At 37.1% G+C, this 60,948-nt stretch overlaps 3 protein-coding genes, 1 long non-coding RNA gene and 2 pseudogenes across 10 annotated transcripts in view; all 6 read right to left on the bottom strand.

Moving 5' to 3' along the window:
• Window positions 1-9,232: 9,232 nt before the first annotated feature.
• On the bottom strand, window positions 9,233-11,839 carry LOC113315198 (annotated as a pseudogene).
• A 931-nt stretch (window positions 11,840-12,770) lies between these two features.
• LOC113316643 (O-acyltransferase WSD1-like) lies at window positions 12,771-15,836 on the bottom strand. Its single transcript, XM_026564800.1, has 9 exons — window positions 15,771-15,836; window positions 15,180-15,258; window positions 14,672-14,952; window positions 13,995-14,585; window positions 13,779-13,845; window positions 13,586-13,698; window positions 13,289-13,498; window positions 13,065-13,202; window positions 12,771-12,932 (listed from the first exon to the last, which is right to left on the bottom strand). The coding sequence occupies exons 1-9, from the start codon at window positions 15,834-15,836 to the stop codon at window positions 12,771-12,773; spliced, it is 1,707 nt and encodes a 568-aa protein (XP_026420585.1).
• A 6,081-nt stretch (window positions 15,837-21,917) lies between these two features.
• LOC113316642 lies at window positions 21,918-26,740 on the bottom strand (annotated as a pseudogene).
• Window positions 26,741-34,935: 8,195 nt separating this feature from the next.
• On the bottom strand, window positions 34,936-38,510 carry LOC113316641 (putative F-box protein At1g19160). Its single transcript, XM_026564799.1, has 2 exons — window positions 37,865-38,510; window positions 34,936-35,444 (listed from the first exon to the last, which is right to left on the bottom strand). The coding sequence occupies exons 1-2, from the start codon at window positions 38,508-38,510 to the stop codon at window positions 34,936-34,938; spliced, it is 1,155 nt and encodes a 384-aa protein (XP_026420584.1).
• Window positions 38,511-43,089: 4,579 nt separating this feature from the next.
• Window positions 43,090-44,064, bottom strand: LOC113316640 (F-box protein CPR1-like). The gene has a single exon (XM_026564798.1). The coding sequence runs from the start codon at window positions 44,062-44,064 to the stop codon at window positions 43,090-43,092; it is 975 nt and encodes a 324-aa protein (XP_026420583.1).
• Window positions 44,065-59,246: 15,182 nt separating this feature from the next.
• LOC113319443 overlaps window positions 59,247-60,948 on the bottom strand; it is a 5,062-nt gene continuing 3,360 nt past the window's right edge. For 3 of the 7 annotated variants that reach the window (XR_003345483.1, XR_003345486.1, XR_003345488.1), the window contains 6 exons: window positions 60,478-60,948; window positions 60,310-60,395; window positions 60,036-60,187; window positions 59,786-59,949; window positions 59,593-59,668; window positions 59,247-59,517 (listed from right to left, as the gene is read on the bottom strand). The exon at window positions 60,478-60,948 is cut by the window's right edge and continues 296 nt beyond it. This is a non-coding gene — a long non-coding RNA (uncharacterized LOC113319443). Of the gene's footprint in view, window positions 59,518-59,592; window positions 59,669-59,785; window positions 59,950-60,035; window positions 60,231-60,309; window positions 60,396-60,477 lie in introns of all 7 variants that reach the window. The other 4 variants (XR_003345489.1, XR_003345484.1, XR_003345487.1 and 1 more) reach the window with 4 other exon arrangements.

Raw genomic sequence — 60,948 nt, 5'->3', positions numbered from 1 at the left:
CGAGGGGCCGAGGCGATATCGTAATCACCGTCCTTCTCTGCACACGGTTTTTATTTAAACCAACCCTTCCGTAGGGTTTAAAAATAATAATGTCCCAGTCCAAAAATAAAGTCCAAAAAGTGACCAAAAATAAAAAGAAAAATTACAAAAAATAAAACCCTATTTATAGTTTCTAAAAATAAACCACAATAACTATATACAAAATCTTCTTCTTCACTCCTTTCGGATTCCTCTTTTCTTTCCTCCTTTGGCGATGCTTTCCTTTTATAACACTTTTTCTTTCCTTGTAGCTTCGCTCAAAATATGAAAAGAATCAAAAAATACCAAAGGCGTAAAAGAGAACAAAAATTCTAAAAGAAATAAAATAAATCTAAAACCTAATACAAATCCGCGTCGGCGGCGCCAAAAATTGATGTTGTTTTTAAGTGGTAGTAAAGTTCGTTCAACTCGGATTATGTAGACTCGATTTTAGACTCAAATTAAAATAGAAAACTTAAAAAGAAATTGTATTCAAGTTTATAAAAATCACTGAGACTTTGGATTCCACCAATCTCAAATTTTTATGTTTCTAGTCAATATTTATGCAACTCTTTACTTTTAAAGTGATTCTAATATTTTCGCCTAGACAAGTAGATTCTCAAAACAATACTTGTAAATCGAAAGCATGGACCATCAAAAGATTTAACCTAAGCATGACCCATCAATTGAGAACACAACCACTTAATCAGAATCATATATTCGATTTCAGTTCAGTGCAAATAATCATAAAAGAATTACAAAAATTAAATTAAATAGAATTTACCACATAATAATTGGGAAAATGGCTTCCTACGTCGCCTCAGCAATGGGGTTTAGCTCCTCATATTAATCACTTGCTCAAAATATTTGTTTATTGTTCAAAAGTTGATTAAAAGATGAAAAACTATAACTCTGAATATTTGCAACGGTGTATTGGAGTCGCAAAACGAATGACTGACTGTTACAAAGAAGTTACTGTAGCAGAGTTACAAATTTGAGACGCTGTTCTTAGTTGCAACGGATGTTCTTCAGCAGGAGCAGCAGAAATACGGGTTTCCTGCAACTTGATCAATTCGCCTCTGTAGTGTTACAAAATCCTCTACGACTGCTCCAATAACTTCGTTTCCTTCCCTGGGACTTAAACACACCTTTTATACTACTCAGAAACCTAAAAATAGCGATTAATTCTCTCTTTTTCTTTTGGTGCAAGCCACGGCAATAATCTCTTCTGCCGACTTCCTTAATCGTTTCTGAGACTTCCAAACCATCCTAAACTCTTCCTTAGATAGAATACTACCTTAGGAAATAATATCACGCGTTTAATCTCCCTGGAATTCCTAAAATAATTCCACAAAGTTTTCGTGCAAAACTCAAACTTTGTTTCCTTTTTCCGGCTTATCCATCCCAATTCGATTGATTCCAGCGCACATACCATGCCTTATTAGTTGAATCACGTCCAGCCCAGCAAATTTCAGTAATTGAATCTTACTAAAACATCTTCGAAATCCAATCGAAAGTTTGGTTCTTCGCAGGTTATTTCTTCCCTCCTTTTTCTAAATTTAAACGAAGAAGATGACCTCTCCCTATCCTATGTTGGTATCCCTTTAGCAGCTGCCTGGAAATGGATGCCCCTTAGTAATTGGTCACCCCTTATCCATTTGAGGGGTCCGAAGAGCAAGTGTCTTCCGGGGGAGCCCCGCGCAACTTTTCGAGCCGATTTTTCCAAAAATGTTTGTTGGCCAAAAATACCTACACGCATAAAACACCATAATAAGCCCAAAAAGGAGCACTATCAATATATAGAATCGATACAAATTAGACACAAAAATGTGTCTATCATAGGTTGGAGGGTCTGACGGAGAAGCTGAATTTTGACCGCATAATGTTCCATCTGACCATCTGACTTGATCGTTTCATACTTGAAAGCTGTAATATAAGTAAGATCAGAGTTTGAGCAAAATCTCCAGAGAGACCCATGGTATTCGCCTTTAGTTTTTTTTTTGGATCGTTGAATTTTGACCGCATAATTTGCCATCTGACTTGATCTATTCATACTTGAAAGCAGTAAAAATATCACCCGATGTCAATCACGCCACAAGTCATCTAACAACAAATTGCACATACACGGTCTTGGGCAGTTCGTTGTGAGTTGTCTTCGCATATTAAAAGTTCATCATACAACTTTTACAGCTCTTCAACGAAATCTTGCTAACTTGGATTCCACTCGAAGCAGTGTTATATGGACAAAATATCAAACCCAATATACATATATAAAAAAAGTTCTGAAATACATATGCTTTGTTATTTTTTGGTTATTCAGCTATTTGAGACTGCTGTATTCATTATCTCCCATGATACTATATCCTTCCCTTCTTATAGAGCTCCGCATTTGGGTATGATTTTAGTTGGCTGAATCTTCCATCTGTTCTCCTTTATTTCTTCCTTACGATTAAAACAACCTCCGATATACTTAGTGAGTGACCAGAATGCAAAAATAATAAACGAAAACTAAAAACCAATCAGCTATGAATGTAGAGGCCCGGCTGCACCTGCACCACACACGCATCAGCATCGCATACTCTATGATCATAGATATTTAATCATCAATTGGTTTCTCTGTTTCTGATAGCCCACGTAGAGCTATGTAGGATGGGCACACAAACACATTTAGCAACTTTAACCAATATATAGTTTTCCTTTCGGGGGTAGCTGATAGCTCATGTAGAGCTATGTAGGATGGGCATACAACTCATAGCTGATTGGCGATTGAAAGTGCAAATTTAACTTACTATATACACGATTTACAAGATTGTGTTCTCCATTATGGGACTATTATTTTTGGTTCAAATTGTTCCGGCAATCAGAACAAGGAAAACAAATCCGTCGTTAACGCAGAAAAGAGGGGGGACTCTTTCAATGTAGGTGGATTGTACAAATTAAAATCCAAGGAAGTTTAGGACTCTTATAAAATTTTCATGATCTCTTGCCTACTTGCACAAATACCCTGTAACCCAGGTTAGTTTCAGTTGTGGAAATCAATAATCTTCGATCTTAATTCACCCTCAAGCCATTTGCATTGATGCCCATTGATGTTGCGGGATGGTTTTGGCAGAAAGCCATGGGGAAGCATCAATTACTATATAATGCTTCCTAACTTCAACTAAATTATGGATATAGCCCATTTTGGTGCCTAGAATATTACTGTGAACGACTGCATTCACCTTTTGGTGTTGAATATGTAACGGTTATTGTTAGACCTTGTTATAGCTAGGACAAGATGTTTTGGTGAAATGTTCCACACTTGATATTGTGGATTCTCATTCAATATAAAGAGCCGTATACGGCTATTATTACAGAAGATAGTGTAAGATTGTATACCAAAAATACAAGATTGACAGACATTAGAATGTCGACATAATATGACAGCTATAGCTTAGAAGGATACAACTGTAGTTACCGCTTTGAATGAGTGAGGATAGATGTATCCTTAACATCCTCCCTCAAGTTGAACATGAGTTGTTGAATCTTCAACTTGTTCCTGAGATAAAGAAACCTTGGTACTGACAAACCCTTAGTGAAGATGTCAGCAACTTGCTCTTTAGTCGAGATGAACCGTACCAGAAGCTGCTTGTTTGCTACTCTTTCACGCACAAAGTGATAATCAATTTCTATGCGCTTCATACGAGCATGAAAAACTGGATTGACAGTGAGATATCTAGCTCCTAAATTGTCACACCAGATTGACGGAGCTCTTACTTCAACACCAAGTTCTTTTAGCAAAGATTGAAGACAAATTAGTTCAGAAGTTTCTATGGCTATGCCTCTATATTCTGCTTCAGTGCTCGACTTGGAAACAATATCCTGTTTCCTTGCGCTCCAATATACAAGATTATTTCCAATATAGATGCAGTATCCACTAGTGGATCGGCGATCATCGATACTTCCAGCCCAATCAGAGTCAGAGTAGACATGAAGACTGATATCTGAAGATTTTCGCAAAGCCAAACCATGTTGAACTGTGTGTTTGAGATACCTGAGTATGCGTTTGATTAGCTCCCAATGCTCGATGTAAGGGTCTTGCATGAACTGGCACACTTTGTTTACTGCAACAGCAATATCATGCCGAGGGAGATGTAGATACTGCAATGCTCCACAGACACTTCTATAAAGCGTTGGATCATCAAATCTTTGTGTACCCAATCTGCTGATTTTAGTGTTCACAGCCAAGGGAGTAACAACTGGTTTTGCAGCATCCATCTTGGTCCGTTTAAGCAGATCAGTGATGTATTTTTGTTGACTCAACAAAACTGAATCTTTTTGCTTAATAACTTCTATCCCCAAGAAGTAGCTGAGGTCACCTAAATCTTTGATTGCAAAAACAGAATTCAGACAAGATATTAGGTTTGTAATAAGAGAAGAATTGGAACTTGTGATCATAATGTCATCAACATATATTAAGACATAAATTACTCGATCTGAATTCTTCTTGATAAATAGTGAATTGTCTGCAACAGATCCTTTGAAACCCAGCTCAACTAGGTACGTTCTAAGCCTTGAAAACCAAGTGCGTGGAGCTTGCTTGAGGCCGTAGATTGACTTGTTCAACTTGCAAAAGTGAGTTGGAAAGTCAGGATGAATATAACCAATTGGCTGCTTCATATAAACATCTTCTATCAGAACACCATGCAGGAAAGCATTCTGAACATCTAGTTGTCGCAAGGATCAACCATTTTCCACAACAATGGACAAGACAAGTCTGATAGTGCTTGGTTTAATCACAGGACTGAAGGTTTCATCATAATCAAAACCTTATCTTTGATTGAAGCCTTTATCTACTAGTCGAGCTTTTGGTCTGTCAATTGTACCATTTGCTTTCTGTTTAACCTTAAAAACCCATTTCGAGCCAATCAAATTCATCCATGTTTCATGTGGTACGTGGATCCACGTACCATTACGAATATGATAATTAATCTCATCATCCATGGGAGGTATCCATAGTGGATTTTTCGATGCTTCTGTATAAGACGATGGAGTGGTGAGTGATGTCTCTGCAAGTGGATACTTTGTTGCTGTAAGACAAAGCTTGTTGACTGGTTTTTTGATACCATGTCTAGCTCTAGTGATCATATGATGCTGTGTAGGTGGTGCAGGTGGAGCTGGTGAAGTTAATGGAGCCGACTGCAACATATATGGTTGTGGTGCTGCTGAAATGGTTGTCTCTGCAGAAGGGATTGTTGTAGTAGATTCTGGTGCTGCTGTGTTTAATGTTGGCTGCACATTATCCATATTTGGAGATAGAGGTGGTGACTGCAAAATATCCATACCAGACGACATTGGTAGAATATGTGGCAGAAGAAAGGATGGTTGAGAAACAATATTCTCATGAGATGAATTTGAAAAAGTGGGTGATGCAAATATTTTTGTGGATGGCCTGGAAATGGGTTTAGTGATACATACCTGTTGCTTGACAGCAAATGGTAAGCTTGTTTCTACGAACTTGACGTGTCGAGAGATATACAACCTTCCTGTAGGTACATGTAAACATAGATATCCTTTATGCGCGCCACTGTAACCAATGAATACACACAGTAATGATCTTGATTCAAGCTTATTAGAGACATATGGGAGAAGGCATGGGTAACATAGACAGCCAAAAACCTTTAGAAAGGAGCAGTCAGGTTTTTTGTTGTATAGGAGTTGGAGTGGAGATTTAGCTTCATGTTGGGATGCAAGTAGTCTGTTAATAAGATACCATGCAGTTGAGAAAGCTTCTACCCAGTATGATTTTGGCATGGAGGCATGAAATAAGAGAGCTAATCCGGACTCAGTGATATGTCTAATGCGTCTTTCAGCAATGCCATTTTGAGCAGATGTGTGAGGACAAGAAAACTTATGTATAACACCAGAATTATTAAGGAAATAAGTAAACTTCCTAAACTCTCCACCATTGTCAGATTGAAAAACCTTGAGTTTATGATCTGTTTGATTTTCTATCAGCTTTTTGAATTGAATAAAGATGGGAAAGGCATCTGATTTTCTAACTAGTGGATAAATCCAAGTATAGTGTGAGTAAACATATAGAAGAAGAAGATAGTATCTAAAACCATCTTTTGAAACATGTGGTGAAACCCATAAATCAGAAACAATTAAACTCAACGGTTCATCAATAATTGAACTACTAGTAGGAAATGGAAGTTTATGACTCTTGCTCATATGACAAGAGTGACAATAATCAAACTTCTTATTTGAAACAGGAAGGGAAATATTTTTAATCATCCTAAAAACAGTGCGAAGCATTGGGTGACCCAATCTTTGATGCCATAGAGGGACTGTATTGGATAGTAGAGCAGCTGGTGTTGTATGTTGAATCTCTCGAACAACATCAAAGACATAGAGCCCATTCTTAAGTCTGCCTTGAAACAGGGTTGTCCCCGACTGTATTTCCTTCACAACAAAAGAAGTTGCATAGAATTCAAAGAAAACGTTATTATCTTTGAAGAATTTAGAGACCAAAAGTAAGTTGGTCTTTATTTGAGGGACATGGAGAATATTGTTTAACTGAAAGGATCTGTTATTATGAGAAAAGAAAGCATTACCAATATTTTCGATATGGAGGGCCTCACCATTTCCTATGCGCACTTGTTCAGTGCCATCGTACTCATGCCGAATGTTGAAATTGTTGAGATTTGCAGTCAGGTGATGAGTTGCACCTGTATCAGTCACCCAGTTGTTATCAGCAAGACCACCAGGGAGAGCCAAGTATGCAGCTGGCTGTTTGTTGTTGTTGTCCACTTTGTTATGAAACCAGCAGAATCGAGCATCATGATTCTTGCGTTTGCAGATCTCACAAGGACCTTAACCTTGATACATGTTTCTAGGCTGACGGTTGGATTGATTTTGTGGACGATTGTTTGGATATCTCCTTTGATCTTGCTTCTGAAATGGTCTGGAGTTTGATGAGGCAGCAACATTGGCTAGCGGTTGTTGCAATAAGGCTAACTGTTGTTGAAGACGGAGATCAAATGAAAGAAGATGAGCTTGAAAAGTATCCATGTCGATCTTGTCGACAGTGCTTAAGGCTGTGACAATGGAGTCATAAGCCTGATCTAGTCCAGCTAGAATTGATTCCTGCATATCTTCTTCAGAGAGAGGTTTTCCAAATGATGCAAGTGCATCAAAAAGTTGCTTAGTTTTCGAGAAATAATCTTGCATTGAGCTGTTACCTTTGCGGAGACTGTGTAGTTGTCTTTTCAGGTTCATTTGACGAGCTTTGGTTTTTGGTGCATATCTCCTTTGAAGGGCTTCCCATACAACTTGTGATGTTGAGAGACCTGCAACTCGACCTAATACACCTTCAGATAAAGAGGAAAGAATCCACCCTAAGAGTATTTAGTCTTGTTCCTCATATTTTGCATAAGCAGGATTAGGAGTTGGTTGTGCACCTTCTTCAGTAGCAGGTATGGTTTTTTCTGGTTTTTCAATTGTACCATCAACAAAAACTTGTAATTTGTAACCTTTGAGAAGAGGTTTGAATTGTGTCACCCATAGGAGATAGTTGTTGTGATTGAGTTTGACACTGATCAGATGGTTGATGTGTATTTGATGAAGTATTGAAGTTTCAACCATGGTGAAAGAAAATAAGCGTGAGTTTTGAATCTTTAGACTCGATACCAAGCTAGGAAAAGATGTTTTGGTGAAATGTCCCACACTTGATATTGTGGATTCACATTCAATATAAAGAGCCATATACGTCTATTATTACAGAAGATATTGCATGATTGTATACCAAAAATACAAGATTGACAGACATTAGAATGTCGACATAATATGACAGCTGTAGCTTAGAAGGATACAACTGTAGTTACTGCTTTGAATGAGTGAGGATAGATGTATCCTTAACAGTTATGTAATCTCGATCCTTGGTCAATTTGCCAACTTTTCTCCAACAGATGTGCTTGTTCTGTTCATTCTGTAATGATTATTGTAGTTGTAAGAAATCCTACAACACACCCCATTAACTATGCCTAGATCTAAATCTATTTCACAATAAAAAATAAAGATTAAAGTGCTAAAATTATAAATTGGACACAAGATTTACGTGGCTCAATTAATATGATCTACATCCAGGGATTAGGTTTCACTATGATTGAAGTTGGATTACAATTAAGACTCCATTAATGAGTATTTGGAGCTCTAGGTTGATGAAGGAAAAAGAAGGAGATAATAATAATACAAATTCTAATTTCTCTCTCTACAGCTAGCTTCTAGTTAAAAAACCAAAAATAATAGTCCCACAGTGGAGAACACAATCTTGTAAGTCGTGTACACAATAAGTTAAATTTGCACTTCTAATCGCCAATCAGCTATGAATGTATGCCCATCCTACCTAGCTCTACATGAGCTATTAGCCAACCCTTACCCCCTAAAGGAAAACCCTTACCCCCTAAAGGAAAAAAAATATATTGTTGCTTGCTTGCGCGCGAATAGTCCTACATGGGCTATCAGCAAAACCAACGGATGTGATGAACTACCTATTGTTCATAGAGTATGCGATGCTGACGCGTGTGTGGTGCAGGTGCAGCCGGGCCACTACATTCATAGCTTATTGGTTTTTAGTTTTCGTTTATTATTTTAGCATTCTGATCACTCACTATTCACTAAGTATATTGGAGGCTGTTTTAATCGTAAGAAAATAAAGGAGAAATCATAAAGGAATTGATTGAAGAGAACAGATGGAAGATTCAGCCAACTAAAATCATACCCAAATGCGGAGCTTTATAAGACGGGAAGGATTCAACAAAACATTGCTACGTACAACTGTCTAGTGTACAGGTAAAAACACCTTCCAACATTCCATATAAGAACATTTGAATTTATCCTGTTCCAGTTAGCTTTACAACATTTCTTATCAACGACATGGTCTGGGATACTCTTTGCGATTTTTTGCTTTATATCCAGTTGGATAAGGCTATGCATATTTTTGGCCTATGTCGAAAAGATTTTTGAAAGCTATAAATCTATCAGGGTCAATCACGCCACAAGTCACCTAATAAATCGAAAACACACACAAATTGCAAAACTCACTGATTAATTGCACATACATGGTCTTGGGAAGTTCATTGTGAATTGTTCTTCACATATTAAAAATTCATCATAAAACTTTTACAGCTCTTCAACGAAATCATGATAACATAGATTCCACTTGAAGCTGTGTTATTTGGGCAAAAAACAAACCCAATATACATATATAAAAGGATCTGAAATACATATGCATTATTTTTTTTTGGTATGGATCTTTTCAGTGTACGTGTTCATGTTTAGCCAAAATAGCATCCTTAATGAGTTTTAGAGATTCTTCTAAATCATCACAAAGTTTATGAGGATCAGGAATTGCTCTTTCGTCAACTGCGAGAATTATGATCATTTTATTTATATAACTTTGGTAATTAATGGTGAGAGCCTGCATTGCAAAGAACCAAAAATATTCTTCACTTAGTTGAGAACATTTCAAGCATATTATTAAACTTAAAATTAAGAAAATCATTGAAATGTATCTGAACACTACCTGTGGATGCCCATAAAAAGTGGGAGCGAGGTAAGCCATAGGATGTCCATAAAACCCAATTTCTTCCAAAGGCCCGATAAGGTTCGAGCACGACATGGTTGTGTTAGAGAGAACTCTGTGAGATAAAGCAGCTGATGCCTGTAGTAACAAGCCGTTTCAACATATGTACTTCACTTGAAACTGCATGCTGATGCAAGCATTTTAGACAGATAATAAAGAGACAGATGCATATATACATGCAATTACCTTATAGCCGAACAACTTGGGCACTAGTTCACCGATGAGATATGTGTAAAGAGCTTCACCGGAATTCTTTTTACGATCAATGGCAGTTTTTGCTTCTCGAACATAATCTAATGGATCATCTCTTAAGGAAATAGTGAAAGGATTTAGAATGTATCCAATCCAATTACCCCATCTGGCTTCTACTTTCTCTTCCATCATGTCCGATAGTACCTATTATAGGTGAAGTTCTTAAATCAGAAAAGAAAATTTTCAAATACAAACAGGAAAGAGTTCCTTATAAGAACATTCCGATAGCGAAATTCACGTACGAGTAATGTAATAAAAATAAGAAAACACGAGGTAAGTTACCTGAATTCCACTTGAAGGTCTCATGTTTACGAGAAGAGTAGACCTGAGTCGTATATTTTTTGGAAGATTACTTCTCTTTTCTGTTGCTCCTTGGTCATTTTGCATAATCTTACCTAAAAAATGGAAAACTATGAGTTATTATCATATGTACGTACAAGAACGGAATAAAAATACTCACCGTATCTCCTATTCAGATAACTTGAGAGACCAGCAGTTGTAACCCCCAAAAGAACATCATTGATCGTCTGCAAAAAAAATATAACCGTTCAATTTCCATACATAGGTGCAGGGACTAATAAGCGAATCGAAAAGAGAGGAGTTAATCTAACTGACCATATTCATTACATTCTTCACCAATTTGATATCATCAAGGCTAAGAGTCCGGTGTACAAACCTTTTTGACCCATATTCAACTCCAGGGGCACCTTTGAGAGGTGTCTCAGTATCTTTTAAGAAAATGAAAGTTGCAAAAAACATAAAAATATCCACCAAACTATTCCTAACCATTGCCAAAAAACCCCAAAGTGCCGCGAACATCCACCAAATCCCTTCCGAATTCTTTGAGCTGCTGACAGGTCTTTTTTTAGTTCAAGGAACTGTTGGTAATGCATTTGGATCAGAGATTTGCCGAGTACAAGCAAGGAGAAGAGATACAAGTGAAGTACCGTCACCAATGGAATGGTGGACTTTAAATACGCCTACAGCTTCGGCTTCAGTCGTTTTGACATTGAGAATATGAAGTTCCCAAAGTGGTTTTGACATATCAATTGTGGTTTTGCTTAGTTCTGATATGTAATCTTCAACGAATCTATCCGTTGATATATCATCCAGCATAGCAGGATTAATTTCTGGTACTACAACATGGTTTTCTATATTCACCTCTGTTGGTACCCATTTCATCTCCCCTCCTTTTCCTCCAACCTCTACCTGGGTTTTCACAGTAATATACATTAGAACCAAGTTAGAGATGTGAACTCACAAGAGGAAATAGAGAAAAAAATGTAAACTAAATCACATATATAAGTTACAAAATTAAAGTGTAATTATAAGAAATATATATATATATATATATATATATATATACCTGCAAACTGCAGAAGCGTGGATGTTTAAGTACTGTGGTAAGTAAACCTTCCTTAATGATATTGGGATTAATCCTGGTTTTACAGCCCAGCATTGCAATTATGTATAAGTTAAACTTCGGTTCATGAAATAAACGAGCTGATGGATCTAATAACTCCTCTTCTTCTGCTTTTTCTTCTTCCTTTAATCCACCATTAATATTATCACTTTCTTTTTTCAAAATACTGCTGCTACTTTTTGTTTTTTTTTTTGGAAAAGATAAAATTCATTGAAGAAAGTGCTGAGAAAGCACTAAAAACTTACAACAACAGCATGCTAGAAACTAAAAAGACACATAAAAGTTTTTCCCTATTACAAGATACCATCCATTATCGTTTAAAAGCCCCCCAATCATGGATGAAATCTGCAAAGCTTTCAAAGGCTTGACGTTCTGCAAAGCTTACAAGATACCATCCACTAAAAACGATACCATCCATTATCGTTCAAAATATTGCTGCTACTTTTTGTTACAATAGCTTTCAAAGGCTTGACGTTCCTCAAACTCAATCCTTCCAAAAAATTCATGATTTTTATGTAGTTTACTACAGCTTAATAATGTATTCCCAAGAATATATATATATATATATATATATATATTTTGATTAAGAGCTTGGAACATATCCTTGACTCTATATGTGTAGTTACTAGTTAGATCAATGGAAAATTCATGACCCTATTGTAGGGAGAGTTGCTGGGAGGTCGTTTAAAGTCTCCTTGATTTCTCACGGTTCTAATATGACTTTTGGTCAGATTTGATTGGACTTGGAGTCACACAATTTACCTTGCCCAGCACCAGCAGTATCTACGTGACACATTTTTTTTACATGAAAAAAATTCACCAATGACACATAAACACAACAGAACCTTAAATGCAGGACCGCAACAAGAATAAAAGTAGATAGAAATTACACTATTCTCTAACCTGATTTACGCTCTAACACCATGTTTGTTTACTCCTGACTCAGGGTCGTCTGGATCTGAGTCGTTTGTTCCTGACTGAAATTGTTTACTCCTGACTCAGGGTCGTTTGGATCTGAGTCGTTTGTTCCTAACTGAAATCACCTGATTTGAGACGGATTTGACTCAATATGTTTGTTTCGAGCCAGATCTAACTTAATTGACTCAAGATTATATGAATAAGTGGTTTGGACCCATGAATCAGGGATGTTTAATTTGCTACCTGACTCAAACGGGTTCGAGTCTAGGGTTAGATATGAGTGAGGTCGAGTCAGATCTGACTCAAAATAGAAAACAAATACTCTGACATCTGACATCTGATTCGCTATGAGTCAGGGGTTAACTCAAATCCGGATCGCGAGTAACATGCAAATAAACATGGTGTCACATTAAAGTACCTTAAATGCAAGCCCCAACAAGAAAAAAGGAAAAACTTCAACTAAAACATGACAAATTGACAACATATTGATGACGGAATTGAGTATGCAACTTCTTCCTTTCTTTTTTCTTCTTCTCATTTCCCGTCTTTATATTTGGCTACAACAGCATCCTTGATGAGTTTTAGAGATTCTTCTAAATCATCGCAAAGTTTGTGAGGATCAGGAACTGCCTTTTTATCAACTGCAAGAACTATGGTCATCTTGTTCACATAACTTTGGTAATTGATCGTAAAAGCCTGCATATCCCGATCAAACAAAAAAATATTTAGTTTGTTAAATATTTCTAGCATTCTTATTTGAAAATAAATGCACTTGATAAATATGTATAATGACACAAACTAGAGACAGCTAGAAATTGAGACCCTTACATGTGGATGCCCAAAAACAGAAGGAGCTATGTAAGACATCTGGTGTCCATAAAAACCAATTTCTTCTAAAGGTCCAACCACATTCGAGAACGACATCGTTGTGTGAGTGAGAATTCTGTGCGTTAGAGCAGCTGACGCCTGTAATTGCAACCAAAAATATAATTTATAAACCACCAAGGCAATCATTTTTCATTGAGTGTAAACATTTGTATAAATATATATACCTTAATGCCAAATAACTTCAGTACTATTTCAGCGATAACAAACGTGTAAAGAGCTTCATACGAATTCTTTTTTCGATCAATCACAAGTTTCGCTTGGCGAACATAATCTAATGGATCATCTCTTAAGGCAATGGTGAAAGGGAATAAAACGTAGCCAATCCAGTTGCCCCATTTGGCTTCTGCCTTCTCTTCCATCATGTCCGATAATGCCTATTGTAAAGACAGCGTAAAGGAATTGGAAACATGACCAACGAGTTTTTTGATTTATGTATTAAACATAGAGATGAAAGAAAGTACCTGAATTCCACTTGAAGGTCTAATGTTCACCAGTAGAGTAGATCTGAGACGTATATTTTTTGGAAGATTATTTCTGTTCTCGGTTGCTCCAACATCATTTTCAGTATCCTCCCCTGTGAAATGTAAGAACAATGAGCTGACACACTGACTCAAATGTATAAAATTTGTACTTCGGCTATAAAATAAGACTCACCGTATCTCCTGTTCAGATAACGTGAAAGACCAGCAGTTGTAACCCCCAAAACAACATCATTGATTGTCTGCAAGCAAACAAGCATAAGTAACATCTATGTGTACGCATCAGGGGACTACACGGATGTTTCTGAGACGATGAAAGTAACAAAAATACAAAAGTAGGTAAATTCCAACTCACATAATCTATCTATTAAGCGAATTTAGTAAAACTAACCGTATTCATTGCATTCTTCACCAATTTGATATCATCAAGGCTAACACTCCGGTGAACAAACCTTTTCGGTGCAAACTCAACCCCCGGAGCGCCTTTGAGAGGTGTCTCTGTATCCTTTATAAACATCGTAGTTGCAAAAAACATAAAAATATCCACTAGAGTATTCCAAGCCAGTAGAAGAAAACCCCAAATAGCCATGAATATCCAACTAATCCCTGTATTATTTCCTGATGACCTGACTGAAGTCGTTTTTGTCACCGGAATCGTCGGTAACGCATTTGGATCAGCGGTTTGCCTAGTACAAGCCAGTAGAAGAGACACAAGTGAAGTCCCATCGCCTAGAGAATGGTGGATTTTAAATATCCCGACTGCTTCGGCATCAGCAGTTTTGATATTGAGGAGATGAAGCTCCCACAGTGGTTTTGACATATCAATCTCGGTTTTGCTAAGATCTGATATGTAATCTTCAACAGATTTATCAGGTGATTGTAAATCCATTTCAGGGTAAATTTTTGGTACTATAACATGATTTTCTAAATTAACCTCTGTTGGTACCCATTTCATTTTCCCTCCTTTTTCTCCGACTTCCACCTGAGTTTGTAAAGATCAAGAATCAGTTTATATGTATATTCGGCCGAAGACGATATAAATGTACATACAAGTTCACGAAATTGTACCTGTAAACTGCAGAAGCGAGGGTGTTTAAGTAATGTATGAACCAACCCATCTTTGACAACGGTAGGATTAATTTTTGTTTTACAACCTATAATCGCAATTATATAGAGATTGAAATGTGGTTCATGAAGTAACCGGGCTGATGGACTTAAAGGTTCTTCTAAATCAACACTACCTATCTTAGTGCTATTATCCCCATCCCCATCCTTCTTCTTTGTAGTAGTAATTGCTTTCAAAGATCTCTTCGTCAAGCCTAACCCTTCAACAACATTATCCATGGTTGCTATATTTAAAGAGAAAAAAGAAATGCAGAAACACTGGATAAGAATGAAAACCGTAGTGTTTATATTAGTTTTTACACTACGTAGTAAAAGACAAAGTCAGTAATCACTAGAGTTGTACAAGTGTGACTATACACGTACAATTGGCGCCTAGTGTGTTAGTAATTTGCAAAGTGCCAATGTCTATGCATGTCAAGTGATGCCACGCCAGTCTACCGAATTAATTTACCAGCACCTGGCTGGCATCTTTGACTGCTCTTGTTATACCTAGCAAGATCAGCCATGCAGGATTCAGGAACTGACAAATCCTTAAATCATACAGTAATTACTGATGAGTGACAAAAAATAGGTCCATTCATGAAGATGAAACCATGAATCTAAATCAAGAAATTTCTTTTGTTTTTTTTTCGTTTCTCGGTTAAAAACAATTTTAGACTGGAAGCAAATATCTGCAGTCTTCTAGATAGGTTATGGACTTTATGAGGATGACAAATTTGGAACTAGGGCAGAAGTATGCGGATTTGAATTTCGAGCACTACGCGTGGTCTAATATGACCTGTGCCAAACTGCTCTAAGTTCCAGTAATACCTAACGACTGATCATTCTCCAAAGTATTCATCGCAATAAGGTCGCATCTTTAACAAAAATGTAGAATTAACAGAAAAAAATAGCTCAATTCAAAATAAAAAATAGTACTACCAAGTAGAACCAATGACATAAAGACAGAATAAAAGTAAAAAATAGGGGAGCCATTTATCAAATGAAATGATCGATTGTAAATTTTCGTCCAGCCAATAAAGTGATCCATTGGAAAAGGTACCAGGTTCATACCAAGTACAGCCACCGACCGACTGAAAATTGAAGCTTCCGAGGCTTCTCCATCCATTGCCAGAGCCTAGAGTCTATACGTGAACTTTTTTTTTTGATTGGAAGTGATAGATTTTATAGAAAGAAAGAATGAACAAAAGAATGTACAAAAGAGCTACAAGTAGTAGCAAAGAAAGAAAAATAAAACAGAAAAAGAAAAGGAATTAGGAAAAAATTGCATCCCAATTGTCCTCTGTCGAGATAATATGATGCCCAAAAACTGTAGCCCAAGCAATAATCAGAGATTTAACTTCGATGATTAAATCAAAATCTGTTTTGAAGATGTGCTTATTTTCAAAAGTACGCGCGTTCCTTTCTCCCCAAATCACCCACACTATAGCAGCAGAAATCATATTCCAGCACTCCACATTATGATTTAAGAACATCTGAAGCCAACCATTAGCTAAATGAAACAAAAACTGTGGAGAAATCCAACACCAACCCGAAGGAATTAAGTTTAACCACAGCTTGTAAGCCACTTTACAGTGAAGAAGAAGATGACTTGCCGTTTCTACAGCATCTCCACACATAATGCAGTCCATTTCCAGAGTCATTCCCTTACGCAACAACATATCCTTGGTATTGAGCTTCCCATGCACAGCACACCAAACGAGAAAACTGACTTTTGGTGGAATTTTGTTATTCCAAACGAACCTATAAGGAAAATTATCAATACCGTCAGACTGAATTAACTTAGAGTATAGAGTCTTAACAGAAAAGACTCCATTATTTCCCAAAGACCATCTTCTTGTGTTTGTGAGGTTATCTAGAATAGGAGGAGAAGACCCAATTCTGAGCAAAAAAGAAGCAAACTGATTAACTTCATTATCCCATAATCTTCTTTTGAAATCAAACACCCAACTACCATTAGAAATATGAGAAGCCACTGTAGAGTATTTATCTTTAGATAACCTGAACAAGTCAGGGAAAGCAATATTTAATGGGTCATCCCCATTCCATTTATCATACCAGAAGTAAACTCTACCTCCTGAATGAATGGTAATTGTAGCGAAAGAATTTACCAAGTGACTTGTTTCCACGATAATTTTCCAACATGAAATCCCGCCAGAATATTCAACTCCACTAGGTAACCAATGAGAAGACACGGCACCATGTTTCTCAATAATAATCTTACACCAGAGTTGTTCTTTTTCCACCCCAAATCTCCAAACCCATTTTGCTAGTAAAGCAAGATTCATTTGTTTTAGGTTTAAAACCCCCAGACCTCCTCTACTTTTGTCAGCCATCACCAAATTCCAGTGTACCAAATGAGATGTTTTTGAATTACCCCATAAAAAATTCCTCATTTTCTTTTCCAGTTGGTTGATAATAGAAACCGGAGCTTTGAAAAGAGAGAAATAGTAAAGAGGAAGAGAAGAGAGGATAGATTTTAAGATTGTAAGCTTACCTCCTTTAGACAACGAAATTTTACTCAAATGAGAAAGTCTGACATCAAATTTTGTGAGAACTGGATCCCAAATAGCTTTTGAATTAGCCTTCGCACCTAGAGGCAAACCCAAATAAATAAAAGGCAGCTTATCAGTAATGCATCCAAGCTCCAAAGCCCAAGAAGGTAAATCTTGACAACCACCAATAGAAATAAGTCTAGTTTTTGCTGTATTAATCTTCAAGCCTGCGATCAATTCAAAACACTTCAAGGAAGAGAACAAATTATGGAGTTCATCTCTTGAGTTATTTAGAAAAAAGATTGTGTCATCTGCATAATGTAGATGATTAATCATAATTCCATTATGAACATTTGAAAAACCATTGAACTGACCCATTGCTGCAACTCTATCTAAATATCTTGAGAAACCTTCCATCGCAATGTTGAAAAGCAATGGAGATAACGGATCTCCCTGTCTAACCCCCCTTGAACTACTGAAGTTTCCAAAAGAAGATCCATTAATGATAACAGAGAAAGAGGCTGTTGAGTAACAAAATCTCAACCATTTGCACCATAGATTACCAAAACCCATCTTATGCAACATATTTTCCAGAAAAACCCAACTAACTCTGTCAAAAGCCTTCTCTAAGTCAATTTTGCAGATTAAACCAGGTACACCTGAGCTAAGTCTTGAATCCACCATCTCATTAGCTATAAGTGTTCCATCGATGATTTGTCTCCCCTGAATGTAAGCACACTGAACTGGTGATATAAGTTTATCCATAACCAAACATAATCTATTAGAAAGAACCTTGGATATAATTTTGTAAACACTAGTGAGCAAACAAATAGGCCTACAATCTTTGACAGTTTCAATGCAGTCTCTTTTAGGAACCAAGGAAATAAAAGTAGAATTATGTCTTGTATCTATGCTACCACTTGTACAAAACTCATGTACCACTGCCATCAAATCCTGTTTCAAGAACTTCCAACAATTAAAGAAGAATAAAATTGGGTACCCATCTGGACCAGGTGCTTTGTCATTACCCAAATCCTTTATAGATGAATAAACTTCATCTTCTGTGAAAGTGGCTTCTAGAATAGCATCTTCTGCAGCATTGATTTGATCAAAATGAACATCCTCAAGTTCAGGTCTAATTAACATCTCCTCAGTAAATAAAGATTTGTAAAAGGAAACAATGTGATCCTGCAAAACTGATTTGTCAGAAACCAAAACTCCGTCAATGTATAATTGACTAATTCTATTATACCTCCTTTTTGCAGCAGCAATCCTCATAAAATGAGCAGTATTTCTATCTCCCTCCTTTATCCATTTAGATTTTGATTTAATTCTCCAAGCAGTCTCCTCCATAAGAGTAATTTTTTCAAAATCAGCTGGAAGATGAATCTTAGCTCTGACTTGTTCTTCAGACAAACTTTTATTTTGGGAAATACTATCAATTACCTCAATGTCAGACAAAATATTTTGGAGTTGCGCTGTTGTATGCCCAAATGTGTCTTTGTTCCACACTTTAAGTAATCCTTTCAGTTCTTTTAGCTTTAACCAAAAAATATCACTTGGTGTACCTGCAAAACAAAAAGAGTTCCACCAATTTTCCAGCATTTCAACAAAACCATTTTCCAAAAACCAAAGAGTCTCAAACCTAAAAGGACTTGGACCCCAAGAAGGAAACGAGAGGTCAAGAATAAGAGGAATATGATCTGAAGTTGGTCTAGGTTTAGCAAGTTGAGAAGCTAAAGGAAATTTGAGTTCAAAAGAAGGAGAGAGCAAGAATCTGTCCAATCTACACATGACAGGGTTAGATTGGTTGTTGGACCAAGTGTATCTGGCACCTTTAAGCGGAAGATTAACGAGTTCATGTTGAGCAATGAAACTAGAAAAACTCTTCATGCTCTTTGTAACTTTGGAACTGTTTTTTTTCTCATCACAACTGAGAACAGTGTTAAAATCCCCTCCAATACACCAGGGAAGATCCCAAAAACTGTAAACATTATCCAGTTCCTCCCAAAAACTATCTCTCTCATGAGGTTTATTAGGACCATACACATTGGTTAGGATCCATTGAAAACCATCATCTTTGTTTGAACAAGAAATAGGGAGAGTAAATTCACCAACCAAGGAGTCATGAACATCCAGAATATCCTTATTCCATAAAATAATCATTCCTCCTGAACTGCCAGCAGATTGTTGGAAAGTCCAACCAAAGTTATTATTTCCACATATTTTTTGAATATCAAAATTTGTGCAATACATCATCTTAGTCTCTTCAAGAATGATGATAGAAGCCTTATAAAGATTGATAACTTTCTTCACAATAGTTCTTCTCTGTCTTGAACACAACCCTCTGACATTCCAAGATAGAATTTGCATATTCATTTGGATACTGCTGATCCCACAACTCTTCTTTTTGACTTGACAAAAGAACCCACAGACGATGGTGCCACTCCTAGAAGTTTCAATTCCGATAGCAACTTCTTAGGAATAACACCATTTGACACCAAAGGAGAAGTGGCATCATCAGATTCTTCATTTCTTACAGACTCAAATCCAGGAGGATAAGTAGGAGTAGGTGAAGAGCTGTTGTCCTCTATTATTTCTTCAATATCAACAATGAACGTATCCTGAAGACCTAAGAGAGGAGTAGCTCTTTCTTTTGATTCTCTAATTGCTAGTTCCATATTGGAAGTTTTACAGCAAAAAGTTTGTACTGCAAAATTCTTTCGAATACAATCTGTTTCCTTTGAAAGATGCATATCATTTTTCTTAAACACTGGACCCTTGGCTACGACCATATTGAGGAAGTATTTCTTGGAGTGGTTTGGCATGCAGTCTAGCTTAATGCCTAAATTACAACCATACAGGAAAAGTCTATTAACTTCCGCAATAACCCATGGTGGTATTACAATAGTAGGTTTATGTAGGCTGTACATTGGTTTTGGATTAGGACTGGGTAAAAGAGGTGGTAAAGTGGAGGTTGATTAAGAAAGAGGTGATATTGGATTAGGACTGGGTAAAAGAGGTGGTAAAGTGGAGGTTGTTTTAAAAAGAGAGAGGATATTTAAGGTTGGTGTTAAAGATACCGGGATGGGGGGATGATAATATTTTATGAATGATAGAATGGATTCCATAGTACAAGTTTTGGTGAGGGCGCTTGATAATGATGGAGGTGAACTCTCCTCGATAGAGAGATGGAAAGCTGGCTTTGATGGTATTGACAGAGCATCAATATCCATATCTATCACCGTATCACTGTTTACAGGAAAAGTAGAGATATTAGGGTTGATGAATGAGGTTTGGGTTGGGTTGACTTTAGATAACTGGAATGGGGTTTGGGTTGTGAGTTTGGGTTGGGTTCGGGTATTTTTAACTGGCTGGTAGATGATATCCACTCGGAGAACTGTTGCATGTAACCTCTTTTTTCTTTTACCGATCCGCTTTTTTTTCTTACCATGATGAGCAGATTTACTTAGATTCAAATTCAAATTCAGATTTTGAAATTTCCCCGTAACAGAAGCCGCTAGAATTTCTTCTGGGCAAATTTTCTGGCGCTTCTTACTCCTCCAATTACGTGATGTTGGTGGACGTTTGACCTTGACCTTGACATGATGATCATGATTATCTAATGATCTTGAGATTGTATTCGCTTTTTTGTTTTTGATGATGCTAACCACCGTGATGAAAGCTGTGTAAATCCCTTGACTGGTGTGTATCTTCACGGATCTTGGTATAAAATTAATGCCATACCTGTTTCTGATCTTCATCTTCATAGAAGTTAAATCTACAAGACTTAGGGTTGTAGGATCAATACACAAGACCTCTCCACATATTTTTCCCACCGCATGCATAATGTCTGATGACCAAAACTGGAACGGGATACCATGAACTTCAATCATAAAATCAGTTTCTATATCATCTGTATTTGAGGCCCAACAATCTAAAACCCCAACTTGCCACAAATACAACTTTGTATTCATTGGTAGAAGAAACATAACCAAAGCTTCTCTTCCCATAATTAACCGCAAGATCAATGTCACAGCAATTTGCTTTAAATTCTGGAAGTATAACATATTCTCTTGTGATGGGGTTACAAATACAAAAAGATGGGATATTAGAAAGAGAGACCAAATTAGAAAGACAGATCAAACCATTATATGAAGCAACAATCCTAAAATTCTCAAACGGAAGGGTTAAATTAATCCTTGTAATTCTCTTAATGGTTTTTTTTTTTTTGATTCATGATTCTCATCATAATCAAAATAGAAAAAACTACCATCCCTAGTCAAACCAACAAAGCCCAACTCACTAGAATCAACAGCATGATGATTAAAATGACTTAAGTGCATCTTGTGGAATAGTGGACGATGAGAAATAATACTTCTCCAAGTTTTGCAAACCAATTTGCATTCAAGAACCGATTCGGCTGGTATACGACTTAATATGTCTAATATTATATCCGATAGGAGATTGTTGATATAATCCATCATAACCCTTTTCATATGAACACTTTGGCGATACAAAGGAAACCAATTTGTCCAGGTTCTCTTCATACTTGAAACTGTGATAAGAAATTAATCTTAGGGTTCTTTCACCTGTGAGAATTGAACAAACTTGATAAACTAAAACATGAAAAAGAAAAGTAAGAAATACAAGAAACAGGCGGCTAAATGTTATAAGCCCAAAATTTTTGTTCATTATGACAGACACTTATCTCGAGATGACATTTGGTGGAACCCATTTGATTTCCTTGGGGTTGCAACACGCATTGGCCTACTAGAACAATAAACACCGTCCCTGTCTGTGATTGCCCGAATCCTCTCTTTAGCATCACCGAATCTAACAAAACCGTAACCTTTAGAGTTTCCAGTATTTGCATCTATCACCACTTTTGCTCCTCTAACAGACGGGTATTTACTTGCAAAAGTTCCTTGCAATAATGTATCTATAACATCAGAAGCCAAATTTCCTACAAATATAGAACAGGCTGAACTGTTGGTTAAACTTCAACATAGAAGTCACTAACAAGCTGGTTAGGACAAGATTAGGAAATTGATGTAATCCTAAGGGAATTAGAAGTCATCTAGTTCTAAGAAAAGGAAAGACATGTAATAAGGTAATAGGACTAGGAAAAGGAATTCATAGTTCTATATATATGATCACCAAAGTTGTGGTTGATCATACGAGCAAGATTAGAGCTTGTGTTTAGTTTTGAGAGATTTTCTAAACATCAATAAAGAGAGTTGTCTTTATATAAGCTAAGTTTCATCTTGAAGTTGCCATTAATTGGTATCAGAGCTTGTTTCCGAGCCATGGAAAACGAAACCACCATTGTGGGTGCAAAACAGTTCACGCCACCATCAATACAAGTTCCAATCCTCAACGCCACAAAATACACATTATGGGCCATGAGAATGAAGGTACTGATTAAAATCTACAAAGTTTGGGAAACAATTGATCCTGGTACATTGGACCCAGACAAAAACAATGTTTCCATTGGATTACTCTTTCATAGCTTCCCTCGAACAAGTCACTTGGACAATCCATTGATGAAGATAAACTGGTAAAGAAGTTTCTCAATAGTTTACCAAGATCCAAGTATAGTCATATCATAGCTTCCCTCGAACAAGTCTTAGATTTAAAGAAGACTAGCTATGAAGATATAATTGGAAGATTGAAAGCATATGAAGAGAGAATCCTTGATGAAGAAAACAATGGAGAAACTCAAGGACAACTCTTGTACACAAACTCTTACCAACAAAACTCTGCGACAAGAGGAAGAGGTCGTGGAATAGGTGGTAGAGGAAACAGAGGACGAGGAAGGGGAGGAAGGTTTAACTCACAAGATAAAACAAAAAGTCAGAATGATCAAAACCAAGGGAAAGAAAAGAAGGATAGATCAAACATTATTTGTTACAGATGTGATAAACCAGGACACTTCTCCTCTGTATGCCCTGAAAGAATACAAAAGATGGAAGAAACAAACAAGAATGAAACAAGGGAAGCAGATACAGCTCTTTTCATGCACGAAGTTGTATTCTTAAACGAAGGGAAACTAATACCAAAGAACTACGAATCAAAGGATGGAGAAGAAGGAATCTGGTATTTAGATAATGGAGCCAGCAATCACATGACTGGTAAGAGACACTACTTTTCTGAACTCAATAAGAAAATCAAAGGACAAGTGAAGTTTGGGGATGGATCTTCTGTAGAAATTGAAGGGAAATGATCAATTCTATTCCAGAGCAAGACCAGAGAACAGAAGCTTGTCACAAACATCTACTTCATCCCAAACTTACAAAGCAACATTCTAAGTTTAGGACAAGCTACAGAAGTGGATGTGATGTTAGAATGCGACAAGATTATCTAACAGTTCATGACCCAAGTGGAAGACTTTTAGTTAGAGTCTCACGCTCACAGAATAGACTCTACAAGATAAGTCTCATGATTGGAAGGACATTATGTCTGACTATGAGACTGGAAGATCAGACATGGAAGTGGCACGCAAGGTTAGGACACATAAGCTTTATAACTTTAAAGGAAATATCTCAGAACAAGATGGTTCGAGGACTACCACAGATAAAAGATGAAGCAAAAATATGTGAATCATGTTTAGTTGGGAAACAAACTCGTCAAGGTTTCCCAAAAGCAACAACATTCAGAGCCTCAAAGCCATTAGAGCTTCTTCATGCTGATTTATGTGGTCCTATTACACCACAAACCCTTGCAAATAACAAATACATATTTTTTATTATAGATGACTTCTCAAGATATATGTGGTCTATTCTTATGAAAGAAAAGAGTGAAGCATTTGACAGATTCAAAGCTTTCAGAAATATGATAGAAAAAGAGTTAAAAGAGGAGGTCAAAATGCTTAGAACTGATAGAGGAGGAGATTTCACTTCCTTAGAGTTCAGCAAGTTTTGTGAGTCAAATGGAATCAAAAGGAAACTCACAGCACCATATACACCACAACAAAACGGAGTGGTGGAGAGGAGAAACAGGACTCTAATGGAGATGACAAGAAGTTCTTTAAAGGATATGCAGGTACCTAATTATCTATGGGGAGAAGCTGTACGACACTCCACATACCTAATAAACAGGATACCTACGAAAGCTCTGAAAGACATGACTCCATATGAAAGTTTGCGAAAGAGAAAACCAAACATAGATCATTTAAGAGTGTTCGGTTGCAAAGCATACGCAAAAGTTGATTCTGCAACTCTTAAGAAACTGGATGATCGATCTCATACTCTTGTGCATCTAGGAATTGATCCTGGATCCAAATATTACAGATTATTCAATCCAACAACGAAAAGAGTAACAGTGAGTCGAGATGTGGTATTCGATGAAAAAAGAAAACTGGAACTGGAAAGAAACTAATGATGGACCAAGTAGGGATCCAGGAATGTTTCACATGAGATGGGGTCAAGTAATTGATGAAGGCGAAGGACCCATAATCATCAATACCAATGGAAACAATGATGTTAATCAAGAAGAAGAAGAGAATAATGAAAACACTGAGAATAACGAAGAAGTAGAAGAAGAAGAAGAAGAATAAGAAGAAGAAGAAGAAGAAGAAGAAGAAGAAGAAGAAGAAGAGATTGATGAAATAACTCAACCCATTCCACTGCGAAAATCAACAAGACAGATACAAAAGCCACAATATCTGGAGGATTATGTTATTCAAGCTGCAGAAGAATGTGAGATTATGCTACTTTCTGTTAATGATGAACCAAGGAATTTTAAGGAAGCAAAGGTCTCGACTAAATGGACACAAGCATGTAGAGAAGAAATTATTTCAATCAACAGAAACAAGACTTGGTTTCTAGTTGATAAGCCAGATGGGATTCAGATTAAACAAGAAGCTTATGCAAGGAGAATTCTGAAAGAAGCGGGACTTGAAACTTGTAATCCAACTAAGATACCAATGGAGTTTGGACTTAAAGTTTCAAAGGCACAAGAAAAAGCTGAGATTGATCCAACGAGTTATAGAAGAAATGTTGGATGCCTTAGATACTTGTTACACACAAGACCAGACTTGGCTTTCTCTTTGGGAGTAGCAAGCCGTTATATGCCGAGTCCACGCAAGTCTCATGGTGATGTAATAAAGCAGATATTGAGATGTCTAAGAGGAAAAAGCATCTATGGATTGAAGTATGGTCGAGGAGGATCAAAAGGAATTGTTGGGTATAGTGACAGCAGTCATAATATTGACCAAGATGATGGAAAAAGCACAACTGGTCATATATTTTATCTAGATGAAGCACCTATTACATGGTGTTCACAGAAGCAAGACACTGTAGCCCTCTCATCCTGTGAAGCTGAGTTTATGGCTGCAACAGAAGCAGCTAAACAATCAATATGGCTTCAAGAAATGTTGGGTGAAATCAAAGGAAGAGAACCTGAAAAAGTTCTCATCAAGATTGATAATAAGTCTGCAATTGCACTCACTAAAAATACACTGTTTCATGGTAAGACAAAACACATTCAGAAAAGGTATCATTTCATACGAGAATGTATAGAGAAGGAGATCATCAACGTTGAACACATACCAGGAACTGAGCAGAAAGCAGATATATTGACAAAGGCATTAGCTCGGATCAAGTTTGAAGAAATGAGACAATTGATTGGAGTACAAGATATGTCACGGGTAAGGTTGAACCTTAACAGGGAGAATGTTGGTTAAAATTCAACATAGAAGTCACTAACAAGCTGGTTAGGACAAGATTAGGAAATTGATGTAATCCCAAGGGAATTAGAAGTCATCTAGTTCTAAGAAAAGGAAAGACATGTAACAAGGTAATAGGACTAGGAAAACGAATTCATAGTTCTATATATATATGATCACCAAAGTTGTGGTTGATAATACGAGCAAGATTAGAGCTTGTGTTTAGTTTTGAGAGATTTTCTAAACATCAATAAAGAGAGTTGTCTTTATATAAGCTAAGTTTCATCTTGCAGTTGCCATTATGAACAACGCCTATCTCCTATTACAAATGAGGCCCAGTTTAGACTAAAAGGTTTTCTGCATATGGCATTGCAGAGCTATTGTAGGTCTGCAAAACTTCCTAAGCTGCTTCACGTGTACAGAACTCAACAAAACCATATCCTTTAGACTGACCGGTTTGCTTACTCCGAATGACCTTAGTAGACACGACCTACATATTTCATAAAATTAATTATCAAAAAGAGATTCAATAAACCAATAATAACTGTCTGTAGCAGAGAAACAAAAAGATACAAAGAGTTATAGAAAGAAAGAAACCTCTCCGGCATGAGCAAAGCAGCTATGAAGATAATTCTCATCCATCCAATAATGAAGTTGACCAACCCAGATTGTTCTATTTTCTTCTGAAGATCCTTGATGTGATTGTTGTTGATAATATAATATTGATGGATGAAGAAAAAATCTTTGAGGTTGAAGTGGTATCCGATGATAATATGGTTGTTGCATCACCATTGTGTCAGCCGGATATTGCATAGCCATCCATTGTTGCTGCTGCTGTTGATGCATCATACTTAAACGTAATCTTATTAGTATTCTTTAAACCTAATACTATTGCTAGTGTTTGCAACAATAAAGCTTTGGGTTTTAACTTGAAAATAATATGAATCTCGAAAAACTAAAAAAGTAAGATATATGCAATACATGTATTACCAAATATATAAGATAACCTAAGATACAAGTAACTATCTAATATACAGCCACATCCAAAGCATTTGAATGGGGTTTAGGGTTTCATATGTTTTGGAGGAGCAAAAACAAAACCAACAACATCGGGTCATGCCTCATGCCCTTAAGCGCGCAACAGTTAATGTGGCACGTCAATTAAAAATGACGGCCAATCGTTTCACGGGAGTACTTGAGACTTATATGAACTAATGATTGTAAGGTAGGTTCCAAATTGTACTTCCCTTAGATAGCCATATTGATTAAACAAGAAAAAAGAAAAGGTTAAAAACCCAGAAAAAGAAATGAGTCTAGACCTACAAAGGTTAGTAGTTTCTTCCTTAATTCTTCGGTTACAACTTTAAGGAAAAAAATGGAGAGACAAAAATGCACCTCAAGGACAACACTTGGGTCGCCAATCTTTGAACAGCTTTTGTAGCCTCACCAGTAAGAAACTGGAGTGTTGAAAGGAACCCTTCTTCTTCGGCTGTACAAAAAAATGACCTAGAATCCTCAACTGTATCGACAAACAAGATTCGTGCCCTGTAAAATTAGTTCATACGCTCCCCACTCTAACTGCAGAAAGATATATACAAAAGAAATAAGAAACCCAAGGCTTCTATCTATAACTTTTTGCTCCTACTTTAAAGCCACAGAGAAGAATAGATGAATTTTAAAGAGACTTACTGGTCCAAGATATTTGATGCAATTATTTTGCAAATCATTAAGGGACGGAGCTAAGTGTAGTTCAGGGCCCGCCCCCCTGTTTCTTGTTAATTCATTAGAAATCCTTTGGAATTTGTATTATTTAGAAGAAAATTTTCTTAATTAGCCCCTCTTGAACTTATGTTTTGGTTAATTAGCCTCCCCTGTAAAATATTTCTGGCTCCGTCCCATTTGTCATTTCCTGGCATAGTTCATGGTAAACTTCTTTGCGATTTCCAACACCCAACCTTCAAAATTTCTGAAGAAGAAATTATGAGGGAAACATAAAGGAAGTAAATTACTAGGAGACAGAGCATTAAAAAAGTATCCACCAGTACAAGAATGGTTGGCTCCCACTTTCAAACTCCACATCATAGTAGAAATGTTGTGTACTTTACCTTGGCATGCTCGTCCTTGCCCGTACCCGTAGTGAAATAGCTGTTTCGGGTTTTCCATTGTTGAAGAAAGACACTGAACTCCGCTTGAGAATGGTTAAGTCCAACTCTCCACCTATAATATCTGAGAGGAAACCAAATAACATCAGCATAAAAAAAAACGTAAAATGCAAAACTAGCATCCGAAAAAAGAAAATAGATTACGAAATAATGATGTTAAATGCTTACTAAAACAACTCCACCACAGATGCACAATCTGCAAGATTTATCTGGGTCAGACGACTCTTATAAGTTTTCTAAAGCTCTACCCAAGCAGCATCAATTATAAGCTTGGGACCTTTTGGTGCAATACGCGAGTTTTGCTCTTTGCTCGAAGTAGTGGAATATTATAAATTTGTACTATCAGGATTTCAATTTATCAGTTTCCATGTTTTTGAAGCTCAATGACTCTTCATAGATCACCATATGGGATATTCACTGGACTTCAAAGAAGTTCATGAAGATTTCAATTTTCCAAACATGTTTTGTAGGGTTCGATGAAGATGGAATTGAATTCTGCTTGATGATCCTTACTGGAAGAGAAATATTCCTTAAGCAATTGCAAATGCTTAACCGCGCCACTAATTTTGTGTCTAGTCACAGTGGTTACTACTGTAACAGCAGAATAAAGCAAGGCGCTACAATTGCTGCAACCTTTTCATGAAATAGTGTTAGTAATTCTGTATGAAATTAGGCTACTTCTTAGCAAATTATAGATACAAATTTAGCTGCTGGCTAGACAAATAAATACAATCTTTGTACAAGGAACAAGCCGCATGAACACCACTTGTTGGTCAAACACACACTTAGGACTTTCATACATATCAGACTACTGAACTAGCCACAGAAATTTAAGACGTGAAGAAAACATCTGCAGTATTCTAAAGTCGTCGATCTAGGACCAAGAATGTGCAACATTTGCATTTCCACAACTAAGATGGCCTAACATGACCTGCACCAACCTGTTCTACGTTGTTCTCATCACTAGCCACACTAAATTGGACCGGGGCTATAAAGACGCAATATAAAAATAAAAAACAAAGGTCACTAGTTATCCAGTTTCAAAATGAAAAACTCTAATGTCTATACAAAAAGAAATTATATAACTTCCAAAACTCAACTGAGTATAGCGGTTTATAAGAATAGGTATTCAGGGGTCGCATACTGTTGGAACTGCTTGAAAGGAAAATCACGGATTCTTGTTTCCACAATCTCAACTGACTACATTGTTTTTGTATCTCCTTCTCCTAATTCTTTCAACGAAACTAAGGTGTTCTTGTGAGGGGATACTTGACAAATGCAATCTTTAAACTTCACAAGCCTTTTCGAGGTGGAATTTTTTGTGTCGTAAATGTTGAGAGAGTTGTGGTCGTAAGTCAAAACACCACCACTCTTCACAACAACTAATGGATAGCTATCGTCAACCCTAAACTCTTTATTCCAAATGAATGAATGATGTTCTTCCTCTGCCTTTTTCATGTCATGGTTATCATTCTTCTTTCTTAATTGACATATGTCGTTAAATTTGTTATCCTTTTTGTCATCTAAACGAATAGCAAAATACAAAAACCCATTCAAAACCCATATTCTATTATCACGCCAGTAACCGTCTTTTGGCGAAGGAGGTGGTGAAAGTTTTTCACAAAACTTTTCCTCAGCCAGATCAAACGTAATGATCATTTCTAATTTAGAGTCTATCCAATAAAAAACACTATTGGCAAAGACACCATCATCATCCCAATTACAGATACTAAACAATTGAGGATTGAAATTTCCAAGGTTTCTCCATCCATTGCCAGAGCCTAGAGTGTACATGTAGACTTTTGCATGGGTCTTCGACTCATATACCCCTACAGCTTTGTACTCATTGGTAGAAGAAACAAAACCGATGGCAAAGCTCACTCCAAACTTATGCCAATCAATGCAACAATCTCTTTTGAGATCTGGAAGTATAAGATATTCTCTAGTAATGGGGTTACAGATACATAAAGATGAGCCTTCGGCAAGACAGATCAAACCATCAAGCGAACCAACAAACCTAAAATTCTCAAACGGAAGGGTACTTAAATTAATCCTTCTAATTCTCTGAATGGGGTTTGATGATTCATGATTCTCATCATATTCAAAATAGCAAAACTTTTCATCGTAACTAAAAGAAACAAAACCTAGCTTACCAGAATCAGCAGCAGAATGATTAAGATTATGAAAGTGCAACTTGGATAATAATGGATGACGAATAAGACTTCCCCAATTTGTGCAAACTAATTTGCATTCAAGAACTGATTCAGTTGGAATTCAGACGTAATATCTCTAGTGTAATCTCCACAGGAAGAAACTTGAAATAATCCATCAAAACTTCTTTTAACGAAAACACTTCGGGGATTGAGAGAGAGAGAGACAACTAAATATCTATTAGGGTTTTAGTAATCCGGACGGAATTTGAGCGTATTCGGGCTGGTGGAAAGAAAGAGTGTTGTATGAAGTTTGGGCACGAAGACGACCTAGGTTTTGGGTACGAGGTACAATATTACATAAAGCCGACTTGACGTAATGACGTGACTTTTATTCTGAGTTACTTGACAAAATTAGGTCACCGCGTGGTAAATTTGTGGAAAAGTTTATGTCTAGAGTCCAGAGTCAGACTACACTTCTAAATACTGGCAGAGAAGAAACTAGCTGCACACTTCCCAAAATAGGATTCCTTCTAGTTAAGCATCACCGCTTTTAACGCTGCTGCATCAAGTGGCTTTCGCAGTCACACTCTTTATAGGATTATGGACTAGGACAAAGAAGCATGCTAGCTGGCTAGCTGCTGTGAATTAGCAGAGCTAGCTAGAATGGTCAAGATTTCAGTGTGTTTGCCATGCGCTAACCTGTTCTATGTAAGTCATCACTAGCCACATTAACTAAATAATGAAGAAGGAAGGAACCCACATTTGATCAAATCATCTTTATACAAAATTGCAGTACATTACACATGGTTAATTGATAGCTGTTTTACAAGAAAAAATTGTTTAAATCTCAGAAAGAAAATAAATCTAGGTGAAAAAAAAAAAGATGAGCAGGATCAAGCAAGTCCTGCATGAATGAATGCTGGGTCCCTTCATCTCTTTTGGTTGTCACTTGGGAAAATAATGAACAGGAAAAAGTTTTTTTTATGTTGCAATATGAATTCTAGTTATTTGGTGTAGGTGTGGAGACCCTGGGACTAGGGACTCCCATCCCGTGTAAGCAAGTCCAGGAGAAAGTCAGATTTTGGGGCTTACTAGTCAGGTGCACGGGATTGAACCGTTTTCCAGATGGTCCCAAACTATGGAAAACATTAGACCACTCAGTTTAGATTTTAGAGCAGCAACAACGTTTTGGTTACCGAAAGTTCTAGTCATTTTTTCAGTTGTCATTTCGTAAATGTTTCCTTTTCAGAGGGTTATTAATTACTTTGTTGTATCTCCAATAGCAAGCTGCAATAGGGATATTCTGATGGTTATGCTCAAGAACAAGCACACTAATCCGCCATTTATTATCAGGTTCCAATCGCGCTGTCAGTTTAACCTTGCACCCAGTTTTGATCGGCGGATTGAGAACTACTGAAGCATCTGTAACTCTTTTATTCTTACCTTCCCGAATACAAGTAAAAGTTACATGTCTTAATTGTCCGTTATCCTTCTTTGACGACCGTTTTTTACATGGAAATCCCATCCGTTTAGCATAACGTCGATAACATTCATAAATTTCTTCTACTGTATCGAATTCCATCCCAATTTTGGGCATTGCTACCTCACCTTCTTCATCATCATCCACAACTTCAATGATTTCCTTTCCACTTTATCACCTTTATCAGAATGGTTTTTGTTTACGGAGTTGCAGAGCGTTTGGGTTTAGGGGGGTGTTTCTGAGCTTTTAGTTGGGGGGCAGCTGACCCCCTTTTTGTTTTGTCAAAAAGTAGATCTATTGCTACACTCTCGTTACACCAGTTCAATTTGATGGCGCAAAATTTCTATAAGGTTGGTCGATGAGCTGTCCGGCTACGATGGGAATGGGCCGCATATTCCAATTATGCGCCCACATTTCTCTAGAACGATTTTTTTAGGGACCATAATTTTTTTTAAGGGGACCATGGTTTTATTAGACCACCTTCCCTATAGTTATAAGGGGGTGTCATAAAGTATTGAAATGACTAACCTATCCTTAACCTAATTTAATTTAAAAGCAACCCAATAACCACCTATATATATATATAACCACCACCTCCTCCCACCACCACCTCCCACCATCGCCGATTACCACCACCACCTCCTCCGATTATCACCACCACCAACCACCGCCGCCCACCACCGCCGATTACCACCACCACCACCTCCGATTATCACCACCACCAACCACCGATTACCACCACCACCTCCTATTACTACCACCACCACTATATATATATAGCTTAATTTAAAACATTAACAAAGATATTCTCACAAACCCATTACTTGTCATTCGTTTTTGGTTGAATAAATGAGAAGTAATCATTAAAATGAGTTGAAAATGGAAGTTGCAGAGAGGCTTAATGGAGGGTTTTTTCAGAGAAAAGTTCTGTTATCACGAATTAAATTTTTCTTAATCGAACTCCTTGTGTTTGAACAACACAAGTCCATAAGTTCGGTTCCTTCACAAAACAAGGATATCACCGAACTTTAGTTTACGAAAATAATGAGAAGTCCACAAGTTCGGTTCGTTCGCAAAAATGTTAAGTTTTCTTTGTGACCGAAGTCTACCTTTGAAACTTCGTAACCGAACTCTACCTAATTCGCCAAGAAATAAATTTTGTAGTAACCGAACGTTTGCCTAATTGCACATATGCATATATAAGCCCAGTTCGGTTGACTCGCAAAATATGTTGAAGTTTGCGAACCAACCGAACTTCTAACACTAGGTTACTTTTAACCTGCAGTTTGGTTGGGAACTTGGTTGCGTTGAAGTTTGCGAACTAACCGAACACACAAAAGGTACCCAAATAAATTGTTAAGTTCAAAGTTCGGTTACCTACCATTTTATCCTAGGTAACCGAACATTACACTGTACGACCAAAACCTCCATTAACGAGCGAGTTCGGTAACCTGCGTGTTTGGAAAACGTAACCAAACTACACTTTCAGGTGTGTTCTGTTACATGTTCTTGACATATGGTAACCGAACTGGCCCAAATCTACATAAAAAATTTCATTTATTTTGAAAGTTTGGAGCAATTCAACCAACATTATCTAAGTTTGAAGCATACCTGGGTACCCAAATACCCTTCCTCCGGTTGTGCTTGGTAAAATCCATCATTTTTCATGTTTTTCTTCTTCATCTTCTCTAACTTTACTCTCTCAATAATTCTACTTCTTTAAAAAAAAAACCATCTGATTTTTTAATCTCATTAATTATCTTTAACTTAATCATCTCACTAATCATTACACTAACTATTATTAACACTAATTAATCATCACCCAAAATTAATCAGGAGGGTAATTTAGGTATTAATATAAATATCTAGATAAGTGGTGACCTAGATTTATTTCTAATGTCTTTACCCAAAATAAAACCATAGTTCCCCAAAGAAAACCATGGTCCCCAAAAAATCGTTCATTTCTCTAGGCGACATGTGATCTCCCCAACAAGCATTAAATATGTAAAACGGTTTTGCAAACTAAAACTTAACTAATTCTTCGTCAATTACTATATAGCCCTTGTTTACCTAAATTACAACTGAACCTATTTATGTTCTTTTATTTTGCTGCTCTGCTAATTTACTTGAGTCTTTGTGCTTCTTTACAAAAAAAATTTCTCTTAATCTTCTTTCTCCTTTAGGGAAAAATAAATAAATCTTGACATTTCTTTTTGCTAAATAAGATTACATTTCTAAAAATAACTTTTCTTTCACATCTTAGCACACCTCTGGAGAAAGAATGACGACACATCAGTTAGCTAGTCCTTTTACTTTCAAGTTTAAGTGTTCACCTAAATCACCTTCACATTTGTCAGGTTTACAAAGTGATCCTCAAGGAAGTTAATAAATTCTCTGAGATTCTATTTAGTAGGGTGATAATGGATATTAGCCGCTGGATGACGGAGATACATACAACCTTTGTACAAAAACAAGTTTTTATGCCGCATTAGGAACAGTTGGGGCTTTCAATTGCAGTTACGAATTCCATACATATGAGAGAAATTGACAAGCCACAAAAATTTTAGACTTGAAGCAACTGTGGGTAGACAAAGTTGGAACTAAGACAAAGAAGTATGCGGCCGTTGAATTTCCAAAACTAGCGTGGTCTATGTTCTAGCCATCACTAACCCCATTTATCCAAAATAGAACTATACAGCAGTCTGAAAGGAAAATTATAGTGCAGTTTACCATAAAACTACCAATTTCTGTAAATTTATAATAGTAACTAAAACATTAGCATAAGCAGTATCAAAACAGTAGATGAAAATGCAAAAAAACTATAAATTTGGATCCCTAAAATATTCAATCGGATAATATTAAGATGTAATTCTACTATTGGAAAAGCTCGCAATTTCTTTGATTTTGCCCACATATATTTATTCAACTCCATGTATAAACGAAATAAGTCACTAACATAGACATCACATCTTCCATTGACATAGAACGAGTCATTAACAAAATGCACAATCAACAAAGCAATATACCTCAACCCAATATAGAAAAACGTAATACAGTTGGACTGATGATATAAAGATAGAATCAAAGTAACTCACTAAGACAATGCCAGAGCATTAGGTTCACAAAAATTGTTACTAGTTATCCAATTTCAAAATGAAAATCTCAAAAGTCTATAGAATTATATGAATATTACCAGTTTATAATTATTTATTCAGGGTTCGCATCTTCTATATTTGCTTGAGAGACTACTCAAGGCTCTTTGTGTCTTTCAACTGTCTCCATTGTCTTTGTATCTAGTTCCCCAAATTCTTTCAAGGAAACCAAGGTGTTCTTGTGAGGGATAAGTTTACAATTCCTTTGCTTAAAATCCACAAGCATTTTTGACGTTGAAGCTTTTATGTTGTAACTGCTGAGATGGTACCAATATAGGTTAAAAGCACCACAACTCTTCGCAACCTCTAATAATCTGGTTTTCTCAACCTTAAACTCTTGACTCCAACCCAATGCCCGATGTCCATCTCCCTTTTTCATGGCATTATCATTATTCTTCGGTTTAAATAGCCATGAGTCATGAATGTCATCTTCTATAAGATCTACATTACCAATAAAATACAAAGACCCATCCAAAACCCCTAGGTGACAACAAAACCATTCACTATCTGGTGGCAAAGGAGGTGGTGAAATAAATTCGCCAAACTTTTCCTCAACGAAATCAAAGGTACCAATCATTTTTAGTTCATCATCCAGCCAATAAAGAGCTTCATTGGCAAAGTATTAGGAAATAATATAGGAGTCTATATTTAGGAGATATACACTTTAAGGAGTTTGAGTTATATTAGGAAAGTGTCTATGTTTAGAGTTTGATCTTAGGTAGGAAAGTGCCTTGAGTGGTCGTCAAATTTGTGAACAATATAAATAGGCTGTTGAGCCATGAAAGTTGATACACCAAGATTATTATCAATGTAGTCTTTTAAGCTTCCGCGTTTATGCTCTCCTCTCTCTTGCTCGATCCTTAACATGGTATCAGAGCAAGGTGAGAGGGAGAGAGGAGAGGTAGAAAGAGTTAAAGAATCTTCATAAGTTTTGGTAGAGAGTTTTCGGTTTAGGGTTTATTATCAAAAAAAAAAAAAAAAAAAAAAAAATTGTGTGCGAAGTTCTGATGATATTGTTAGCTGAGAAGAAGATGCATTGGTTCGTAGTTGTGCTGCTGCTGAAGTGTTTGTTGACTCTGACAACAAGCTGGGAAAGAAGTACGTCCCGCCGAGACCAGATACTAAACGAAGGGATGATGATCAGAATTCTATCAGGGTTTCAAATCTCTCAATTGATGCTCGCGATGAGGATTTGAAAGAACTTTTCAGCGGTTTCGGTCATGTTACACGTGCTCGTGTGCTTTTTTGATCATCAAACAGGTAACAGCCGAGGATTTGGTTTCGTGAATTTTTTGCACAAGGAAGATGGTGATAAAGCTATTGCGAAGCTTTAATGGGTATGGTTATGCCAATCTCATCCTTAAAGTAGAATGGGCTGGTCCTAGGTCCAAAGTAGAAAATAATTATGAGCTCATCAATGGCAGTATTCTCAATATCAATATGCTGCTTGAGACAGAGAGAAGAAATCGACGATGAATTAGAATTGAGATTTGCTGTTGAAGCTCGGTGAGATGAGATCTGTGAATCGAGAAGAAGATTGGGATTAAAACGAGTTTACTAGTTGATTTAAGAAGAAATTAAAGCTGCTGAGTGTTGAATCGAATTTGGGTTTTGAATTTGGAAGTTGATATGAGAATGGGGTGGAAGGCTCAGAAGAAGAACGATGTGTTACTACTGTGAAGATGGGTCTTGAATCTGTGGTTAATTAGGGTTGTGATTGTTTCTGCGATTCAAAAAAAAAAAAAAAAAAAAAAAAAGGAAACAATTTTTCAGAGTTTTGTAATTGGAAAACAGGGAGATGCTCGTGAAAAAAATAAAATAAGTGTTATTTGAATATAGTAACAGTATGTGATAGGTGTTACAAAGGCTAACAGTTTCAGGAGAACTGTTACAGATGAACAGTTGCGTTACAAAAGGATGTCACAGTTAAGCGTTACTGAAGATTGTTACAGACGCGTAACAAAGAAAGTGTGACAGTAAGCATGACAAAAGTGTTATAACAGTGAAAGAGTGTGACAGTTTCTGTTAGAGGTGTTGCAGAAAGTTGTTCAACATGTTGGAAGAAGTGAAGTGTGGTTGAAGAGTTTGTGGCAGAAACTTAGAGATCCTACAAAGTGTGGCAGACTTTGTAAAGACGACAAGATTGTGAGAGAATCTTGAAGAACAAAGAAGTGTGAAGGTTTCGCAAAAATAGCGTGACTGGAACAAGAGAAGAAGAAACAACATTCATGTTGTGAAGAAAGAAAAAAAAAGAGAAGAAAACAATCACCAAGAGGTGATGAGAAAAAGAACAACAATAATAGGTTGAAATCCTATGAGTTGTCGAGAGAGTACAAAAAGTATTCTATCGAAGAAACCAAGAAAACTAGATTACAAGAAGTATTCTTCAGAAGATAGGACCGTAATGTCCTAAAACTACGAACGGGACCGAAATCGTCCTAAAACTATGAAGGGGACCGTAATGTCCTTAAACTACGAAGGGGACCGAAATGTCCTTAAACTACGAAGAGGACCGAAATGTCCTTAAAGTACGAAGAGGACCGAAAGATGTCCTTAAACTACGAAAATGGGACCGAAAGCGTAATGTCCTTAAACTATGAAGGGGACCGAAACGTCCTTAAACTACAAAGAGGACCGAAACGTCCTTAAACTACGATCTGAAGATTTTTTTTCGCAAAAGCGTTGAAAAAAAAGAAAGAAGAAAACCTAAGTTAAATTTCTTTTGTCCAAGATGGGCATTCGTGATCTACATGCTCCATCTTGAGGGAGGGTATTAGGAAATAATATAGGAGTCTATATTTAGGAGATATACACTTTAAGGAGTTTGAGTTATATTAGGAAAGTGTCTATGTTTAGAGTTTGATCTTAGGTAGGAAAGTGCCTTGAGTGGTCGTCAAATTTGTGAACAATATAAATAGGCTGTTGAGCCATGAAAGTTGATACACCAAGATTATTATCAATGTAGTCTTTTAAGCTTCCGCGTTTATGCTCTCCTCTCTCTTGCTCGATCCTTAACACAAAGATACCAGCATCATTCCAATGAAAATGGCACCATTCAGAACTGAAGTTGTTGCCAAGTTTTCTCCATCCATTGCCAGATCCTAGAGTGTATATGTGGACTATCGATGGATTCATGTCCGCATCTATTCTTATAACTTTATACTCATTCGTTGAAGAAACATAACAAAATCCGCTCATACAGCTGAAATCTATATCAATACCCTCATCCTGATCTCTTTTAATTTCCGGAAGCAAAACATATTCTCTAGTGATGGGGTTACAGATCAAAAAAGATGGTCCCCGACCAAGACAGATCAGTCCATGAACCGAACCAACAACCCAAAAATGCCTGGGTGGAGGGGTGAAATTAAACCTTGTAATTCTCTGAACGGGTTTTGACTCCAGTTTATCATTATAATCTAAATACCATAAAGTTAAACCTTGTACTTGATCTAGATCATCGAAATCATGATCTCGAACAAGAAAACCCAAGTTACCAGGATCGGAAGGATGATTGACATATTGTAAGTGCATCCGTGAGAATAATGGATGATGAGAAACAAGACTTCTCCAATTTTTGCATACTAATTTGGACTCTAAAACTGATTCGGCTGGTAAGCGAGTTAGGATTTCTAATGTAATATCATCAGGGAGACTCTTGAAATACTCCATGACTGATCAAAACTCTCTTGCAGTGAGAAACACAGACTTTTGTTGGGGTTTAAGAAATAACGAGAGGTCTGTTGTTTGTTAACTTCTTCTCCCGGAATATGGTTCATAAATTAGCTCATGCCATGGGGTTCTTATATTTATAAAGCTTAGGGAATGTCCAACTTGGAAGAAACTTAGCTACTGCTAACTCCGAAATTTATCATGACTAGGTTGTATGCCAGCGGAAGCATACATGATTGGGAATTGGGACGCTTTCAGTATTCCTTATCACATAATCAATTGGAGTCGTAAAACTACCATTCAATAATAGGTTATAAGGAAATAAGTACAGCTTCCTTCCTAAGACAAGTTAAACATAATGTTGCCAGGATTCTGGACCATTTATATCTTGTTTGTCTACCAAAGTTGGAATAGGCAATTTTTCTCTTGGAGCCGTTGTTGAAGTTTCTTCCTATTACCAACAAAAGTAAACATACAGAATACGTGAAAGCATCACAAAATAATATTTGTCCAGTTTCACCAATAGAATTTGATTAACTTGATTTTAGTTTAGCATTCAAACAACATTAACATAGTATTATCATTCTAGCCAAAAGCATTGGTCACATGTACATCAAGATTATGTTTTTATGCTTTTTAGTGAAAGTGTTTGCGAACCAATATTTTCATCAAGATTGAAGTTGATCTAATTTACACTTTATTTTTGGTTCTATAGGCAACGGGACCTCTTATGATAGTGCCTTCTTGTGTCTGAAAAGCCACTGGAGAAAGCAAGTTGTCGAAGGCGTGCTGGAATAATGGGTCTACACTTGTTTCCTTTAGTATTGTTGTTTTCTTCGTTTGCCCTTTGTGTCTTAAGATATCCAGTTTATGATATTCAAGGAGGTGGTGGACGTGGAGTTCCAACAGTGAATGGATTATCCAAAGTTAGAAACAGTTTATCCATGTCATCGCTGCTATCACCTTCTTCGTTGTAAGATTTTAGGTCTGAAATGTTTTTTGTCATTGCTATCTTCCCTTTGTCTTCTTTCTTTGTCATCTAAGATCATACACCTGCAGGATGATTTTTCATGTCAGGACCAGATTGTTATCGACCAACTGTCACTTACAATCAGAAATTGAATGAGATACAGATCAGTAAAAGTATTATTACCGTCAACCCCATCTTTCCGTATAGTACCACTGCTGGTTTCTTATCCCCGCGGAAATGTAAGAGACCCATCAAATTCAAGATTTTCGGTTGCATTAGTCAACAGGACGGACGGATGCAGACTCACCGTCTTCTTTTGCAGTTTCAATTGCAAATTTCAGCATGCTGCCTCCAACACCTTGTTGACGTGCACTTTTGGCAACAGTTACGTTAGATTTTGCCATATGTCTGTGACCATCTTTGCTTTACTCTCTTTTCTTGAAAGTGCTAGACAGATCCTCAGGCTTCACAATTTCCTGGGAAATAAGGGATTCAAATATTAAGATATTCTCAAAATCAAATTGCAAACTTAAATTAGAAAATTATCCAAGTGCGTAAAATGCGTCTTAGGGTAAGTCTCCCTGTCTAACAGGTGCTTGACACGAAAATCCAGAATTCCAATGACATTTATAAGCAAATTAAAGCCTTCCTTTATTCATGAACTCAAAACTTGAAATTTCCTGTTCGGATGAAATGAAATTCAGCTGTCAGATACTTAATAAAAACAGGTTGTGTGATTGATCTTCATAAAGTCCTTCTGCTTTCAACCATGCTGATGCCTACTCAAAAAACAACCCAAATTAAACCTAGCTTCAAAATCTAATTCGAAAAAACAAATTACAAGCAGGATTTTACTTAATTACCCAAGTTTTGCTTCTCTAAACCAATACTCTCCATTATCTGTCTGTAACCCGTGGCCAATGGCTGCACTTTGCAAAGAAAGTAAATAAAAACAATGTTGGCTTAATTGTCCCTTCATCTCTTTTCTTGAGTCTTTGGTTAAAACTTGAAAATAAATGGACAAGAAAAAGTTTGTTCTGTGGGAACAAGATCAATTGAACTAAGGATCTGGCCATTTATCTAACAGGTGATATGAATTCTAGGAGAAAGTCGGATTTCAGGGCTCAGTCGGGTGATTGGACTGTTTTTTTCAGATGATCCAATATGAGATAGGTTGACTTAATCGAGTTCTTGGAATAGAAGCTTGCTGGGGTAAGGAAACCAATTTCAAACAAAACTCTTTGCACTGTGAACTATATATCTGTATATCATTATATGGTTAGTCAAGTGAGGAGTACCTTGGCAGCTCTTAACCTTGCTCGTGCCCATTGTGAAACAGCGGTTTTTGATTTCTCAATGTTGAAGAAAGATACCGATCTTCTCTTGCGAGCAGGTAAGTCCAGTGCTTTCCACCTATAACATTTGAAAGAGAAACCAAATTAGATGATAGAATACAGAATATGTGAAACTAGCATATGAAATTTTTTGATTAGGTAATAGTGATGCTAATTGCTTAGCAGAGCTCGTCCACGACAGCTGCACAGTCTGCAAGATTCTTCGAGTCCAGTAACTATTACAAACTTTCTAAAGATTAACTGCAGCAGCAAACAGTTTGCTGACAGGTCTCAGAGAGAAAAAATATTGTTGGCTCTACAACTGAAATTTTGAGCTTTGGACCTTTTGGTACAATAAGCAAGTTCTGCTGCCTGCTCTTTAAAAGTAGCCGATTGTATGACGTTTGCACTATCAAGAACAATATTTTCGTATGCAACTGTACTTTTAAGTTTCAATTGTCCATAAATGCCTAATGAAATGAGGGTCTACTAAGGCAAGCACAAATATGACCTATCCTCGGCATTTTCTTCCTAAGAGCGGCAATTAGAATTTTTTTTTAATATCTACTTGGGAATAGGTTTGTACCTTTAATCCAATTTACACAAACACTAAAATCAGATAACCCATCATTATCTAGCATCAAAAACTCAGCAGGTTCTGTATTTTCTGTATATAAAATGTGAACAATCTAGAGATTTTATAACCCAAAAGAAAGAAAAGATAAATAGAAAGGACTTACAGAATTTGTAATGGCAGAAGGCAAACCAGGAAATCAGATGAGAAAAAGAACTAACAAATGTTCACACATTTAGTGCTCCAAATGCACCACCAAACACATCGGCATCAGCGTTACAAGAGAGCATCACCTTGATGATGTGTCCAGACTCCAGAGTTCAAATGTAATTAGACAATAGAACCCCATTTATGTGGACGTATGTATCAGGTCAGATTTTAGATCGCTGGGAGAATGCCTTGCACGAATCTACAATGCTTCTTGCAGACAAGGTTCAGCATAGAGGAGGGAATGATGAAGTCTTTCTACTGATTCATCTGGCCAAGAAGACTAAGTGCAGAACATATCCAGGTTGCAAAATTTCACGTCCAAAAGACGGATGCCATGTTTTGAAGCTCACTGACTCTTCATTGATCAAATTATTGGAGTCACCAGACTTCAAAACTGTTTATGAATATTATAAGTTTTCTAACATTTTTTGTAGGGTTCAATGGAGAAGGAAAACGAATTCTACTCTGAAGTCTGATCTTTATTGGAAGAGCAATATATCTTAAGCTATTGCAAATGCTAAACCATGTTAACTCATTACTATCTATTAAATGATCAATACTGTAATAACAAAATAAAGCAAGGTCCTATTAATGCTACAATCTTTTCATGAAGTATTTTTTTTAATTTTGCCAAAATAGAGGCTACTTCTTAGCAGGTTATAGATGGAATTTCAGCTGACTGATAACCAAAATACAATCTTTGTAAAAGGAACAAGTTTTGGCGCTACATTAAGAACACCTGTGGCTTGAGAATGATGTTACGCATTCCATACATAAGAGAAAAATTAACGAGCCATTGTAATTTTAGAAGCAATTGTGGGGAAAACAAAGTTGGAATCAGGACAAAGAAGTATGCGGCAGTGAATTTCCATAACTAAAATGGTCTAAGTTCTAGTCATCAAGGTTCCTTGCTAATTGATCATAGGTTGGTGGTGGTTAATCAAAGTACGGAAACTTAGAGAATATAAATTATCACGGAAAAACTAATAGTGCAGTATCCACTAACTAAACCATTAACACAAGCAGTAAAACAGTAGACGAAAATATGAATAACTATAAATTTGGATCACTAAAATTTGCAATCAGATGGTGTAAAGATGTAATTCTCCTACTGCATATACTTATTCTACTCCATGTATAAACGAAACAAGTCACTAACGCATGCATCACATGTTTCCATTGAAATAAGGTTGATTCACTAACAAAATGCACAAAGCACAAGCTACACAGCTTAACCCAATACAAAGAACACTACTGTAAAGTTGGACCAATGATAAAAAGACTGAACAAAAGAAACTTGTAATAGATAACTCACTAAGACAAGGCCAACAGCTAATGTTCACCCAAAGGTTACTACTTATCCAATTTCAAAATGAAAAACTCAAAAGTCTACAGAATTATATGAATACTACTTCGAAAACTCAACGAATATTACCAGTTTATAAGAATGTATTCAGGGTTCGCATCCTCTAGATTTGCTTGAGAGACTGATCAAGGCTTTCTTGTCTCCTTCAACTGCTCCATTGTTTGTGTATCTCGTTCCCCTAATTCTTTGAACGAAACCAAGCTTTTCTTGTGCGCGATAAGTCTACATTTCCTTTCCTTAAGTTCCACAAGCCTTTCTGACGTTGAAGCATTTATGTCATAACTGTTGAGGTGGTACCAGTATAAGTTGAAAGCACCATATTTCTTTGCAACTGCTAATAATATGCTTCTGTCAATCCTAAACTCTTGACTCCAACCCAACGACTGATTTTCATCTAGCCCTATGTCATTCTTCGTTTTTAATAGCCATAAGTCACGGAATTTGTGATTAATATTCAGGTTACTAATAAAATACAAAAACCCATCCAAAACCCCTATGTGAGAATAACACCAATCACTATGTCTATGTGGTGGCAAAGGAGGTGGTGAAAGATATTCACAAAACTTTTCCTCAATGAAATCAAAGGTACCAATCATTTTTAATTCATCATCCATCCAATAAAAACATTCATTGGCAATGGTACCAGCATCATTCAAATGATGGAAATTGTATGTAGAATCGAACTCTTCAAGTTTTCTCCATCCACTGTCAGAGCCCAGGGTGTATATGTACACTTTCCAAGGTTTCGTCCCTCCATATATTCGTAAAACTTTATAATCGTCTGTGGAAGAAACATAACAGAATCCACACATCCAAATACATTCCAGATCCAAACTGTCATACCAATCTCCCTTAATTTCTGGAAGCATCACATATTCCCTAGTGATAGGGTTACAAATAACAGATCGTCCTTTAACAAGACATATCAAACCTTGACATGAACCAATAAACCTAAAATAACTCTTAAATGGAAGTGTAAAATTCATCTTTGTGATTCCCTCAACAGGTGTTATTGACTCATCATGATTCTTATCATATTCAAAATAGTAAAAGATTTCATAATCAGTAGGAGAAGGATGATTGAAATGATTTATGTGCATCTTGTAGAACGATGGATGATAAGAGATAAGATTATTCCAAGTTTTTGATACTTATTTGCATTCCTGAACAGATTCATCCGGTAATCTGCTTAAAATGTCTACTGTAACATCTCTAGGTAGAATCTTGAAGTCCATGAAACCCTTTTGATATTTATGTAAAAAGAGACAGAAATTTTTCTTAGGTTTTAGAATTAAAGCAGAAGCAGAGAAGTGAAAAAATGAAATAAAAAAGAGGGCGGATATAACAAGAAGGAATGAATTGTTATCTACACACGCATTGTGTATTTTGGCAGCTCATATGCTGACACTCATGGTGCTCAATGAATTTTAGATGATCCAAAAAAGTCCATGCTAGTCAGCACTGATTGAATAAATTCAGCTGTCAAGTTTCATTCTGTTTTCGCTCTGATTTGACTCTTACAACTATAAGATATTACTAGCATGTTCTGCTTCGAGCAATTACATTCATTCAGCTGCCATTGTGGGCTACTATCCTTACATTCCCTACTAATGGGAAAGCCCTCACATCCCTTCATTTTTCCTGCATATACTTATTCCAAATTTTTCCATCAAGTGAGGTCGAGTTACTAAAAAGATGGTGATATCCTATTCTCCAATGTCGACAGGTTAGCCTTATATGATCCAGAACGAGGAAGGCGCCTTGTAAGCCTCTGAATATGGCAATACATCAACTTATACTAAAACTCCAGTCAACTGTTTTTCATAGAGCGGATCAATACAAAGGTGTGAGGTGTAGTATCAAGACACTAGATACACTACAAAAAAGAAGGCTTCTAGGGACGGCCACATTTAAAAAAAAACGTCCCTAAAGGTTAGTTGTTGGGACACTCCGCTTTAGCCGTCCCTAGAATTATCCATCTGGGACGAACCCCTCTGGACGTCACTATTGGTCCACTAATAGGGACGCATTAATTTTAACCGTCCCTAATAGATAGATTTTCGACGGTTCTGATTGAATCATCTGTAGTTTAATTATTTTACGCCTGAAACACACAAGAAAACATTTTTTTTTCTTGGTTATATCGCCCTTCTTTCAGTTTCTCTTCACCTTCTTCCTCTTCTGCTGAAAAAAACTCGTTAAGTTAAAACTCCTTCGTTCGTGATTTTCCCTGTGAGATCTCAAATTCGTTCCCAGTGAAGAGACACTTGATTCTCAGGTTAGATTTCTTCCTCCACGTTCAATCTTACATTGATTTGATTTTAGGTTTTGCGAATTTTGATTTGAAAATCTCACGTTGTTGTTTTTTGATTTTAGGGTTTGTAAATTACAAGAGCACACTTTCCTCATCTCCATCGATTTTGGGTTTGAATTCAGGTAAAGTTTTGTATCAAATCTCAGTTACTGATTTCATCAACAAATTAGTGATGTGTGTTATTTTATTTTGCTTGATATGTATGCTCATAGTTTTATACTTTGTCGTATCCTGTAATTGATTCGATTTAGATTATTGATTCTATGAGTTCTTCTTTAATACTTAGAATGAATTAGGAAATGTTGGCAGAGTTAGGTTTAAGGGCTCCAATTTCACTTGCACTGTGATTCCAATTAGCTAGAATGTTGCTTCATGCCCCTTTCTCATTTATATTATGAAATCTAGGATTTTCTTTAAAACTGAGAATGAATCAGGGATTGAATCCCACTTGAAATTGAGTTAGTTGAGTGATTGGTAGTTGTACCAAAAGGTGTACTGTGGGGTTCCAATCCCATTTACATTGGGTAGTATCAACTGAGTACTTATTTGTCTTTTGATTTAGATTTGCTGAAATGTTGCGTCAATCTTTCATTATATTATATTAGATATCAATTTTAATTACTATATCCTAGTAGTTGTATAATAGGTTTGATGCTTTAAAGCCTTACTGATTCTGTAGAAATGTTCTTGTATTTATGGGGTTTCTTGTATTCGAGGATAGTAAACTAGGCAAGTTGTTGCATATACTGATGATGTGATATGTTTTTAATTGAAAATCTCAAGTTGTTGCTAAATTTGGAGATACGACTCCATGGGTACATGAAGAAAGTAATGAATGGGATTTCTATTAGCGGAATAATAAGGTTGTTGAGCATAGATAGTCATGACCAAATTTTTTATCATCTGATACGTTTACAGGGTTTAATGGGTGGTACTCATCAAAAAACTACTAGCATTCTGTATGACTATGTCTATAAAAATGATATTCTTTGAGTACTACGTGCTTGGCATATTATCATGGACTCTGTTTCCCATTCTACCTATACCTTACGACCATTATGATCTATGACGATAATTAGGACTTTTTTTACATGCATGAATCTATGATTAATGTGAAAATATAACTACTAGTACTACACTCCTAGCACTAATAGATAGTGTTGCTACCTAACCTTTGGACAAAGCTTTTGCTGCTAATGAGTTAATTCAGTTTGACCCCACTATGGTTATGGATTTCTTACACTCAGGGACCCCACAATATCTCTGTCTGATGTACTGCGTCTATCTTCATATCTAGCTTGTACTTATTTTATTCCTAGCAATGTACTCACTGACTTTAGGTGTGTTGCGCCAGGTGCATATTGCTGATGTTGGCGATTAGGTCTCTCAGGTAATAATTGTTACTTCTGAAATTAGAGATAAAACTGATTATGTTAAGGTTCCAAAAATTGCATTTGGTGACTTATTATTGTCTGGAAGAAAGGTGAAAAGATTATGTTAAGGTTCCAAAACCATTGATGAAGTTAAAATTTAAGAATCCTTATCCGCAAAGCCTCGAGAAGACTTCTATCAGAGGTCAAAGATTGAAGATAAAGAGACCTTCACCTACTGTGGAGAATCCCAAATCCACCGTGATCGATTCCCAATATTGCCACCAGGCTCAGGTCCCAATAAAGTACTCGAGGTATCATGCGTTATTCACTTCTTTTTTTGGCAGTATTTCATATAGATTCAGAGGTGTTTTACAAAGAGTCGGTAGTGGAAATATCTTTTTTAACAGGAACTCTTAGGTAATGGTAGTAAATATGACCATATATACTATGTTTTTTTGTCTTTGAATTTGATTAATTTTGTAACAGTATGAGGATGAAAAGTTCAATGTCAATTGGAAAAGGGCAGCTATCACAAGTGGGTTTGGTTTTGGATTTGTTGGTCCAATTGGCCATTACTGGTATTTACGTTGTTCTTCCTCCATTTCATATACTTAGCTTAACCAGTGTTATTCAGCTTGCTCTAATTCCGTAGCTGCTTATGAATTTATTTTAATTGATACCCATTAAGGAAAACATGTTAGTCGCCTGGGAGTTGTTTCATAACCAGGATCGAGTTTGTCAATCTCATATTGACCAATTGTCTGACAGGCACCAAAAGCTGTGCGAGGAAATGCTGCGAAATCATCTAAGTCGCCTGGGAGTTGTTCTAAGAAATCACCTAACAACAACTGAGAATGTGCTATATACAAAATTCTTGGATTCGTTGATGACCCACTTATGCGAAAATCATGTGAGTTCTATTACTTATTTTTTCAACATGATACTGTATACACCTTATTCTAGAAGATCTTGTGTTATTCTATTTCAGAATGAATGGAATAAAGAATAACATAGGTATAACAATTCTCTGTGACATGATTGAGGGAATATGTGATTCAAAAATGAGACTGCTAGTAGTATGTCGAGTTCCCTTATACTTTTTCCCCTTATTATGCCTTCATTAGGATGACTTCTGGGAGATGGGGAATACTGGTCACTTCACTCGGAATTTCAAGAGATAACAATGATGACCTAACATGCATTGAGATATGGAATCTTGTTATTCAGGTAAAAACTTCGCCTATGGAAAATGTTTTGCTTAGTAGTTCATTTGCGATCACTTCATTGTTGTTCAAACAGAGTGTAAAATATTGTCGGTGGTTATTGGTGGCGCAAATATGGGAAATAAGTGCTAAAGTTTGCAGGACTCGAGGTATCCTACCAAACATATATCCAACTCGCTTGATCATGATTACGCGGTTACGTGATAGGAAATGCGGCAACAACTGGGAGCTCAATGGAAATTTTAGTGCCATGTGCCAACGATGTGGTCCTTATCCCAATGTTCTAATTGAGGTGAGTTAGAACTCCTCCAAAGGCATAACACAAACTGGAATTGCAAACCCATAAACTGAGTATTTATTCCTCCATCCCTGTCCCAATACTATTTACAGTTATGCCCTATTTGGTTTAGGTTAGATACTTATGGTTTCGTTCTTCATGTGCGTCGATCGATGACATTCTATACTAAGTTTGGTTTGTTGCATAATTTCGATGCTGGTAGATGATAGGAATTAAATGCTGCAGAGCAATAAAGGTCGTTCTGGAGCAGAAGCAATCAAATACATTTCCAGTGTAGATGGTGCACCGTTTACGTCCAAGTTGTATACAACTATGGTAGTCTGAAAACATCATCTTTTGATTGTTTTTGCGGAGTTTTTTCTTTTGTTGTATGTGACTTGTTATTCTAAATGTTTGAATCATTTTTGTGAACAACTTGATTTCATGAATGAGAATGTTTTTTGGGACAAAATACTGTGTGAATGAATGTTCAGAAGGGTAAAGGGAAAGGCATCCTGCCAAAGAAACCGAGGAAGTTCATTACCAAATTTTCAAATTTTAGCAACACTTTAGCGACGTTACTATTGGGTCACCGCTACCGTTGGAATTTTCCTCTAGGGACGGTTAGAAAAGTATTTGGGATGCATTTTAAAACCATCCCTACAGCATGGAGCCGTCCCTAGAAGTATTAGTGATGGTAAGTGAGAACCGTCCCTAAAAGTCAGAACCGTCCCTAGTAGTAATAGTGACGGTGGATTTAGGGATGGTAGCGGAACCGTCCCTAATACCTTTTGGGGACGGCTTTAGGCCTTTTGGGACGTTTTTTTGACCATCCCAAGAGGCCTTCTGTTTTGTAGTGATAACAACAGCCTAGATATTAGACTTGGTGATTAGTTTGAATAAGAAACTTAATACCTAAAGATTTAACAAGCAGAGATGGATAGAATGGTGAACAATCACCTCTTGAATCAAGGATTCAAACCAAAATCTGTGCCAGAGGTGCAGCCAAATAAAATTTCATAAAAAACAAAATTCAAGTGTTAAAGACAGATAACTCTTCTTTCACATTTAATCAACAAATATTGAACCCTAAACAGACTCAATCGATGACAGACGCGTGGCAAGCCATCAACGGTCCACAACTCACCCAATTAGAACCTGTCTGAATTATTAAGGCACACAACTGAAACTATAAGGGCAGACCACAGAGTGGTTTATTCAAGAAGGGATGCAACAAGATTCAATTTAGTGCCTGAAGTTTTACCCGATGGTTTAACATATACTGAAGAAGATACTCCCTACTATTGGGAAAAGCTCGAAATAAGTCGTTAACATATACTATCGACAATATAGCCTTATATGGAAATTGGTAATACAGCCACCTATACATACTCCCTACTATTGGTAAAAGCTCGAAATAAGTCGTTAACATATACTATCGACAATATAGCCTTATATGGAAATTGGTAATACGACCACCTATACTTTCCAATTCTAAAACCCCAGTCAACTGATTTCGATAGATCTTTTCTATGAAAAAGAAATTTTGTTAGTGAAGGGAGTTGATCCCATGACCTTTTATTCCTGAAAGTTAACTCAAACCAATGAGCAGTTGTTCTTTGGCGACAATTATGCATAATATATGATATGTAATCCATTTAATCAACAAAATATTGACAAAAAACGTATTATTACGGTACTGCAAGTGAAGCATAATGATTGTGCATCACAGAGTTGCAGGCCAAGTTAGTACTCAGGCGTAATGGCACAATGCGAATCTATAATAGCGCAACGAAGCTATAATAGTGCAACGAAGCCATAATAGCGGTATTCTGTAGAGACCGTCAAGTGCCAAGAATGGTATAACCCTATAAGGCCAGTGAAGCGAAAGAGTGGCGCTACACTGTAAAACACATTGGCCAAGTAATGAAGCTGATTGGCCGACACATGAAGCTTCATTGAGGGAATGTCAAGTTGAGGCCAAAGTGACAGATGCAACATGCGATGTTGGCATCGATGCATATCCATGGAATTGCAGTTATCCCAAGATCAAGGATATTGCATGAGCGAAGAACAGATCAAGAGTTGGTCTATGGCATATATTCAAGGTTGGCCAAAGCTTGAATAATGCAAACAAGTTGGTAATGCAAGTGTTGCATTGCTGTTGTCAAGCTAATTGGCGTATATGACGCATGAACAACTAGAGTGAGTTAATGGAGCTGGCATTGATGTTTGAAGCTTAAGTAATGTTCGTGCATGAGTTTGGAGTGATAAACATATAGGGTCAAGATGGCTGAACGTTGGTGCAAGACATAATCCAGCATATTGCAACTAGCGTGCAACATGGCTCAAGTGATGGTTGCAAGTCAGATATGAGCTTCACAAGCATGCCAATGATGCGTGATGAAGGGGAGTGGTTACAAAGGAGTTTATAAGCGTCGGAGAAAAGTTCTAACTTCTATAGAACATGTGTTGGATGATTGGCACGAGTTAGAAAAGAACTGGCCAGTTAGCATAGTTAGTGGCGGTTATGGAACTGCTCCCTAGGACAGATGGCTGTCTCCAATGTGTACAACGGTTGTGCACGGCTTGGACAAATAAAGTTGTTGTATAAATAGTCTTAAGGAGGGGAAAGTTCGGCAGGCTTGCTAAGGAAAACATATGTGAGAGTGAGTTTGCATATGTGAGTGAATAAGAGAGTTTTTGTAAGACTAAGACTTGGTTCAAAGGTGAACAAGTCTGTGTAAGTCCCAAGTGGACTAAGTTTTGTATTTCTTCCCTTTGATGCAATAAAAAGAGTTGATTGTGTCATGTTTTAAGTGTTCTTGGTTGGCTGATTGTTGTAGGTAAAGTATGGCATGGATTGAATGTATTATGGGGTGCATTTGATGAGTTTAAGTGAAGAGAAAGAAGGTTAAAGACTTCCGCTGGTAAACCTGAAGAGTTAGGTGTTTGTATTGGTACAAACTTATAAGGATGAAGTGCAATTGGGTGAAGCTATTCACAGAACCACTTGTGCTGCCGAGTTACACTTTCGTAGAAATTTGCAAAGGCATTTTGGAGGTGTGACACTACGGGTATCAGAGGTGTGTTTGGTACACAATTCGAGTGTATTTGTTGGATAATACACTAGTACTTATTTCTCTATTAATTTATTTTCCTGTGATCAAGTAAGTGGCGCATTATTTTTCAGAATATTGCATTAGAAATGAGTTCTAATGGCATGATGGTCGACGAAGAACTATCGGGTGTGTTCGATCAACTTGAGGAGTATGGTGATCTTGGTGATTTAACCATTGATTTAGTGTTGATGGCACTGAAAATCCTCTTTCTTCTGAAGATAAGAGCAGGCTAGACCTACTTGAAGGAAGAACGTCAGATTGGTTCAAAGAATTCGATGGCAGGGTAAGTGTTGCAGAAGAAAAGGTGTCTGATGAAACCCTTTTGAATTGTGAAACCAATACTGAATTGACTGAATTGAAGGTGAAATTCAATGACATAAAGACCATACTAACAAGCCATGCGAAACAAATGTCAGAGGAAGTGGCAAGCATTCGTGGGTTAATCAGTAACGACATGTTTGTAGGGGAAAACGTGCATGGAGAAAGCTCAAATCGAGTCTCCGAGACAAGAATATACGCAGGTTCCAGAAATGCTAGAGAAATTGAGAATTTATTGTATGACATTGAGGCATACTTTGAGTCGAATGAAACTGGGGAAGGACAAAAAGTAACTCTCGTAGGCAATTATCTTGGTGGTGATGCAAAGGTTTCGTGGAGAACTATGCTGCAAGAAGATGATGCTGCTGGTTATGCCAATCCTATGTCTTGGAATGACATGAAAGATGGACTGAGATGTCAGTTCTGGCAGAGCAATGGTGCTTGGTATGCAAGAGCAAGTTTACGTAGGCTACAAATGACGGGTACACCACAGGCCTATGCTGAAAACTTCTTTGCATTGGTGCAAGAGACGCGTGGTATGAGTGAAGAAGATCAGATGTTCCAATTTTGGGATGGTGCGAGTTCAAGTGTGATTGCTGAACTTAAGAAGCGCAAAGTGCAGAGTATCCAGATGGCTATGCAGACGATAAGAGAGCTTGCCAATAGAACAACGACTGAAGATGTGTAAAGCTTCGAAGGGAAAGCCAAAGGGAAGGAAAAATCTGTTGGCAGTAAGCGTAAGCATGAACCTAAGGAAGAGTAACTACTCCCTTCATCCCGGAAGTATAGGGGATGTTTCATTTGCAAAGGTTTGCATTTCACTAGAAGCTGTCCACTCAAGGCGCAACTCAAGGCATCAGTTGGGGATGATTATGGGGATCATTCCAGCAAGACTCGTGAAGAACGAAGTGAAGGTTCAAGGAAGAGACCTCGTAGCGAGATTGTCGCTCACTTCGACAAAAGAAACTAAGCTAAAAACAAGTAAGTGTCGCTGTCTCCATTAGCATCACTTTGATGCCAAAACAAGAGTGTTTTTGACCTTGTTTTATGCTTGAGTTGTTGGTTGTTTCAAACTCTGTGTGTAGGGTTTGGTTGTACATACTTTGATTTGAGTCTTCAGGTTTGTACATACTTTTTTTTGGTGTAAGCAAGTTGCTTTGTTAATGAAGTTCTAGCTTTCCAAAAGTGATCAAGTGGGTCAATCATGTAATGATACATGGTCTTTGTCATGTAAGAGCAGTAATGAATGAAGGTGAGCAAAGAAAACTTAATATGTCCAAGAGATAGCTAGTCACAGTTTTGTAAATTTGGTTGTGCGACTCAATAATTTTTCCGTATGGAAGTTGAGCAAAGAAAACTTATCATTTGAGTACGGGTATACAACATGGCATAAGTATAAATAGTTTATACTTGATGGCCACATTCATAGAAATGAGTTCTTGAATGAGGTTTGCATAATCAGAGTTTGGCAAGGCATGAAGTATGGTATACAGGGGTTTTATGCAATGAGAACCCCTATTTACTTTGTGACGTGCTTGATGAGGATCACGGAGAACAACAGTTCAAGGACGGGTTGTCAGCAAAATTGATTGAAAATGAAGTCAAGTCGTTTATAAGTCCTTATCATGTTGAGTATGATAACAAGGCGAAGTCGGAAGACGATGGCAATGATCATGGTGATCAGTAGAAAATGAATCATTCTGTGCGTACACTTAGGCGTAAATGATTCAAGGAGAAATTCAAGCTAAAGCATGGAATTTTGGCTAAAGAAGAATTTCATGTTTGCATTTGGGTATTGATGCATGATTTGAGTAGCATCGTAAGCGTAGTGCACAACTCCGAGCAGTGGCTCAAATATATGAGATCAATAGCAAAGCAGTGAACTTAAGTGATGTGGATGCAGTCGGAGGGGACCATTGGCAAGGGTAATCCAAAAGTAGTTACCGATTTTCAGAAAAGGGTCTGAAGGCAGATGAAGCAAAATTAAGACAAGTATGGTGTTCATACTAGGTCGCGATCAACGAGTACGTTAAACGGATTAGGTGGGGAGGTCTATTACGGTACTGCAAGTGAATCATAATGATTGTGCATCACAGAGTTGGAGGACAAGTCAGTATTCAGCCGTAATGGCGCAATGCGAAGCTATAATAGCGCAACGAAGCTATAATAGTGCAACGAAGCCATAATAGTGGTATTTTGTAAAGACCGTCAAGTGCCAAGAATGGTATAACCTTGCAGGGCCAGTGAAGTGCAAGAGTGGCGCTACACTGTAAAATACATTGGCCAAGTAATGAAGCTGATTGGCCAACAGATGAAGCTTCATTGAGGGAATGGCAAGTTGAGGCCAAAGTGACAGATGCAACATGCGATGTTGGCATCGATGCATATCCATGGAATTGAGTTAGCCCAAGCTCAAGGATATTGCATGAGTGAAGAATACATCAAGATTTGGTCTATGGCATATATTCAAGGTTGGCCAAAGCTTGAATAATGCAAACAAGTTGGTAATGCAAGAGTTGCATTGATGTTGTCAAGCTAATTGGTGTAGTGGAACGTATATGACGCATGAGCAACTAGAGTGAGTTAATGGAGCTGGAATTGATGTTTGAAGCTTAAGGAATGTCCGCGCATGAGTTTTGAGTGATAAACATGCAGGGCCAAGATGGATGAACGTTGGTGCATGACAGAATCCAGTATATTGCAACTAGCGTGCAACATGGCTCAAGTAACGGTTGCAAGTCAGTTATGAGCTTCACAAGCATGCCAATGATGCGTGGTGATGGGGAGTGGTTATAAAGGAGCTTATAAGCGTGGAAGAAGAGTTCTAACTGCTAGAGAACAGGTGTTGGATGATTGGCACGAGTTAGAAAAGAACTGGCCAGTTAGCACAGTTAGTGGCGGTTATGGAACTGCTCCCTGGGACAGATGGCTATCTCCAGTGTGTACAACGGTTGTGCACGGCTTTTCCAAGTAAAGCTGATGTATAAATAGTCCTAAGGAGGGTAAAATTAGGAAGGCTTGCTAAGAAAAACATATGTGAGAGTGAGTTTGCATATGTTAGTGAATAGGAGAGTTTTTGAAAGACTAAGATTTGGTTCAAAGGTGAACAAGTCTGTGTAAGTCCCAAGTGGACTAAGTTTTGTATTTCTTCCCTTTGATGCAATAAAAAGAGTTGATTGTGTCATGTTCTAAGTATTCTTGGTTGGCTGATTGTTGTTGGTAAAGTATGACATGGATTGAATGTATTATGAGGTGCATTTGATGAGTTTAAGTGAAGAGAAAGAAGGTTAAAGACTTCCGTTGGTAAACCTGAAGAGTTAGCTGTTTGTATTGGTACAAACTTATAAGGCTGAAGTGCAATTGGGTGAAGCTATTCACAGAACCACTTGTGCCGCCGAGTTACATTTTCGCAGAAATTTGCAAAAGAATTTTGGAGGTGTGACACGTATACACATATAACCCTGTAAACCCGAGTTGATTCACTGGTTGAACCGTTTGACCCTGACCCGACAATTTTTTCGATTTGATGTCCGGGCCGGTTTACAAAGATGTGCAGTGTAGCATCAAGACACTAACATAACAGCATCCAAAATATTGGACTTGGTGATTAGTTTAATTAACAAACTTACTAGAGATTCAATTTCTTGCCTCTACAAGTAGCAATGTGGGTGAGACAGGTGGGAGTGATGGTTTAGCATATACTGCATAATACTCAAAAATAAAGAAACTGTATCTTGTTTCATGAGTAACAACTTTCATTTCAACATGAAAGCTGAAAGCTCATTCTCAGCCCGGAAGTGATAGACACACCACGGGTTGGATCCCGCGGTGTGCACAGAGTGAGAGTGAGGTGTGGTCCCCCTTTGACCTAGTGGTTTAGTAGGGGCGGATTTAGTGTGGGTCCCGCGTCTCTCTCAGTTTTTTAGCTCGGACCAACCCGTGGGATATAAATCATTTTCCATTCTCAGCCTTCACGTTTAACAACCAGGATGGATGCTGAGACCATGGGGAAAAGAATAATGCATATGACCACCCTCGCAAAAGTATTTGTTAAGGGGTTTGAAACCCTGCCAACAGTTCAACCACCAAAACTCACATGGGAAATAAAATCCCAGGCAGCTTTAAAAAGTCAAACTGATATACATATTATTAATTTTCATTAGCATATATGCTAGATTGCTATAGGAGAGAAACTGAGAATGAAATAAGACTCTAGTTCAACTGCAGCAACGGGGCTGCTTGATCATTTGGGCATCGGACTTGCGCATGATAATTCTTATCACTTATTCAATGCTACCAAGAGTCAAAAGCAGAAAGTATAGGAAACGCATGCAACTTGTACAGAAGCTTATTGGAAGTGATTATGAAGAGCACCTCAGAAAAATGTGTCTTCCTAGTGGTTTTTTATGGAAGCGAGGAGTATATACTACCTCTTGTTCACAAATATTACTCCAAATGGAACTACAAGTGCAGGGTTCTACAAACCATCAATGCAGGGGATGCACCTACAACAAGGCCATGTAATGACTAAATATTATCAATCAATACATTAACTGCTACATATGGTAATTTGTTTCATTACATGACAACATTATATGGTGAAGCGTGTAAGATGGACTTACGGGAGGTAATTACTTAAAACACATTACCATTTCAAATCTATTCATAACTACTAGGGATTTCTTGAGCGAATGCTAGCTCAACTTGCATCCGATTGTCCGACTGTTAGGTTAGGAATACACACAAAGGATATCATGTGGGGCAAAAAAAAATAGTCCAAGTAAGTCGTTTATCATTATATAATTCAATGATAAGAAATAAGAAATGTAACTGAGCTTGTGGTAGAATGGTGCAGCTTGGGATCTCACTGAATCAAAGTTAATCATTTAAAAAAGTAGGCATGGAATGCGTATGGTGCCTCTGTTAACAGTCTGCTAACAGAATCATTGATCTGAATCCTGGAATAGTCTGCAAGGTAGCATGCTTTTTGATGTTAGTCATCATAGAGAACTCTGCCGAGTAGACTGTTGTTCTTGTAAAATTTTATAATTAATGAACATAAACTTCAGTACCTATTCAAACTACCTAGTACTTCTGCCTTATCAAAACACTAGGAGAAAAAAAAAATAAACAACTATAAATTGAATCCCTAAAATCGTCAAATAATGTTAAGAGGAATAACATGAAAATATATATATTCCCTATTACTACTGGAAAGCTCTTGCTTTCCACAATTATGCTTGCAAATGCATTTACTTATTCGACTCCCATGTATAACCAAAATAAGTCATTAAAGCATACGTCAACTGAACTCTCATAACAGTAGCAAAATGCAAAGTTAACAAAGCAATACAGAAAATTAAGAAAGTAATAACATTCTCATAACAGTAGTCTGGATAATCAATATGTTACTAACTAATACCATTAATGTCATCTTTTAGGTTCACCCAAATGTTACTTGGCATCCAAATACAAAATCAAACTCAAAAGAAATTACCAGTTTATAAGTATAAGTATTCAGGTTCAGGGTTCGGGTCCTCCTGTAGGTGCTCACGGCTTTTTGTCTCCGTAATTTTATCTAACTCCATTACTTTCACATCTTCTTCCCCAGTTTCTTTCAACGAAACTAAGGTGTTCTTGTGGGGGGATATTTCACTAAGATAATTATCAAACTCCGCAAGCCTTTTCGAGGTTGAAGTTTTTGGGTCATAAATGGTGAGATAGTTACAACAGCAAGTTAAAACACCACAACTCTTCGTAATGGCTAATAAGTAGTTAAACTTAACCCTGAACTCTTTACTCCAAACCAATGACTGATGTTCGTCTTGCACTTTCATGTCATGGTTATCATTCTTCTTATTTAATAGCCATATGTCATTAAATCCTTCTACTTCAGCAAAAAGATAGAGAGGAATAGACAAAAACCCACCCAAAGCCCTTAGTATATAGCGAGGGCGATCCCCGTGTTGTGGCAAAGGAGTTGGTAACAGATATGCACAAAACTTTTCCTCAGCCAAATCGAAGGTGATGATTCTTTCTGATTTTCTGTCCAACCAATAAAGAGCTCCATTAGCAAAGATACCATGTTGATCCGAGCCATCCATACTGAATTCAGAACTGAACGTTCCAATGATTCTCCATCCATTGCCAGAGCCTAGAGTGTATATGTGAACTTCTACGTCCAAGATCGTAGGATACATTCTTATAACTTTGTACTCATTGGTTGAAGAGACATAACCGAAGCTGCAAGCCCCTTCAATAAAATATCGATAAAATCCGGAAAAATCTTCTGTAATTTCTGGAAGTATAAATTCTGTAAGTATAACATATTCTCAAAGGATAGGGTTACAAATACAAACAGATCCGCCTCGAGCAAGACAGATCAACCCATTACATGAACTACGAATTGTGGCACCACTAAACGGAGAGATGAAATTAATCCTGGTCATTCTCTGAATGGGGGCTGCTAACTGATCATGATCCTCATCATATTCAAAATAATAAAGAAAATCATTCCCAGCATCAATACAGCATAAATCATCCTATTATCGACCTGACAAACTAAAGCAAGAAAACTCAACTTACCAGAATCATGATGATAAAAAAGAGAGCTTTGTCGGAATATATAAAAAAAATGGATTATTATCATCGCCGACATTGTTTTTTTTTTTTGGCAGGCCATATATGGGAATGTACCATCACACCATGTTGTCGATATACTTCATGAACCATACTGCATAAATTGTGCATAAAATATTTGATTATTTGGCAGATTGCAAAGAGTTCGCGGCACATAGAAGCTGATTTCAGTGTGTTTAACCTTCACTAACCTGTTCTAAGCCGTGCAACTTGAACTAAACAGTGAAATAGAACTGGATAGGGATGGTCCTGGGGCGGGTATGGGACGGGTAGTGTCAATCACAGTTACTGTCCCGTTCGTAAAAAAAATACCCATCACCTCCCCGTTACCCATATGAATTGGGGCGGGGCAGGTATGGGGAATACCCATATGGGGCGGGTTTCCCATGGGTTACCCGTAACACTAAGTTAATACATAAATTTGATTATAATCAAAACTTAAATATGATTCAAACAAAAATAATAACGTAAGAACGACGCATTCTGGAATCTTAAATTCCGTAATTTATCTTAAAGTGAACAAAAGAATCTGTTAATGACTTATTAGTTTTTCTGTTTTTCCCTGTCCCGTTCTATCTTCGTCCACGTTAACCATTTCATTATCTGCTTCATTTTCTCTATTTTAACTTTTAGAGAATGTGTTTGATCACAAAAAAAAAAGAACGAAAGTGATGAATGTACAAGAACGATCGAGAATATGATAAACGAAAGAAAGTTCAACTAAGTGGTGGAAGTATAAAAATTATACACATTGTTGCATAAAAGTCTAACCCCTAACTTGTGAAAGATACGGGGCGGGTATGGGACGGGGACCTTAAATCCCATCCCTACCCCATCCCCGTAGCTTAATTTTCGGGTATTACCCATACCCGATCCCATCTCCATTTGTGCGGGTGAAACCCTACCCGAACGGGGCGGGTACCTACGGGGATGGGTTTGGGTGGGACAAATGGCCATCCCTAGAACTGGACATTTGAAAACAATTTTTATTCAGAATTACATTACACTACACATGGTTAACAATTGACAAGTAAAAACCATTAAGAAGGAATTTCACAGAACATTGCCTTTCTATGAGGATATCAACCTGTCTATATGAACTTTAAAATGAACGGTTCTACTGCTTTTCTTATGCTAGGTCTCAATATTGAATACTACTATCAGAACTTTACATTCCCGACATAACCTTTGTGTTAGTTTTAAAGATTGAGCAAAATCTAGCTATAGATTTATGCTGCACACGTATAGGTTCTGTTCTTCCAGATAAGGAGTCACCTCTGCAAGTATCTGAAAGGAGAACTTTTCATGTCAGACTAGCCATCAGAAACTGAATGAAAAACAGATTAGTGAAAGTATTATTACCAAAATCCCATATTTCTGTATAGTGTGAGTGCTGGTTTGTTATCCCGACGGACTTGTAAGAATACCTGCTTTATACCTGACACATCAAATTCAAGATTACCGGCTGCATTAGTTTTTCTTGTTGCAGCTAAGCGTGCAATTTGGATAACTGGAAGAGAACTTAAGCAGTCAAGAGGATAAGGGATGGTCGTACTGTCTCTTGCAGTTTCAAACTCTTTCAATTGCAAATTTCAGCATGCAGCTTCCAACACCTTGTTGACGTGCACTTTCGGCAACAGTTACATTTGAGATTATACCATATTTCTGTGATACTCTTTTCTCGAAGGTTCTAAACAGATTCACAGGCTTCGCAAGTTCCTGGACAATCAAGGGATTCAAACCTTAGGTGATTCTTAACATCAAATTTCTAACTTAAATTACAAAATTATCCAAATATAATACACCTCAGGATAAGTCTCCTCGTGTAACAGGTGCTTGACATGAAAATCAAGAGTTCCAATGACATTCTTCAGCATGGCATTCTCGTCTTCCTTTCTTACAATAATGCTCATGAAGGGTTAACACATCCGAGAGTGTGCTTAAAATCGGGTTTGGCCTGTTAAGTTCAATTAAGTTCGCTTTATTATCACATTAAACTCCTGCATATTGACAGTACTAAGCCAATAAGCAGCACCGTTCTCATGTGATGCATTTACTAATTTTCGGTACTGTATTTACCTGCTTGGCTGATTTCTTTAGGAAGTGGTCGTGTAATGGATCTTCATAAAGTCCTTCTGTTTTCAACCATGATGATGCCTACTCAACTAACAAACAAAATTAAACCCACCTTAAAATCTAATTCGAAAAACCAAATTAAAAGCAGAATTTCAAACTACTTCAAATTACCTAAAACACTTCTTCAAGTTTGGCTTCTCTAACCACACACTCTCCATAATCTGACGAAATTGAATCCCCGCGATGTTCTTCATGGTCTTGAATTATCGGTTCTTTTTCTTCTTTGTCAGATGAAATTTCTTCATAGTCTGCTGGACTAAATTTCAAGTATCATATAAACAATTCTCTAGGCAATGCCAATAGTACTGCTGGACTAAATTTAGAATATCATATAAATAATTGAACATATTCTGCCTCAGTTTCACAGAGAAATGCATGACTGTAGAGCCAGATTCATGAGAATTGAGAATCCACAGAATGAATTCTGAATAAAATTAAGATAATGGACTCGCATTGTTGCAGGAAAAACAAAACTAATTTACTAGCAGAATGTTGAAGAAAATACAAGAACTTGGGATTGAGTTCCCTGCAGTAAGTATCAAATGAAAAAAAAAACCAACTACGATTTTGTGAAAAAAGAAA

This window comes from Papaver somniferum, chromosome 10, assembly GCF_003573695.1.
Source record: "Papaver somniferum cultivar HN1 chromosome 10, ASM357369v1, whole genome shotgun sequence".
NCBI lineage: Eukaryota > Viridiplantae > Streptophyta > Magnoliopsida > Ranunculales > Papaveraceae > Papaver > Papaver somniferum.
Note: the sequence above shows the minus strand (reverse complement) of the source record. Positions and strands in the feature narration are given on the sequence as shown.

Excerpts from the sequence above, each read along its gene's own strand:
- LOC113316643 (XM_026564800.1), bottom strand. The coding sequence starts at position 15,836 with ATGGATGGAGAAGCCTCGGAAGCTTCAATTTTCAGTCGGTCGGTGGCT. Across the intron at positions 14,586-14,671 it reads CTCGCTTCTGCAGTTTACAG|GTGGAAGTCGGAGAAAAAGG; the intron begins GTACAATTTCGT and ends TTACAAACTCAG. Across the intron at positions 13,499-13,585 it reads GACCTTCAAGTGGAATTCAG|GCATTATCGGACATGATGGA; the intron begins GTACTTTCTTTC and ends TCTTTACAATAG.
- LOC113316641 (XM_026564799.1), bottom strand. The coding sequence starts at position 38,510 with ATGGAGTATTTCAAGAGTCTCCCTGATGATATTACATTAGAAATCCTA. Across the intron at positions 35,445-37,864 it reads TTTTCATTGGAATGATGCTG|CTCTTTATTGGCTGGATGAT; the intron begins GTATCTTTGTGT and ends TTGCCAATGAAG.
- LOC113316640 (XM_026564798.1), bottom strand. The coding sequence starts at position 44,064 with ATGCACATAAATCATTTCAATCATCCTTCTCCTACTGATTATGAAATC.